This window comes from Bactrocera dorsalis, chromosome 2, assembly GCF_023373825.1.
Source record: "Bactrocera dorsalis isolate Fly_Bdor chromosome 2, ASM2337382v1, whole genome shotgun sequence".
Classification (NCBI taxonomy): domain Eukaryota; kingdom Metazoa; phylum Arthropoda; class Insecta; order Diptera; family Tephritidae; genus Bactrocera; species Bactrocera dorsalis.
The window spans coordinates 95,834,037-95,906,125 of NC_064304.1; the positions used below are offsets into that span (position 1 = coordinate 95,834,037).

Consider the following 72,089-nt stretch of genomic DNA (forward strand, 5'->3'; position numbering starts at 1 on the left):
AAAATATATTGTACGCATTGAGGCCGTCAGCAACTTCACCAAAACTGCGTTTGGTTGCGTGGCAACAGTTTGCAATATAACAGTAATAATTATAATTGGCTCACTTGTGTTGCCGGCTGCGCTCGCTGCAATTATGTGGGTGAGTGACCAAGAATTTAATTGCTTTGTAGCTACCGCACGGCATATGCGCAAACATTGTGCTCCGAATGAGGCTAAAACTTTTGAACTGATTGCGGAGTTCCGCTGCTAATTGTCGTAAACCAAATTGGATAATTTTAAGTGGATGCTGAGTAGTGGCCACTAATTTGTTTATGCATTTAAGGCGAGCTAAAGTTCAAAACAATCATTGACAAATAAATGTGGAGCGCACTTCTTGGCGGCAGCATAGTCTAAAGTTATAATCTAGATAAGCTGTGTGTATAGCACTATACGTAACACTTCTTAATGACCAAAGCTTAGAAAATGTGTTTATTATGAAAGCAAAGTGCATGCCCTCTATATAGATTTAGTATGCGATGGGAAGCTGCTTGTGTATAAGCAATATTAAAAAAACGAAGATTTTTTCTTCAAAGGCGCAGTCATAAACTGAAAACACTTAGGTCTGATATGTTATGAAGGTACCTAAGCATAAACCGTGCATGTTAGATGAGACCCAGTTGCAAATGGGTGCTTTTATGTATAGGCATAGTCTCACTTTGCTCAGGTTCGATTTCACATATAAGCACTCTTCCAGTTATTGAAAAATTTTCCCAAAAACGGATGAAAGTTTTACGGCATTTTAAGCGCCTATAAATACGCACCTTCCACTTGGTTTTTCGTAAGCATCTGTTAACTGATTTGGCGTTTGAAATCTCGTGTTTGTGTGGCACTGCGTGTGGTTACCTGCAGAGACCAGAGCGGTGTTGCCAAATCGATGCATGTCACACCTTTATTCGGTTAATAAATAACAACGAATATTGAATACAATTTTCACACCGTACAGCAAAGGAGGAAAGTATGCAGATGTGGATTAGTAATGGTCTGTGTGTAGCCGAAAGACCGAAAAATAAACATCGCTTGCGTATAAAGAGAAAATGTTGGCAACTTTCCATATATACATGTATTATTACACGCCAAGTTAATATTGAAGTGAGAGTTTGGGCGTAAGCTCCTCAACACGCATGCAGATCATCAATTTTATGGAACAATAAAAATTATTTTCAGCACCCTTCGGAGTACGATTATTTTTACCGTTGGCACAAAACAAAGCAGCTGTGCTCAACACATATACTATACAATCGTGGACACGCAAGTCGGCACTGATTGCACCTACATTTGTATGTAGGCACGGGCGAAAAAAATGATTTGAGTTATTGAGGTAAACGAGACAATGAAGAGTTGTTCCTGTGAAGTGCTCAATTTGGATATAATCAATGATGTTCGGTGCTTGAAAACACACTGTGTTATGCGATAGGAATGTAGTATGTATGACTCTTGTAAGACATATTCATTTTATGATAATAATATTGGAAAAATCTGCGAGTTGCTTATGTGGGAAACATACTGAGAACTGAACTAAGAGTGGTTTAAAGAATCGACGCTATCATTAAAATTTTATTCTCTCCAAAAATCCTATCCTAGAAGGTCTTGTAATAATTTTAGGTCTATCCGTCTACCGGTTCGGAGAAATTTCCCTCACTTCCTCTAAAAAAAAAGCGTTTAAGGTTTTAGGAACAAATTATAACAAGTAAAATCATTTTCTGCATTGTGTGGCCTTTGCAAGACTAAGACTGAAATATCTCGTAAGTTTTTTTGAACCTTCTCGGCACCTTCTTTGAATCAGAATAGCTGAAACTGGCTTTGGCCGCCTCAAGAAATATGTGACACGCTCAAAGGACTTTGTCGAATTTGTAGAGGTCTTATGATCCTGTATATAGCAGCTGTTTAGGTTCCACCACGGTCCGGTGTTCTAAGCTGTCCAAGTGAGATCCCCCTCAGAATGGATCTCTTAACCTAACCCTAAGAATAAGTAAGATAATTTACAAATATGCTCATATCTCTGAAACTAATTGAATCAACTTAAAATTTATATAAAGAGTGATCCATTTCGAGGTTCCCTACTTTTTTTTTTTGAGAAGAAACACAGAATCTTAGAATTTAATGGAGAATCTTTATTATCTTTCGAAAGAACATTTTTTGGTACATATGTTTTGAAGATTATCTCTTTCAAATTTTGACCGCAGCCACGCCTCAGACGGTTCATTTGTTGCGTCCAATTGTCGATGATTTTTTTAAGCATTTCGACATTTCACATAACCTTGGTGACTAATCGAACGGCCCAAAACGTCAAATTATCTGCTCACCATAGTGCTCTTTCACTAAATCCATTGATTGATGCGATGTGTGGGAAGTGGCACCATCTTATTGAAACCAAATGTTTTCGAGCTCACGGGCGATGATTCCACCGGCCCACAAACCACAACGAACCGTTGTATTTTCTGAACGAAATGACAGCTCTTGAATCTCTTTGCGTCATTCTATATCCCAAATGCGGCAATTTTGCAAGTTTACATACCCACTAAGCCGGAAATAGGCCACCTCACTGAACAAAACTTTACTCGAAAACGTCGGAACTTCTTTGAACTTTTTAAGAGCCCGCGAAGAGTCTTCGTGTTCACTCTCAGCTATGGCATCCCTGGACGCTGTGAGAGTTGGAACTGATCCTCAATGGGCAATCCTGAAAACCTTACACTGAAGTAATGTGAAAGCGGCCCCGTGGCAAGGGAGAAATCCATTGTGGAGGCGAATGAATGTTGCAGAATATTCTTTGGCGATTTAGTATGAAATAACGTGAATTCGAAACACAGTTTTCGTTATTCACACACTCTTCATAGAATCACTTGCTTCCTTAGGTCTCTGCTTTGTGTATACTCATAAACACAGTGTATGCATTGGCAACTCACGTATCGTCTCAAATCCTTCGACTATGGAATTTATGATTGCTATATTTCCATATAACGTAATTAATTTCGGTAGTTTTGCTGTGCCTCGTCGCTATCAGAACCTTTGATTTTCACTGTGTTTGGCTATTTGTTTGCTCAGCGAGCTACAAGCAGAAGCCAAGTGCCGATTGCATATCGGCAGAACTAAGCTGCATTTACATATTGCAAACCATGTCTGGGAGTGTGTATGCGCAATGCTTAGACGCAACGTAAACACATGTATCCACCCTTGCCACACAGCCATGCACAATGCGAGTTGCTGCTGCACAATTAAATGCATGATAAGGATGTTGCTGCTGGTGCAAGCAAGTGCATTTTAATTTTCCTACGTAGCATGTATGTATGTGTGTTTGCGATCAAGTTGAGCTGGGTAGGGCCCTCAGCGCCGGTTGTTAGCATTCTTAAATGGGTTAACCGGCCTTGTAATGAATTGCAAAGTTGTAAATTACTAAGTTGGAATTTTCAATATGAGAAGCAATGAATTGAACGAAAGCGATGAAGTACGCACAATAAGCATCGTTGAAAACGTTGCAATTAGAAAAATGGCATAATTAGAATTTGCACAAAGTTGCTTACATTTCTTCTACAGTAGTCTGCAAAAATGTTGACTGAATATGTGGCATGCATCCTCTGCCCAGCTTTGAAGTTTGAATGTATGATTATCCATCATAACAAGTTGTGTGAAAATTGTTTTTGATGATTATGTGAAACCAGAAGTGTGCTGATTTTAGTTCAGTTCGTAGTTGTGTTGAATTTGTTACAGCAATGAAAGATTTAGTAACATCTTCATGTGTTAATCTTTTGGAAATTATCTGACGAATTTGTGCTGTTCTTGGAAACTTTGGTGTATCCGGAATGCCTTTCTGGGAAGGCTGTTGTAAGCACAATGCTTATATGGTAGGTTAAGTTAGGTTAGGTAAGGTAAGCGATATGTTTCTTTTCTCAGTTTTGCAAATACTGGAAAGTGGTGCTTGGATGTTTTCACTTCATCGTTCTCTATAAACTCTTAGCTTTGGCAACTTTGGTCGGTAAAGATTTTTAATTTTATCGCATGAATGTCTAATGGACAAGGTTCAGTAAGAGCCTTTATGAGTTTTACTATAGGCAAGTAATTTAGATTATCTTCTGCGTTCTACTCTAAGTCCAAAGTATCATACAGTCGCACAAAAGCGGGTGGTCGTCAACCGGCGCCTGCAGAGTGCACGCCAGGTCCAGTGCTAGAACTCCAGGTGCCAATGGAGTTCCAACTCGGTGCCACTCCAATGTGAGTGGCTGGCAAGCTCGTCTGTTTTATATTTGCCAATTGTTTCGCTCAGGTACTCAAAACGAGTCTGATGCTTAAGTATGTATGTAGTTTGATGCTATTTCTAGTGAGGACACAAACTCCTTGACCAGCTTTGAGCAGACACTTGACTAGCTTTGAGTGAAAAGGTAGCGATCTGAGCGATAAAATTGCTGCTTGCCGTCGAAGTGAATGCTCACCTCTTTGAAAGAGGCTACACTTCGTAGCAGTACCTCTACAGCCACATTAATACTGAACCACTATTGCCTGAAAATCACTACAGTGACCCGGTAACCTAAGATTGACGGAGAGTTCGCTACAGAAAACTCCTCCTTCAACCTCTAGTAGGGCAGGCTTACTGAATAAAGGGTATTTTCAACATTTTTTTAATTTTGATGACTTCGCTAATTGTTCTGATTTTACGACACAGGCGGCCTCTATGGACCGATCTACCTACTGCTATACACATGCGATTGTTAGTATCAATTATCGCACCACCTGAAATCCGCCAACATTTAGTTGCGAGCATATAACGGTATGCTTTCAGATGCTTACTGCAGCAGTTAATAGCATTTTTGGATTAATTAGCGAAGTCAAAATTAAAGTTAATCTGCTTAGTAGCAGCTTAAATTGGTATAATGCTATTAAGTCTAAAGCAGTGATATTCAATTTCAAAATTCCTCAAACGCGGAGGCAAAATATTTTCTCTGTTGCTCGTTGTTCTACACACACCGCGATTTATTGCAAGCAATTAATTTGTTAAAATTGTATTTCACTGTTCAAAACAGTTCGCTCAATGAATGTAGAATGTTGCTGTGTTGCTGTGAGATACTGAATACGTTACCGCAACTCGCGCGCCATATGCCAGTGCAGTAATGCGCGTGCCACCCAACATCCATCAGCCAATTTGCAGTACACTCCGGCGGAATGGCTATTTTGGTTGGTCGCTAAAAGCGGCCGAAGAAAAATGGCCTCAGGTGTAAGCCAGGTGAGGGCGGTAGTTATGGCGGCTTACGAGGTTAAAGGCATGCCACCTGGGCTTGCCGTGCCGGCAGTCAGCCTATACGCCTACAGTTAGGCAATGAATTCCAGCCATTTATATTCGCTGGTGTTCAGCGCTGTCTGACGTTACGCCGTAGTAAGGGCGCTTAATGGTGTAAATGCTAAATTAATTTAAATTGAATACTAATGCATCTTATGAATCGTTTGCGTGATGTGTTGCCTGTAGGCCGCTGTGTGGGTTGTGTTTTCCGTGTACTCAGTCTAAAATGTATCGCTTTTAACGCGCCGACTTCTAAGTGTGTGTGTGTGCGTTGCTGTAGGCAAATGTTTTTTCAAGCGCTTAGCAAATGATTGCAAGAAACGGGAACATGTTTTGGTCATGCTTAATAGATAGCCATCGCTGCTGCGCTTGATGCCCAATGAAAATTTACAGCGTTGCGCCCATTAATTTCGTTCAAGTACACCTCTAAGCAAAATAAGACAACCAAATAAATAACGGTAGAACAAACAGTAGGTAGGCATAACCGCTTTAACCGCCTACTGTATTTATTACTGTTATACCTTCAACAAGAGGTTGTATTAAGTTTGCGAAGCGATTTCTTACACTATATATAAAGTATATATAAAATACAGCAGGAGGAGCTGAGACGATTTTGCCATATCCGTGTGTATATAGACGAACTAGTCTCTCAGCTTTTGAGTTATCGATTTTGCAAATTTTGCACACGTTTTTGTCTTCTCAAGCATCTGCTTATTTGTGGGAACCGCCGATGACTGCAATACAAACAGATCATTCCAAATCAAGTTCTTGTATGAAAAAGTTCTTTATTTGAGAAGTTAACTTCACGAAATTTGTCAGATATTATTAGTGAAGACATGACTACATTCTGCGAAGAAAAAGTTCAGGTCGCCTAACTATAGCATATACTTGTCATACAAACCTGCCGATAAGACTCAAGTTCTTGTATGAAATACTTTTTTATTTGAGAAGGTAACTTCACGAAATTTGACAAAGATGATTACTTAAGACATGGCTACAATCAACGAAGAAATTGTTCAGATCGAATAACTATAGCATATAGTTGTCAAACAAACTTACCGATCAAGCTCAAGTTCTTGTATGGAAAACTTTTTAATTTGAGAAAGTAACTTCACGAAGTTTGACAAATCGTACTATTCAAGACATCGCTATAGTCTCCGAGCATATTGTTCAGATCGAACTACTATAGCATACCGCTGCCATTGACACTGACCAATCAAAAAAAGAATAAAGAACTTTTTACACCCTCTTATGTTATAAAAAAAGGACCTATGAAGGGTATTTTAGTTTCGGTGCGACCGTAGCTAATGTTCTTTCTTGTTTTTATTTGTTGCCAAACACCTCATTATTGCCTTGTATGCGGTCAGGGTCGAAAGGGTGCGGTCATTATATTAACAACATACAATTGCAAATTAGATGTTGAATTTCGGTTGATTTGAATTTGAACAGCTGAGGAGTATTAACAAATAGTGGTGTAATCGATGAGAAATCATCTTGATTAATGGGTTAAACGAATAATATTATCAGAAAAGGTAAAAGAAAGTAATTATTCTTATAATGAATAGCGCTGTTAGCATCTAGGGTACCCATGGTATGATACACTGGAGAAGGTATCTCTAGTGAGGCCGTAGAGTCTGTTAAAATTTGCGCCTAAAGGATGACTGCTTCTCTTGGCCCTAGGAACTGAACTCCCTCTGGTATCGTAAATGACCAGAACTGGTGTATGCTTGGCTTATTGGCCTACCAGTTTAACCTAACCTAACCTATTATGAGTAGCACGATGATGTTTGAGGCTTAATCCCTCAAATCTGTGGTGCGAGGTTAATTTAAATCTTAAAATAGTCTGAGACTAGCCTTACTTGAAACGATTGAAACGTATATAAGGTTCCAGAATCACAGAAATTTAGCAAGTGCATAGATAAATTTAGTGGCTCTTGGCATACCATTGCATGAGACGTAATAATATCGTATAAGTTATGACCATTGTAGGTACATAAATACGAGCATAGCACTTGTGTATAGCACTTGTATATAACAAAAATTTATAAATAGTAAATTAATTTTTATTTTAATTAATTTGTTGTTCAACTTGTTTACATTTAAGTGGAATTTTACTACCGAAACCCGCAATTATATAGCTATTGCCTTTCGAACGAAAATCTCAAATATTACATTGTATCCTGTAAAAGTAAAGCAAAATTTATTTTTTCACATCATTGTATGCTGCAGCGCTGCCAGCATCGAAAAATATTAGGGTGCGTGAATGAGTGAGTGCCGAAAAGAATAATAAACGAGTAAAGTGAACAAGTAAAAGTAAGAAATTTAAAATGCTCGTCAAGCGCAATGCCGCGCAGCTGAAGGTGAAAGCATGCCAGCAACCTTTGATGAATTATTTAAAATGGCGCACATACACATGCACATGCTGGTGCTCGCATGTTACGTGATATAAACATGTATGTATACAGGCATTTGATAAGCCATAACCAAACTTCACTCCCAGAAAATATGAATTATTTATAGACATTCACCTCGAAGGCGCCGTATACAAGTATAAGTTCTACAAGTGAACTTTTATATAAGTACATACATATGTATATGGTAATGGAAAAGTAAGGAAAGCCAAGTTGCTTGTGCGTAAAAATGAATATAATTATGTTAACTCGTGCAACGTCATTATAGCAACTCGTCGCGATGACGCGATTTTTACCGTTTTCGACTTTTTCTAAGTGTTAAGAATTTACATTGCCTTCCTCGTGTAAAAAGAGTCTACTTTCAATTACTTTTTTTTTATATAAAAATAGTTATTTTATTTAAGATTTTTATTTTTCCAAATATACAAATTTTAATAATTTTTTTTTTAGTATGAAAAAAATAGCTTTTTAAATAAACTTTTTATTATCTTTGAGATGTAATATTTTTGATATATAAATTTTACAAAAATTGTATGAAATATTCAATGGAAAAGTTTCAATATTTTTTCATATAAAATATTAAATATTTTATTTAAACTTTTTATTATACCAAAGATACAAATTTTACAAAAATGTAATGAAATGTTCAAAGCAAAATCTTCAAAACTCAGCCATTCCGACGTCATTTTCGGCAGTCATACAGAAAAATACTGGCTTCGCGTTGATAGTAGAACTTCTTCAGAACGCAAATTAACTTGAGGACAATATTCTGGAGTTGTTATAAAATTTAATAAGAAAATAAAACATCGAGTTTTTGAAGCCGTAAAACCCTTAAGGAACCATTTTTTAGTGAACGTCATGATAACCGATATGTTTTCTGATATCCGAAAACATATCACCTGGTCATTTCAATAATTTATGTCTATAAATACATATAATTAAATAACAACCTCGACAACTTTCAGTTGCTTGCAACACCGTTAGAAGCACAAAACCTTTATACATTTGTGCAAATGTTGCGAGAGTATAAATTTCTAGTAACTTTCATATATACTTTTTGCAAAGAATATACCCTAACTTTCGCATAAAAAATTTAGCACAGCCATATTTATTTATTTAAGGCCATTTCTTTTATGTTTCATAAATAAATTGATCATTTGTATAAACAATTTTTTGCTTCAACTCATTTGCTCTGACAACAGACAAAAATAATAGTAAGAGTGAGTGATGGATTTCCATTCGGCAAGCGCAAATTTTATTCGAGATTTACAAATCCACAAAAGTAAGTGCTAGTTTTTTCCAATAAAGCTATCCAAATGTGGTAACAGATTTCAGAAAATCTGAGCATGCTGAGCTAAAAGCTTTATTTACAGCGCTCTTTAAGCTGTGCTACCACACATACATATACATGTATATAAATGACTTAAAGCACCTGCATTAAAACAGCCATACATTGCTATATATGCCTTCCGCATAGGTGCTGTACCCCCAAATATAAGCAAAATATTTACAGAAACAACGGGAAAGAGAGCGCTAGAGCAAGCAGAGAATTTGTTGAAAAAATTCTTTCAACTCCATTAAAATTTTCATTATTTGGCAATCAGTCAGAATGGCATGCAATATGAATGGGCGAACATTGAGAAGCCTATCAGCACCAAGCGCAATGGCAACAGTAGCCAACGTATGCCTGCGCTGGTAGCGGTAAATGTGGGGTTCTGGGCGGGTAGCGGTGGTGGCGTGTGTCACTCATATGTGCTGAAAAAGCGATAAATCAATTATGAATTCATCAGCAGCAAAAACAAAACAAACACAATTTCAATTTGAGTAGCAAAAAAAAAAGACTGCTGTCGAAAATACAATACAAACAAAAACGTTCGTGCGCATATTCGAATCAATGAAGCGTGAATTTGCATTTAAAAATCATCAGGAAATACAAGAAAAAACTGGCATATAAGCACTTACAATTGATATTTGTGTTTGGAGTGGTGAAAATCGGTTATTAAATCGTTGCAAAAAAAAATATTAAAGTGAAAAGCTTATTAATTGGAAAGCTTAAAGCAACTTTAGGCGTATTTATAGCTAGTTAATTGAACAGCCGCGAGCAGCCACGAACGCATTTCGATAGGCACATTTGTTTGCATTGGAGTTTTTCCAATAACCGTGAAATAAATAGATTTTATGCTTCATTTACTGTGAACGAAAATTTAGTTAACTTATTTTTTGGAGCAGGAGTTTTAAGCAAAATCGAAATGTGTATACCCAATTCGCAGTTAAGCGTTAGCATTGTGCCTTGTTCGATGATATTTTGTTAATTGAAAAATATAATGTTTGTGCATCACCGAAAGTGGGGCACCGAATAGTTTACGTCACTGTAAAGTCGTTAACTCCACATGAACTTTAATATTATAATAAATATAGTTAAAAAAATAAAAAAGTTGAAAATTTTTGTAACCAAGAACTCTATATGACACATTTGGTTTTTGAAAATTAAAACATGTGTGTATGCTTCGCTTATAATCTTAAATATAGTTTAACGGAAAGCAGAAAAAGCACCTCAAAACAAAAAGAGAAAAATAATCCTTAATATAAAATGACAGTAATATTGACCGAAATATATTTGTTCTATTCTGAGAAAAATGTGACGTGTTCGTTATACGAATAATATGGCAAAAATCATACCAGTTCTTACTTTTTGTGTCTACCAAATTGCTGGTTGTACATTTTGTCACTGAATGGTACAGTTTCAATGTCACTGAAAAAAATTACAAACATGCGGCTGAAGCTAACGTTTTACGAACAGTTTACGAACAGGTAAAAAAAAAAAATAATTTTTTTAGAGTGAAACTATTGTTCAACTTGCCTCTTCATAAAAACCAACAAAATTGTGTGTGGAATTCATCGGAAAAATCCCCTTACATTCACGCAACACGTGGCTATAGTGTATAATATTTTCTTTAACACAATAGCTGTTTGTGTTACCTAAAACAAATCGAGAAGTGATCAGAAAACGGACGAGTTGAAATAATGTCTATTCGTCCTATTATCTGTACACACGATTTTTTAAATCACTCGTGGCCCCACCTTCAATTGGTCTACTATGCATATATTCCAAACCATTAAAGCTAACTCCACCAAACTTGGATGAGAAGAAGTCTGTTTTAGCGTTTCTTCACACACTGGTAAAATCAAATAATGAGCATTCCCTATTCTACTGTGGGCAAAAAATTGCAAGACTCTTGGATTTAAGCAAATTTTAAAAATTAATTTTGGAGATAGACGTGTTAACTAAGGGTGATCCATTTCGAGGTTTCCTACTTTTTTAAAGAGAAAAAAAACAGACACATCAAATTTAAAGCGAAATGTTTATTATCATTCGAAAGAATATTCTTTGGTATTTATGTATTTTTCAAATCTTGGCTGCGGCTACGTCTCAGACGGCCCATTTGTTGGGTCCAATTGTCGATGATTTGTTCAAGCATTTCAACTGTTATGTAGCAAATTATACGCTTGATGTTATGCTCCAAGGTCTGAAGCGAAGCTGGATTGTCCGCATAGACTTTAGACTTTACATATCCCCACAGAAAAAAGTCTAACGGTGTGCTATCACATGATCTTGGAAGCTAATCGACCGGCCCAAAACGTGAAATTATCTGCTCATCGGAGTGTTCTCTCAACAAATCCATATATTGATGTGGTATGTGGGAAGTAGCGCCGTCTTGTCGAAACCAAATGTTTCCGAGCTCACGAGCGATGATTCTACCGGCTCACAAACCGTTATTTTTCTGGATGAAATGGCAGCTCTAGAATCTCTTCGGGTTACTTTTCGTCCCAAATGCGGTAATTTTGCTTTTTTAGATACCCATTCAGCCAGAATTGGGTCTCATCGCTCCACAAAATTTGGCGTGAAAACGTCGGATCTTCTTGTATCTTTCCAAGAGACCATAGAGGGAAGAGATGTCTTTGAAAAGTTCGAGCGGCTTTGGTTCATGCACAAGCTGTAGTTTGTACATTTTTAATTTAAAATATAAAATCTGCCAAGTCGTTCCATACGTCAATCTGAGTTGCTGCGAACGGCGCCGATTCGGCTCTCCACGATCTTCGTGTACACATTTAACTACGGCTGCTAAGAAATTATCTTCAGTGAGTGCTGGACGTGGTCTACACGGTCGAATATTATCCAAGAATAGAAGCTGGGTCTCAAGATGGGTGATAGTGTTGCGAACAGTACGCTTAGTAGGTCGATTATGTTGATCATAAGTTGAAAACTGAACTGAAGAAAAATAATATGACAACTTGGCAGCACTCATGCTTGGTCGGTGAAAAGAATACCTTTAATTGGATCACCCTTTAGTTAGAGAAACTGTACTAGCTGATTGAACTAGGCGGCTAGATTGAAACGGCTGTAACTCAAAAACTACGTGAGACATCGATGTGATGATTATGTTTGTAATTTTCAAGTGTATGAGCTATCCGTTTGGAAAAAATAAACATCTTTTTTAATTTCGAATTAGTCGTGCACCTTTGGTATAAAATTTAGTGAAAATAATGCCAATCCAGCAAAGATTTCAAATATTGCGTATACGTTTAAAATAGTGTTCACCACAATAATGTGAGGTTGACTAAGATAAATGGCGTCAGATAGCAGAAAAACTATCTTGGTAATATTGTTGAAGACACAAGCTAGTTACTTGAAGCTCTGCTGGACTCCTAAGGAATGTCGGAGCTTTGTCATGTGCGTTGGATGGTAAGTGTCGAAGGAAATGGCACATAAACGCAACATATGTTTAACAGATTTTCTGAAACTACCATAATTACCAAAAAAAAAATCCAAAAAAAAATTTCTCCGAGCAAAAAAACCAAGTAACCATATTTCTTTAATAAAAATGCTTGGGTTTGCTGGGTACACCTATAAAGACGAGCAACGCGCCTGAATTAATATGCATATAAGGAAATTCGTTTTAATATCAACAAAATTATGCGTTGAGCGTGGGAGTAGACTGACTACTGTCGCTTGTAGCAGGAAGACAAATATGCGGAAACTGCGATGAGCTGACGTTTATTGCGCTTTCATCTTTTGCACACTCATAACAGCACACAGACAAGCAACAAAAACAACAACAGAAACAACAACAGAAACAACAACAGAAACAACAACAGAAACAACGACAGAATTTAGCCGCAGCTCGTCGCTGAGCTAGGCCAAGTGCGAAAACGCAGGGTTATCAGCACGACAAATTAATTGTTAATCTAATAGCTTGGATAATTATTTAAGTGTGGCACTTTGCGATTGCCTAGCTTGGGACAAAATTTATATTTTTTTTTTAGACACAAAACGTTGTATATATATGTATATATGGTTATAGCATAACTTCGAATAGAAATTTGCTGCTTATTTAGGAAGAAAACATGTAGGCTTTAAAGAAAACAACTAAAAGTACCAGTAAAAGTGGCAATAGTTAAAGGACATGTTCCTTTTTATTGCTTGAAAATAAATTTTATAAGAATATTGTTAGAAAAAAAAAACAATTCTTTACATTTATTCAGGTAAGCTTTTCTACTCTTTCTGCTGGCGATGTGCAATGCAAGCGCAAGCATTGCTGCATGAAAGTTGGCAACACTGTTCACGTTTGCTTACCGTTATGCTGCGAAATACCAAAACACAATTTACATTGGCTTCGCGCCACTGCAAAGTTAAGCGGGTCGTGGCGAAGTGGCAGAGTGTCCTTGCTTTTGCGGCTCAGTTCACCGACTGCGCCTTCTTCGTTGGATCAACTTTTGCCGCACGAACGTTTCTTGCATATCATGCTACCTTTGCCGTACAATTATTTCAAGCTAAGCGCTTTTGGTGTGTTTGTATGCCACACTTTGCCACTGCTGCCACAGCCGCCGCGTGTTGAAATGATAATGAGACCCCAACCTTATGCCGCATTATTTAAATACCAAATGCGAATATTTTATGACTTCGCTGCAACAAATGAGACATTCACTGTATGCGTCTCTGTGTGTGTGTGTGAATTTGTAGAAATGCGCAGAAATGTAAGCGTGACAAATTGCCTGCGCGCATATTGTGGCGCGTTGGTGTTGGTATGCCCATGCGCCTGCAAGTATGCTACAAAAATTTGTGCACGATAATTAGTTGTATCCAAAGGTATGCATTGCAACTGCCGCCTGCCACGCCAGCTGTAATTTATGATCGCTCTGCCGGCTTCCTCTTTGACTATATGACACCACAAGCAAACACATTTCCATTTCCAGCGTTTTTTGCGTAAACTTTTCCTTTGCGCCGCTGGCCACATTGCCATTTAATGGGCCATAATTCAGTTTAATTGCGATTTTTTCGCTGTGTAGAATGAAATCCATTTTCAATTAAATGATATTCTTTCAGCCCATTATGCAGGCGGGCATGAAAAGCTTTATGCGTTTTTTGCAATTAAGCGCTTATTAATACAACGATTTGCACCTGCCAATTTACTATTGCAATTATGCTCGCAAAATTATTGCAATTAAATGGGTATTTGGACCACGATTATCTTCAAATATATACGCAATTAATTGCAACAATAAGCAACGGATTTATGCGCTATTAAATTTTTACATTACAGTTTCTGCATAAAAATGTTGAAAACTTGCTGAGAACAAGCCATTTATTCCACATTTAACTTATTTACTTGAACACTTGAAAGGCATTCAAGTGCTTCGCTGCGCATTTCGTGCAGTCGCGTCGCGCTGTTGGCGGTCATTAACCCCTACAAAGCATTGTGATACTCGCAGAGTCATTGCCTGCGGCAAACAATGCGCAAAAATGCAGGTGTGAAATTTTTATAAGGCAAAATGCCAACAATAAATCACTTGCACGCACACGCCACACAGAGAGACACAAAAAAGCCTGCGTTCACAGCGCGCGATTGTACTTTTTTGCTTACAGAAATAGCAACGCTTTTTTAAGCGGTGAAGGCAAAGGCAAAGTCTGATAACACGCAGTCTGATAGACGCAGCAAGCACAAAGACACCGCTTAAAAAGACACGCCAAATATTATACTAAAATAATGTTTATCATGTAACTTTTTTTCTAATTTTTTCTATTTTTTTTTGTGCTTGCGCTGCTTTGATCCGCAGATTAGCTACTTTAGCGTCTAAACCCACGCCTATCAAGAGCGTTGGAGTATTTCAAATTCCACTTTCGTTTATTGCTGTTGTCTTCTGTATTTGACTAAATTATGCTGTTTTTTTATGCGAGACAAGTTTATAAAAATATTTTGCCTGCAAGATGAAAAACAAATATAATAACAAGAAAAACAAATATAATAACAAGAAAAAGTCTTAACTTCAGTTGCACCAAACTTATAATACCCTTCACAAATAACATAAGTTTTAAAAAAAAAATTTGATATTAATCGGCTAGTTTGTATGGCAGCTATATATATGCTAAATTCCGGACTGAATTATTCGTTCGAAAAATTTTGTTCTTCTTAAGGATTAATCCATGTCAAATTTCGTAATTTCTTTTCACATAAAAGAGTAATTGAATTCGATCTTCAGTTAATATGACAGCTGCATATATGCTGTAGTGGTACGATTTCGAAAGACAGCTTGTTGGGGAGAAAGAGACGTGTGCAAAATCTCTGTTCGATACCTCAAAATGTGAGAGACTAGTTCGCGAGTATACAGACAGTCGAACAGCTGTAAGGACAGATGTACAGAAGATATGGCTAAGTCCACTCAGTTTGCCACCGTGATCATTTAAATGTTCGCCAATACTTTAAAGTCTCGAACTTTTCTTTCTGAGTTTCTTGCAAACTTCGTGGCAAACTTAATTTAATGTGTTCAGGGTATAAAAACGATATGACTTACAAATCTGCTAAAAAACGCTAATACTTGGTACTGTTCTTTGGTTAGACGCATCTAAAATAACTAATGGTGAATTTAGATTGGAAGTAAATGATTTGAAATTATCTTTGGTAGACTTCTAAGCTATTAAGTACACCTTTGCATTCCAAAAACATCAACTTGTTTGCTTTGAGCGATAAATACAAATATATACATATAAGGAAGTGGAAAGACAAGATGTTCCGCCACAATGCAATTATTTATAAAAAAATTTTAATCATTTTCGGACTGAAGTGGCAGTATTTGTGAAAAAATATATCTTCGATGCATGGGTGCTTGATTCTGGAGAGTGAAAGAATCCTATAAAATTTAAAATTCAGCTGTAAGAGAAGTGTACGTGGTTGTGGTGCGCACATTGCTACACAGTGATATAAGAAAATAATATAATATTATGTGTAAAATTTGGTTAAAAGCTCCATATCGTAGATTCGTCAAGATGTCTCGATTTGTATTCCAGTTACAACTTGCGGGGACAGACAAATAGATGCACGGGCAGATCACCCCAATTCCAACTTGTCTCGTCATTCTGCTCATTTATATAAGCAAAATTCTATATCTGTCTCAATTAGTTTCAGATGAACAAAACTATTTTACTGTCTGTTGCAACATGTCGCGAGTGTGTAATAAAAAACTATTTTTTAGTTTGTACTCTTAGTGTAATAAATCAGCTTAATCGTGACTGCTGCACTGACATACTTCGTTGTATTTCGTTGTATTTACATATATTTGTGTATTAATTACACATCATTTTGTATTACAATCACATATGCCCATTGGCATTTATCCATATGAAAATATATGAGAACTCATTCGCTTAGTCATTAGCTGTAATCGGATTATGGCCTTGAAGGTACCATTTGAAACGCACGGGATTTCGAACTTTTTTATTGCACCTAATAAATGGAGGAGCATATCGCACTTAATAACGCAAAATATTGAATGTGAGCAACAATCTCATGGGACGAATTCATTCGCAGCCCTGTAGTGAAATAAATTAGTGATTAGTTAGTTAGTTATATAGTAGTTATCAACTAGTTATAGACTAGCTATATACCAGTCATAAAGTATTTGGCACTAGTTTAAACTGCTAGACCAACCAGTAGCTGACCGTCGTTTTTGAAAGCAACTTTCGGTATATCGCCTTGTGAACTATAAGACTTTGGTAAACAGTTTATTACTACTTCAATACAGTTGCATGACTTTTATGGGTTACAAATGTTTCAAGAAACCGTTTTTATTAGGACTTACGTTTTTACTATGCAGAAAAATATCGATTGACAAGCTTCGCGGACTAGTTATATTTTAGGCAGCAACTGGTATTTGCTTCACAGCCGGCATAACACTCTTTAATATGCTTCTACGAATATTTGGATATACACACACTTGCGCTTGGGGTGTTAGTTGGCAATAATGGCTGACATAAAATATAACGACAGCTGCCACACCATAGAAATTCATAAAATCCATACCTCATAACGAGTTGGCAATACTTAATATGCTTATTGTTCGCCATATTATTGGCAAATATGAACTCGCGCATTGGTTGGGTCGAAATAGTCCGTATGGAAAGTCTTAATAGATCGCTGGTATGCGTATGGAGTATATATACCATAGGTTAATTTCGTGCCACATAACTTTTTATGGCTCTATCGACAGCGTGCAGTGTAGCGAAGGAAGCAGCAGTGTGTTTATATTCTTCTGCTCTCATCCGCTATGTTGTTGTTGTTCGATAAACAGAACAATGTAAATTGCAAATAATAAACAAGGCCCAGCCCTGTCAACAAATGCGAACACGTTTTCCGTATTAGCATATTTGATTGTGCTTTGTTGTTGCCATTGCTTGTGACTGTGTTAGAGGGATGCACATGTTTCGAATAGAGACACTAGTGGGCGGTGCTTGAGCATGAGAGATGGTGTCCGTGACACAAACAAACTTTTCCGTTAGCACAATTAAAAATGCCAATTGCCTTGTTTTGCGGCGAAATTGAGTTATTGGTTATGATAAGTAAATTTCTGAAAATTAATTGATTTTTTGTTAGTAACTTCATTAACCGAATTAATGATGAAATTTTGCAAGGACCAATTGGGAGTTACGCTAGCATTCGTTGCGATTCAAACCGCGTAAATGGAAATTAAATTTAGTTGTGGAAAATTAAAGATTTTCGGCTTTTCCAAGCGACATAGCTTCGCTCTAGAAATTTTCCAAGAAGATCCACAGTTTTCGAGCCAAATTTTTTTCAGAGATGAGATCTGTTTCTGGCCCAATGGGTACATACGCAAGCAAAATTTCCGCATTTGGGACGAAGCGCAACTTGAAGAGATTCAAAAGCTGCCATTTTATCCAAAAAAATAACGGTTTGAGGGCCGATGGAATCATGGGTCCGTATTGCTGCAAAAATGATGCCGATGAGAACGCAACAGTCAATGGCGACCGCTACTGTGCCATGATAACGGACAATTTGATGCCTTAAGTTGAAGCTCATGATCTAGGTGAAATTTGGTTTCATCAAGATGGCGCCACTTCCTACACTTTGCATCAATCCATGGATTTATTGATAGAACAGCAGATAATGCCACGTTCTTCAAAAAATAAATGCCAAAGAACGTTCTTGCGAATGATAATAAAAATGTCCCATTAAAGTTGAAGTTTCTGTGCTTTTTCGTTATAAAATTAGGGAACTCCGAAATAGATCACCCACTGTAATAATGTTAATTTTTTTAACAAACCTTATGCTGAATATGTCGGTCAGCGCATGAGTTATACTATATAGAATATGTATACATAAAGTTGCCTCTGGTTAACGTTTTGCACCTTAAGTTGTTTCCCTAGTTTTGTTGCCTGCAAGTTGCGAGAGTATAAAATGTACGTTTGCAGCCTTCCTTATTTATTTTGTTCACCTTTGTGCCTTACTGAGTCCCTACGAAATTTCCCACTAAATTTATCGAATATTTTTATATTGAGTATTGGCTTTCTGGTTGTAGCAGCGGTGACAGCTTGTTGCAAATATTGTCACATAAGAGCCAGTTGATTATGTCGCCAGCACGCTCCATATGCTTATGAACGAGTGCTCGCTTTCCGCAGGCGAGCAAAAATGCATAATACAAAAGCACGCAATATGAGCTGTGTTCAGCTCACAGGTTGACAAGGCTTAGGGGTGGTGGTTAATATGTCTGAATAAGCGCTGTCTCACATAATGTCACGTGTTGACGGTTCGGACTGGAATGCCTGTTGGTAAAATGCAGAAAAACAAACGCATATTGCTGGGAGTTGGCATCAGGCAAGAAGTACATTTTATTGGATTTTTTTTTGGTGAATGAAGAATTTGGAGAAAAAAATCAGCAAAAAATGGCTAATACTGAGATTTGCTCGGAACGACATAACAATGTTATACGCGCCACTTATCTTTACCTAAGAGCAGCAAAAATCTAAATATGAAATGTTTGTGTTCATCGGTTTCTTGTATATAATTCGGTTTGTACGAATTTATTGCAACTGCTTTTGCTTTGTTAGGAGACGTCCTGTCAACTTTTGTTGCAGAATTAAGAGAAGTTAGAAATCATTAAGGTTCTCTTTACGTATTTTTATGAATTTTCCATGCTTGTAGAATCCACTAAGCTTAAGTTCAATACAACGGTCAAAAATTGTATTAAATGTATCTGACCGAGGAAAGCTTTTGCTATTTTTGTGCTATTAGAAACAGTTTTTAACTCTTACTATTTTGCATAGTAGTCTATAATAAGTAATACTCACATACGTGGGTTGCCCTTTGAATGTATCAACCGCCACTTGAGGTGACGGAAAACAGTGGTTAATTAGTTTATCTTTTACGTGAGGAAATTCAAGGAAGTCATTCGGTGCCAAGTCAGTACTATACGGTAGATGACTCATCAAAACGACATTTGGAGTGCTCAAGAATGAAGTTGTTGAAGTCGATGAGTGAAGGCTCGATTTATCGTGATGAAGAGTGTACCAACTTCGGTGCTTGGCGTAAATTTTTTCTCAGTAACTTACGACCTAGATTAAATTGTGCGTAGCATCGACAAACACTGGTCCTTGATGGAGCTTCATCGCCAAAAATGTAATTAAGCTCATCGATGCACTGTTGTCGAGGTAATACAAGTTCTAAAAATTAATCACGTTAAGATTTTTGCGATTAAGATCCATTTTTTGTCCGAATGAATATTTTAAGTAACTGTAAATAACATAAATAGCACTCATATGTCAAAACGTTCTGTGTATGTACATATGCCGACAAAAATGTCAAACTTTACGAAACAATTTGAGTTGCCAAACTCCGAGATATTAGAAGCAACCCACGTATATGCCGTGAGTTTATACCATTCTGCTATTTCCTATAGAAAAATGACAGTTGAAAATATCATATTTTTTGTTAGTTTTTCACATTGACTGATCAATACGCGTTCACATAACGGTGTACATTTACATATATACGTCAACATAGCGGTATTTTGGCGTTGTGAGCTAACAACAACACAGGTTTATTTTTTAAATGTAGGTCGCTCACTTGCCTTTATTTGTTTATCTATGTAAACTGTCAGCAAGTGCATCGCCCACATTGACACCATAGCCATTCGGGTCGCTGTGTCCTTTGCTGCGTACCCTTGATTATTTTTCCCCACCACATTCACAGTGAGGCTTATTCATACTTGCGCTGCAATAAACGAGCATATCCTTTTGGGTTACCACATTTGCTGACCGCGCATACATATGGCATATTGGGCATATTGGAATACATCCGCAGGCTGTTTCAGCCACAATGCATACTTGCCACACACCATTCGCCCACATTCGCCCTCCCAACCTCTCATGCAATCTCGCGCTTACGCTCACTGTTCAGTTGTTGTGTGAACTTTGGGATTTGTGTGGGCTTATGTTGGGGTTATTCACATTTTTATGCACTTAAACGCCATTCAGCACAAAATATCCACAACAAAACATTCACAACATTCACAGCATTCCATATTCAATATTTACGAATCTAGCATTTGGAATGTGCAAGTGTGAAGTGTGTGGCGGAGGTCACTCGGCATTTACAGTTCGATTATTGGATATCATTTGAAACGTGTTTACGACTATTTCCGCACAAATACATCCATACAAATATATGCAGACAGATGTGATCCGAGCTGAGTGTGGCTCAACTGCAGTGACCACATGTGCATACATATGTGTGTGTGTGTTAAGTGAGCTGCTACTTTGTAATGCATAATAGAAAGTATATAAAATTTCATGCGTTATAATGTATCGAATATGAAGTTTAACTGCGTACCGTACACGCTTTAGCTAGTTATGTATTCTCAAAGGATGTGAGATTAGCTGGACCGAATTTCAATGTTGGGATCTGTGGCAAATGGTGTTTTGTGTTATTTGGAGCGAAGCTGACCGCAATAAATGCTATGTCCGGCAATTTCTATGCGAAGTGTGTGTGAATTGAAATACTCATCAATTTTTAAGTAAGCGACGCGAATTTAATTTACCCGTTGCAAGTATTGCAGATACATTTACATAACTGTACAAAGATATGATGTGTAACTTTTGTATGGGTTTTCTATTTCGAACTTTCCTTTGTGGGTATACTCGTAATAAAATATTTACGTTTTCACCTGTGAATTTAATAACTTGCTATTAAGGTTAATGTTATTAAGTTGCTTCCACCTCATCTTCTTCCATATAGCTTCTGCAGTTGGCATCTGGTAAGATTTCCAGACTTACTGCGTGGACGCCTATAGAGCAAGGGGCCGTTAGAAGCAAAAGAAGATATGGGAGCCCCGATCCGCTCCCATTCTACCGAAAGCGGTTCGAATGTTGTTTTTCTTTCTAGCTCATCTGCTGTACAGTTTCCCGCGATTCTGTTGTAGCCTGGTATTCATACCAGTCTTATCACAAATACACTCGATGCTGTTGATAGCGAGGTTAGGCACTCTTTGATCAGCCCAGAACGTAAATCTACTGCTAGCTTAATGGCTGCAACTTCGGCCTGGAAGACATTGATATAGTGAGGGAGTCTGTAACTCATTGATAGAGAGCTTCCGATGGTAAACTACTCCTGCAACCTTTCCCCAACTTTGACCCATCCAAGAAGAAGCTCAGCCACAACTCCCTCTCCGGGAGAGAATGAGCTGCCAGAGTTCGGTTTGGCGACTTCATGATCCAAGTAATCCGGTATGAAGTCAAAGTAGGTGAGGATTTCCGTGTATTCAGACACGTGTTCTTTTAGGAACCCAGACTCTTTGAGTCTGTTGGCAACTTTCGCAGCTATATACCTTCCGCCGTTCACGGGCAATATGTGCAAGTTGGCGTTAAGTGCCATGGTTGGAGTGGACATTAGTGCACCACACATGCTCATGAGCGCCGCCTGTAGAACACTCTCGAGTTTATATGTGGATGTTATAGGATTCTTTTTGGATTTATTTTAGTTTGACACGACATTTGCAATACCCAACAGCTAAGGTCGGCTACCATTAAAGTATATATTGTATATAAATGAGGAGTGTGATAAGCAGCGTCGATTTCGCCATACTCATCTAGCTGCGAATTCGCAAAATAGTGTTATAGCATTAGAGCAATTGATTTGAAATTTAAACGCATCATTAGTCGGAACCGAAGATATCGAACAACTATAGCATGAAGCTTCTACACATTAGACCAATCGAATTGAAGTCCTTTTCGCGAATTTTGGCAAACAGTATTTACCATAGCATCGCCATAATATCCGAAGAACTTGTTCAGATCGGACTACTATAGCATATTTCTGCCAGACAACTGACCAATCTACCTCAATTTTCTATGTGGAAAATTTGCTTATTTGACAGGGTACCACAAATTGTGGCACTGATTAAAATTGAAGGCATTGCTATAATCTTCGAAATATAGTTCATATCGAACCACACTGCCATAAGCTATACCATTCAAACTGACCACTTAAAATCAAGCTTTTTATACCCTTTTATGCCGTAGAAATGCAACTGATAGCTTTGCTGCAGCCGTAGTTAACGTTTTATCTTGCTTACGTCAATAAGTGACCAGTTAATATCCTTCTTTATCACACATTACATTTTATATAATTACTTTAGAATCAGACAAACAATAGACGCTTCTTCTTTTCAACTTTATTCATGTAAATGTGCACTGCGTTAAGACATTAAGAATGTAATGCTAAGTAAGTGAAATCCTGTCAACCCATAATAGTTTATTTCATATAAAATACATTCACATTTAATCAGTTAACACATGGCGTATAAGTAACTTTTAATACAAATGCTGTTCACTGTATTTAAACAAACATGCGACTGTGTGTATGAATATGTATGCCAAAAGACTGATATTTATTCTCGTCTTTCGGTGAAAACTACCGTAGTTCCACGTCAGACTGAATTGGCCTCTTCAAAGGCTCAGTATTACGAAGTGCCTACTCACGATGTAATTAAGTTGCGCGAACATAAATTCCACGAAGTGATTGCGATAGCTCTTCACTTATTGCAGATTGTGTATCACGAACTGCGCATAGCAGACGACAACTGATGATAATTCGTATAAAAGTATATGTACAGTAGTGTGTGAAGGAAAATTTGACAGCACCGCAAGACCTGCAGCTCAAAATTGTAATATTATGAATATTATAATTATATATAGTATATTTTTATACACTCGCAACATGTTTCTATAGAGTGTAATAGTTTTGTCTGTCTAAACGTTGTGTGTAGCGCCTAAAACATATTGAGATAGATAGTACAGGTGATATATCTGTATTTAAGAAACTTTCGATAATACGTAAGTACGCTCTCTAACAGGTTTCATGGAGATAACTCAAACACTGTTTAACTAAATTTTCTGGAAACACTTCTTTATGGAATCTTCTTTTACCGCTTAAAACAGGTGGATAGGATAGTAACCATGCCCAGCTCCATACAACGGATACGACAATGATATACCTGTTGTTGTTTTACGGCTAGTCTAGACCCCACTTAGGCGGTAAAGTTCAGGTTAGTTGTCATCGAAATCATCTACCGGCAGGTCGGGTGAGAAGTGTTAGACGAGTGGGGTTCGCTGGACATGCAAAGAGGCGGTAAGAGTAATGCGTGGACTAATTGCATGCTGGACATATATATGGTATATTGATAACGATTCTGTTACAGTATTCAGAATAAAGTTGCGTTTCAAGACAGCCGGTTCTACGTTATCGAAATTGACCCGGATTTTACCCGGCAAAATGCTGTTTCGGCGACCTAACTCCATTTGGAACGGAAAGTTTTAGGTTATACTGGTCACCACTGGAGCAACTCCCAGGAGTAGGAGCATTACACCGCATACTCCTGACTCGTGCTGGCATTGAGTCCAATCGGAGCTCGGGAAAATTTTTCTGCTACGTTTGCGCCAAAACACTACATCCAAACTCCACCTCGGTTAGTTTTAATATATGCAATGGATGGAGCCAGTTTTAGACCTATTTATAATGGCCTTCGGACTCACAGGGAGTGGAACACATGTCAGATAGTTCCATGCTCGCAACGCATTACTGCGATTCTAGCCTCTACGACTGTATAAATCGCACCTTGTTTGCGCACTGCACCACCATTTCAGTCGTGTGATTAATAAAGGAGCTCAACTAGGTGTATGAGTCACAAGCTCTTTAAAAAAAACAATGGTCAATCTATTAAATATATTAATTCAATAATTTTCCTAGCCAACCTTGTTGGATTTCGTACCTCTTGATCTGCAACACCTGGACATATTTTCAACGCGAGGGCATACAGTGTTCAGTTAAACGCCATATTTGCACTTCTTCACTTGTTATGTAAGTGTTTTTCATCAATTTGTAACCCAAACGAGCTTGTAAACTTTTCTTCGCGTAGCTCGTGTAGCTATCGAAACTTTGATCACACCAAGCTACAACCATTCCCTACTTGCTGCAGCTGTCTCTCACTATAATCCCGCAATCGGTAGCACGCACTTATCTGCAGTGCTTTGAGTTTCAGCTTACATACACACACACGAAAAGCTATTGAAACCGCGAAAATGTGTGCCCGCATACGCTGTGCGCCTTGCCTCACTTGCGTACGCGCTGCCGAATTCGAGCAGTCAGCAATTTACAGCTAACAATAGCCTGTGGCGTGAGCACTCTCATATTCAGCGTGTTTCAATGCAAGTGATTTCCCATTGTTCGCGACGTTCAACGGCGTTCGTTTAACGTGCCGCTCAGCGGAGATCATCAGAAGTTGCTAAACAATAAAAAGTTTGACCAGCGATGGGGGCGGCGATATGCTGGCGAAGGTGTATAATACACGGCTTTGATGTGGTCGATTTCAATAGCCAAAATTTGAGAGATTCGCTTGTGCAAACAGTGGAATAATGGAAATTTCAGTAGGCGCGAAAAGCAGCGAGAACTTATAGAAACTTTACGCGAAAACTTGTCTAATTGGCATAACTAGGCTGTGCGGTAGTTGAAGTCATCGAAAAGAGCACAGGGATCTTTAAATAAATTGGCCTTTAATAAATTGACAGTAATTAATAGTTTAACAGAAAGGAGTTTAGAAATATGTAACACTCAATAAATAGAATATTTTTAAGCATTGGGATGTTTACAATAATAAAAATAATATTCACTGCTAACGAAGAGAGAGTGGCAAAATAGTACATAATTTTGTTACACAAAACACAAGCCTGAGAGTAGTACAAAGCTTTAAAAGATGGTTGAGAGATAATTGAAGGCATGCCTCGTTCTGGACGACCTTTGATCTCTTAAATTAATGAAAATATTAAAAAAGTGAAGGATATGGTGCTCGAAAAATGAGAAATCGGGAAATGTTAGTGAGATTGCAAGAGAGCTCGACATCTCTCACGAGTCCGCTCGAATGATTTGGTGGATATTTTGGGCTTGAAATCGGTTCTTATTCGACTCGTTCGGATAAAGGAGATTTTTTTTTTTTTAAAAGAGTACGATTGTGGCCGAATATAAAGCCAAAAAGCTAGAGAATACTATCGATCAACCACCGTATTCACCAGATTTGGCTGAATTTATATTTACAAATTCCGTGGTGGTCCCTGAGTAACTTTAAATGATCTGCAGTCTTCACGACCTGTAAAAACTCCCTGCGGATGCGACGTCTGACTCAACGCGGACTATGATTTCAAGACTGAAGCAACCTTGACATGCAACTGAGAATGTTGCTCTCACGTCATTATCAAGTTCATGTGGTAGGTGTAAGTTCAGAGCACTCTCTCCTTGTGCTGGTCTGTTCTGAACGTACTGCCCTATAAGGGCCCGCAGTTTTTGAGATATCGATATGAAAATTTTTACACGTTATTTTCACATCAAGAAGCTGCTCATTTGTCGGAACCGTCAATATCCGTCTACTATAGCCCATAGCTGCCATACAAACTGAACGATCGGAACCCAGTTCTTGTATGGAAAAGTTTTTTATTTGACGAGACTTTTTTCACAAAATTTGCCAAACAATATTATACAAAACAACGGTATAATATCTGAAGCATTTATTCAGATTGGACTACTATAGCATATAGTTGCCATACAAACCCATCGTTGAACATCAAGAATAAAAACAAAATCCTTTCAAACATATACACGACCGTCATCGTCTCGTACCACATATATATATCTCCATTCTCTTGGTTTGTGTATTGCTATACTAAAGTTATATAATAATACATCCATATTGCTATGGTAGTTTGTTGTTCTGTATAAATCACGAATGTAATTGCAGAGCTATACTAATTTCATGCAGGTGTTGCAAGTGCGATTAATCACACAGCTCGGCAACAGCCTGCAAAAGTTCTAGTGACCAATTTCATTTATCATATGTGCAATAAAAATATTGTCCTACGCTTAGGTGTTTTTGGTGTTGCTGAAAAAGCTGTTTATCTGCACACAAACGAGCACGAGTATATCTAAAGCAAACTCGGAAAATTTGCGGTTGAATCTTATATGGTTAGTGTGGCATGCCACATGTGAATTTAATGACCTTTCCGCTTTGCCGCACACATTTCGCGTGGCTGAGGCAGTTGACGTAGCGCTCACGGTAGAGAACTAAATGGCCTCCGTTCTGGCAAACATGTGTGACTTTTATTTGCATGTCGACACCTTTGCTCACTAAAAGAAACAAAAAAAAAAGTTCATTTAAAATTTCAGTACAAAAAAGTTCTTTGCTGCAAAACGTAGAATTAACGCTCAGCGAGTCAAAGGCACCGCAATGGCGAAGGACATGAATTAAGTTGTGTGCGTGCGTTTTCTCCCAAGTGTCAGAGCATGCGCTCGCATTCATGCACATGTAGTCGTATTCTTGCACATGCACTCGTATCTATAGGCTTGCGTGTCCACAATTGTCTTTGTGCGTGCGAAATTAGTCAAAGGTGCGACGACGGCGACGAGATGTGTGTAAGAGACCTTGGAGTGTAGTGGCAACGCCGTCGCTTCGCCGGGTCACGGAATGCCGGTTGTCGGTTAACTGCGATGCATCGGTGCGTTGTTAATTGCTCTTTGTGCAGATTTGCATCAAGGGAATTGTTGCAGTTGCTGCTCGCTGTTGTGGACACTACTTAGTCTCAGCTCTCTTACCTTGGTTTTTAATGAGCGAATATTTTTTGGGGTTACTTTTTGTAAACTGCGCTATTTATTGAATATATAGCACTATATAATCTAAAGCAAGTGTAAGAAATACGATAGCGGTACTTCGAAACTCAACGCTAGCCAGAAGTAAACAGCACTACGCACTTCAATGCAAATGGCATAGTCCTGACATGGGACCATATGACTTCTTTTCAATCCCCGGACGTTAAGATTAAAATAATAAGTAAAAAAATCCTTTTTATCGCTTTGAAATTTCACCTTTTTTTATTAAATTGAAAACATTATTTAGTTCTCAAAAATAGCATAATATCTGTATCAAAACGAAAAATTGAATGAAACATTAATAATCCGTTTAATTAATAAAAATTTAATCCTTTTCACAAAATATATAAAATCATTTGGCCTTCAGTGACATGCGCCTTAGGCATTTCTCTGTGGGGCGTATCATCATTTGCGCTGATTTCAAAGATTCCATCACACCTAAACTATTCCAATCGACTCCATTGTCCTCTTGTCTATATGGTCCATTAAGATGACTACAAATATGTACATAAATCTCAAATGAACGTGGCACAAGTTAACGGTGCTGCACTTACCTATAGTAACAGTCGTTAAACCACCAGGCGCCTTTGTAAAAAACAGCGCAATTTTTAATGGAAGAGATGTCATTATCCTGATCATGAGTGGTGAACTTCATACCCACATGGCCTTTCAAACTATCGCCAGCATTACCTTCATAAGTACCCAATATTTTAAGATGATAGTCCTCCGATTCGCTGCCGACTACAAATTCTGAGTAGCGCGCATAATAACTTTTACCACGATATGTCTGCATTTCTATATAGAGCTCATGCTGACAACTACTGGTGAACGCATGTAGTTTTTCCAAACCAATCCAATAATTTTCATCCAGCACCCCGAAACCATTCTTATAATCCAGCCAATCTCTATCAAAGTCCACGGCATCACTGACACGTCGTTGTATAACCAACCAACCACCATAGTCCACCTCTTCGTTACAGTATACGGCAAACGGTGTGCCACTAAACTTTTCCAATGTTATATTGTAAACACCACTTTTGAAGCTCTCAGCTGCTGCCTCCAAGCAACTTGAAGGCACCGACTTTCGAAAGCTGAAATTTTATCAGAAAATTGTAAAAATAATCTTTAAAATATATTACACTACCTCTCCTGTTTGGTTTCAATGAGAGTTATTTTTGCCAAAATATCATCTTCCCGCTTTCGCACAGCTTGCAATTCTTTAATAAAGGTTTTAACGACATCTATTTGCACATCACAATTATAGTCATAAACCGTGTTTGAATCTAGATCTTCACCGCAAACGTTTTTAATGGAAATCCACAATAAATAATTTAGTAACAGGAACAATATAAAGCGGAGCATTTTAATTTCAGCGACGTGCTCTAAGCGACTGTTTCGTTAAAGCTAACTTGGCGTGCTCACAACTGTTTAATGTTATCACCGTATTATACATATATGGACGGGTATTACATACATCTGTGATAACCTCCGAACTTCTTTGTTATCAATTCCTGCTCACAGAAAATCAAACACATTTTTGTGAAGCTCAGATCGTTGCTCTCGTTTAAAAATATTTGCAGTGTTCAGCAAAGTTCAGACTATAAATAGTCTGAGTATAGCTTACCACTGGAGTATAGTACTAGCATATGTAGTTGATCTATTGCAAGCGATTTCGAAAGTGCATCATATATTGAGCAAATTATACTTCCAATCAATTTTAAGGGTTGCCCATTATTTTTCGTATGGAAAGAAAAGGAATCATACTGTGTCAAGCTAGTACTACAAGTATACGATGAATGGCTCATCAAATCATTGTTTTAAGTGCACAAAAATGCGACTTTGGAATCGATGTGTGAGAGATCGCATTGTCATCTTGATGAGTGATCCGTCTTCGGTGGTTGGTCTTCCCAAAAATCTTCAAAGCCAACTGTCATGCAAATGGTTGTGTATCACTCAGAATTTACTACTGCTTTTGAAATTGGAACTGATTTTACTGAAACAGCATTATGATATCATAGAATCGTATTTATCAGGTCGCTACTTGCGCGTTTGACAAGGAGACAAGTATTCTATACTTAGGGAAATAAAATCAGGGGTTCCACAAGGTAGTATGTCGGGACCTCTTCTTTATATTCTATACACGCATGACTTGTTCATTTGAATATGTGGCCGCTCGGAAAGAATTCGGAGCTCACTATGCCACGATAATCGAAGAAACCAGTCAGCATAACCTTTATGTTTGACCTGCTTTAAAATGTGTTTTTTCTGCTTTGGCTCACCTTTGGCACGATGTTCGGCCGATTGATCGTCTGTTTCTGGGTCGTAAGAATAGATCCAAGATTCATCGCCAGTAATTCTTGGTTTCATGAAATCCTGGTAGTCGGAAAGCATTATTTCATTTTTGGAACCAATAGAGCTTTCTCTTCTCTGAGACCCTAATTATCTTTTAGAATAATTTCACTAACCGTAAACATCGTCGAATGCACTTTATGTGCTTTAGAAAGACCAGCGTATACTAAACACTAATGATTATTTTTTGTGACAATTTGCACAGATGTCTCTGAAAGTCATACCAACCTAAAAAAATATTTTGACAAAGGTGTTTTCACGTGAAATTTAAAATTAAAAGTCTTACCATTTTTTGCCAATAATATTATTTATATTGGTACTACTTGTATGACAAAATTATGGCAATAATGATTAACTTCGGTAGGATGGACGAGGTAAAGTTTTATGTCTTACTTACTATCGGGTTATGTCGAGTTCTGCTATATAACGCTAAAGCACGAAATTTCCCAGGAAGTGCATACATATTTATCAACTAATGCCATATTCACAAAAAGTGATTATTAAAAATGCTCTCATGTGAACTTATCATATCTTTGAAATACAAATTATTGGAAAAATATTTGGTAGTGACACACCCATTTCCGTATTTCAAACTCTTCACACAGTACTAATTACCAATATTATCAGGGCATTCATATATCTTGTTTGTGTGTATAACAGCATTAATTAGAATGAACTCTTTAAGATAGCGTAGATTCAAAACTTATTGTAATTACACTTTTGTTAATGTACTTGAAAGCAAAAATATCTGCTTATTAAATGAAAAAAAGCTAGTCATTAATATCGTAATAAGTACTAATCGCTGCACGGTAGAAGCAACGCATTACGCATGCATGAGTATTATATGTTTAGAGTGGAAAATATAAAAGTAAATTGTCTTAATTTTATTATTATTCCCTCGCCACATGTTATATTTGTGTTTGTGAAGTGAAAGTCTTCCTCTTCCTCTAAGAAGAGTTGTGCTATGAATTAAAAATCGAGTGCCTAAACCATACTGAAAAATGCAAATTGCAATTTATGAAAAATATAAATTTTGTGAGGAAAACTACCAGTGAAGAAAATAAATTTAATATCGACGGACCAGATGGTGTTCATAAATATTAGAGTGATTTCAGGTGTCCATGGGATACTCTAAACTCGTGGTGTGGTGGATCACTCATGGTATGGGTAGCATTTTCAGCAAAAGGCAAGTCCAAAATAAGCCTTGTGCCAGGCAAAATAAATGCTGAATGTACATTGATTTATTGAAGAACGAACTTCTTAATTTTGCTGGTGATTCAGATACTGATGAATGAATTTTCCAGCAAGACAATGTACCAAAGCCTGTAGCGAAGAAGACATGGGCGTTCGTTAACTCTCGGAAAGTTGTGTTGCTGCTCGATGATCTATGGGGAATTATGCATCTTTCAATATACCTCAATAATATATAAGAGTGCACAAAGCCTCCTTCATGCTGCCTTTGCGAAGAGGCTAAACACGAACAAGCCGATCACATCCCGGGCTCCGCCAAATGTTCGGTATACAGGAACTACCGAAACAGATGAAGATCTTACAAGCCAACATGCATAGATGCAAGGCCGCTGACGCACTACTCTCGCAAATGGTGATGGAGAACGAGTACGAGATAATCATCATAAGCGAGCAATACAGAAAAAAAGAGAGGGGGACATGGCTAGAAGATAGCAGCTCAACCGCCGCTATATGGTTACCACCAGAGAGTAACGCCACCACTGTAAGCAATGGGAACGGCAACGGTTTCGTCTGGGCCAAGTGCGACGTCTTTACAGTAATTAGCTGCTACTTGACGCCAAGCGATAGTATACAGGAATTCCAAGGAAAACTCGACAATATAGAGGACACAGCAAGGAATATAGAAGGACAATTGATTATCGCCGGAGACCTAAACTCCAGAGCCGTAGAGTGGGGTATGCCAAACACGGACTCGAGAGGAAGGCGAATTTTAGAAATGGCTGCGCGGCTAGGTCTAATAGTGCTCAACACGGGAAATGCAACCACGTTCAGAAGACCGGGATGCGAGGAAACCACACCAGACATCACCTTATCAACAGAAGTCATGGCAGGCTCAATAAGTAATTGGAAAGTCCTGGAGGACTACACCGGCAGCGATCATCACTACATCTCTTTCATGATCGACACTGGAAGAAACGCTCACCAGTTCAGGAAAAATAGAGGAACACGAAAGTGGAATATCTCGAAACTAGACACATCGAAATTAATCGCCGCAATAGACGAACAGAGCCCATCTAGCGACCCCTCCCTGATAGCAAGAAGAACAGTCGAGCACACAATGCTTACCATAACCAAAGCCTGCCAAAAATCAATGCCCAAGGCTACCCACAGCAAACGTAAAGCAGCAGTTTACTGGTGGACTGAAAACATCGCCGAACTCAGACGCACATGCCTCCGCCTTCGCAGATCCTATACGAGATCCAGGCGCAGAGGAGCCGCACCCCAAGAGGCCGAGCAATACAAAGCAGCAAAAAAAGAGCTGAAGCACGCCATCGACGACAGTAAAAGGAAAAAATGGGAGGAACTACGGGAGGATATAAACAAAAACCCCTGGGGGCTAGGATATAAAATAGTGATGAAAAAACTCGGCGCTCGAGCAAAGCCACCTGACGTAACCGCCGCCAAAATGGATCAAATCGTGAATGCACTATTCCCCACCCACGAAACAAGGGCCAGTGACCCAGAACAAACTCTAAGCACTGCACAAATTCCCCAGTTCACCCTTGAAGAGCTGCAAGTAGCCACTGGCAAGCTCAAGGCCAACAAATCGCCCGGCCCGGACGGGATCCCAGCAGAAGTCCTCAAAATAATCGCTGCAGAACGCCCAGGAGTTCTACTGAATATGTACAACGCCTGCCTTAAAGCCGGAATATTCCCTGAACCCTGGAAAAAGCAACGGCTGGTGCTAATCAGTAAGGGAAAAGGAGACCCCAATTCGCCATCAGCATACCGTCCACTGTGCATGCTTGACACAGCGGGAAAGCTGTACGAAAGCCTACTTAAGCCTAGAATAGAAGCGGCTATCAACGAAGCTGGAGGACTGTCTCCTAGACAGCACGGCTTCAGACCCGGCAGATCAACCATAGGAGCTATAAAATGCGTCATGGAAAGCGTAGAAGCCGCACAGCGCAGATGGCATAAATATAAAAGAATAGTGCTGCTGGCGACTCTAGATGTCCGAAACGCCTTCAACAGCGCTAGATGGGTAGATATGATCGACGCCCTCGAGAAAAGCTTCAAGATACCCGACTACCTCAGAGCGGTGGTGCGTAGCTATCTCAGTAACAGGAAACTGCTGTACGATACTAAAGAGGGATCACGACAAATAGCAGTCACGTCAGGGGCAGCACAAGGATCCATTCTAGGCCCAGACCTGTGGAACATTAGTTATGACGAAATATTAAAACTAGAAATGCCAGATGAATCGTATCTAATTGGCTACGCGGACGACATTGCAGCAGTAATTACAGCTAGGGATACGGAAGAAGCACGAAGAAAGCTGAACCAGGTCATGATACGGACGCAAGCATGGCTCGACACACACAGCCTCCAGCTCGCCACGGAGAAAACTGAACTACTGCTGCTAACAAACAAGCACATACCTCTGGAGATAAACATGCAGACGACTACGGATATCCTTAGGACAAAAAAAGCCGTTAACTACCTAGGCGTAAGACTGGACCCCAGACTAACCTTCTGGGCACAAATCCAGCACGCCGCAGGTAAGGCAGCGAAGATCACGTCTCAACTGAGCCGATTAATGGCTAACATTGGAGGACCCTGCCAAGGAAAGAGAAAGCTGCTAAGGTCCACGACGATCAGCGTCTTATTATACGGAGCCGAAATCTGGGCAGACGCCCTTAAAAAAGAAAACCGGCGTAAGGCAGTGGCCAGAGTGTACCGCACCGCAGCCCTCAGAGTTGCATCAGCCTACAGAACAGTATCAGGCGACGCGATATTAGTTATAAGCGGCAATGCTCCAATTGACCTACTAGCAGATGAAAGGAAAAAACTGTGGGAGCTAAAGAAATCACCCGGCAATAACAAGAGCGCAATTCAACAACTACGGAAAGATACGATAACATCATGGCAACAAAGATGGGAGAATGGAAGCCGCGGCAGATGGACGGCCAGGCTGATAAAAGATCTGGATTTATGGACAAGTCGTAAATTCGGAGAAATAGACTTCTACACAACCCAGCTGTTATCCGGCCACGGATACTTCAAAAAGTACCTCCACAGAATGGGAAAAGCCGAAGAGCCGTCATGCCTATACAACGACGCGACAGAAGATGACGCTGAACACACATTCTTTGCATGTCAGCGCTGGCAAGGAGAACGCACCGCAGTAGAAGACCTGGTCGGGCCAATAAACACTGACAATTTAATCAGCGAATATTCTAATTTAGTAATTTCCGAATTTTCTGCAAATAAGGGTTCGTTATTTTTTAAATATACATGCCTCATACAATTCATGTTACTCATACCACATGGTGTATCATGGAATCATTCAAAATATTGGAAAAGGCCTTCGGTGATAGTAGTTTGTGACGAGCAAGCGTTTTTGATTGAAGTGAGTTATAAAGGGTGATTTTTTAAGAGCTTGATAACATTTTTAAAAAAAAAAACGCATAAAATTTGCAAAATCTCATCGGTTCTTTATTTGAAACGTTAGATTGGTTCATGACATTTACTTTTTGAAGATAATTTCATTTAAATGTTGACCGCGGCTGCGTCTTAGGTGGTCCATTCGGAAAGTCCAATTTTGGGCAACTTTTTCGAGCATTTCGGCCGGAATAGCCCGAATTTCTTCGGAAATGTTGTCTTCCAAAGCTGGAATAGTTGCTGGCTTATTTCTGTAGACTTTAGACTTGACGTAGCCCCACAAAAAATAGTCTAAAGGCGTTAAATCGCATGATCTTGGTGGCCAACTTACGGGTCCATTTCTTGAGATGAATTGTTGTCCGAAGTTTTCCCTCAAAATGGCCATAGAATCGCGAGCTGTGTGGCATGTAGCGCCATCTTGTTGAAACCACATGTCAACCAAGTTCAGTTCTTCCATTTTTGGCAACAAAAAGTTTGTTAGCATCGAACGATAGCGATCGCCATTCACCGTAACGTTGCGTCCAACAGCATCTTTGAAAAAATACGGTCCAATGATTCCACCAGCGTACAAACCACACCAAACAGTGCATTTTTCGGGATGCATGGGCAGTTCTTGAACGGCTTCTGGTTGCTCTTCACCCCAAATGCGGCAATTTTGCTTATTTACGTAGCCATTCAACCAGAAATGAGCCTCATCGCTGAACAAAATTTGTCGATAAAAAATTTTCGAACCGAACACTGATTTTGGTAATAAAATTCAATGATTTGCAAGCGTTGCTCGTTAGTAAGTCTATTCATGATGAAATGTCAAAGCATACTGAGCATCTTTCTCTTTGACACCATGTCTGAAATCCCACGTGATCTGTCAAATACTAATGCATGAAAATCCTAACCTCAAAAAAATCACCCGTTACAAAGGGAGTCAAGAACGTGTTGATGACGAAAGGAACTGGTGCCTGAGAAACGACGATCAACAGTCAAAGATCTTACTAGCATCATTGGAATAAAGAAAGCATCAATAAAAATCATTGTATCTAGGAAAATTAAATGCACGATTGGTTAGAAAATCACAAAAAAAAACAATGCTTTTCGACGACATGAATTTTGAAGAATAATTTAAAAATTTTAAAATTATGAACAAAGTCCTACTATTTGTTGCTCATATACGTAGCCGTGAATTGAACCTTAAAATACGCTCAGGTAATTCGTGCGTCCTATTAAATATTTTAAGCAGCTCTGCTTTTTGTTGCATTGTATAACATTTTCTCATGGCTTTGAATGCTTTTTCGCCTACGATTTCCATCCAAATTACTTGTTTATGTTTAGACTGAAACCGAAATAGAGTTTCTCACAGCCTTACTTGTGTGTTTGTGTTATGTTGTTCTTGGGGAAAAGGTGTGTGTCACTTACATTTTTCGCACATTGCTTTTTCAGTGAACCATTGCCTTCGGATCGTTCCATTAATGTTGTCGCTTCGTCTCGTTTCTGATTAATTTTAAACCTTCGGCATATACATACAAAAATTATGCTATATGTGCTGTTGTTTTCAACGATTTTATTTCTGCCGGAATAATAATAACGGGTGATTTTTTTGAGGTTAGGATTTTCATGCATTAGTATTTGACAGATCACGTGGGATTTCAGACATGGTGTCAAAGAGAAAGATGCTCAGTATGCTTTGACATTTCATCATGAATAGACTTAATAACGAGCAACGCTTGCAAATCATTGAATTTTATTACCAAAATCAGTGTTCGGTTCGAAATGTGTTTCGCGCTTTACGTCCGACAAATTTTGTTCAGCGATGAGGCTCATTTCTGGTTGAATGGCTACGTAAATAAGCAAAATTGCCGCATTTGGGGTGAAGAGCAACCAGAAGCCGTTCAAGAACTGCCCATGCATCCCGAAAAATGCACTGTTTGGTGTGGTTTGTACGCTGGTGGAATCATTGGACCGTATTTTTTCAAAGATGCTGTTGGACGCAACGTTACGGTGAATGGCGATCGCTATCGTTCGATGCTAACAAACTTTTTGTTGCCAAAAATGGAAGAACTGAACTTGGTTGACATGTGGTTTCAACAAGATGGCGCTACATGCCACACAGCTCGCGATTCTATGGCCATTTTGAGGGAAAACTTCGGACAACAATTCATCTCAAGAAATGGACCCATAAGTTGGCCACCAAGATCATGCGATTTAACGCCTTTAGACTATTTTTTGTGGGGCTACGTCAAGTCTAAAGTCTACAGAAATAAGCCAGCAACTATTCCAGCTTTGGAAGACAACATTTCCGAAGAAATTCGGGCTATTCCGGCCGAAATGCTCGAAAAAGTTGCCCAAAATTGGACTTTCCGAATGGACCACCTAAGACGCAGCCGCGGTCAACATTTAAATGAAATTATCTTCAAAAAGTAAATGTCATGAACCAATCTAACGTTTCAAATAAAGAACCGATGAGATTTTGCAAATTTTATGCGTTTTTTTTTTTTAAAAAGTTATCAAGCTCTTAAAAAATCACCCTTTATTTCTATTCATTAGCGGTAAGAGACTTAAGTGCTTGTAGAATTCTTTATGCGGAATGATTTTCCCATTAACTACGCTTAAAGCGTCATCCACCCACTTTATATAAAAAAGGCGTGTGATACATAAAATACAAGTATATAGATAACAGGAAAATTTGATCTTATATATTACATTTATGTTCTGAATAGGAATTTCTTGAAGTTTGCAGCACTCTGAATGAAACGTTTGAGACAGTTCGGCAGCCTGTATACTAGCATACCCGAACTAGTGCCTCAGGTTTAGAGATATCGATTTTAATTTTATACCTGTTTTTTTTTTCTCACAGAAAAGCGGGCTCTTTGTCGGAACTGCTGCTATCGGACCATTTAAGGATATAGCTGCCATACAACCTGAACGATAGGTTTGGAGTTCTTGTATGGAAAGCTCGATCGTTTGACAAGATATTTTCATGAAATTTGGCATGAACTATTTTTTGTAGTAGTGACGTAATCCCTGAAGAAATTGTTTAGATCGGATCATTGTAGCTTATAGCTGTCATACAAACTGAACGATAGGACAGAAGTGCTTGTATGGAAAGCTCTTGCGTTTGTCGAGGTATCTTCATGAAATTTGGTAAGATATATTACCTAAGGCAATAACGTAGTCTCTGAAAAAATCTTTCGGATCAGATCATTATAGCGCACAGCTGCCGTACAAACTAAATGATTGGAATCAAGTGCTAGGTTGGAAACTTTTTTATTTGATGAAATATCCTGACGAAATTTAGCATGAATATGTATCTAAGGTAATAATGTAGTCCCTGAAGAAATTGTTCACATCGGATCATATGTATATACAAAATATTGGATTAGAACCAAGTTTATGTTTCGAAAACTTTTTTTTAATAACTTCCAGAAGTTTTACGAGAGCAACGACTTATTGCAAAGTAGAAAAATTAAAATGGTTAATTTAAGCACTATCGTGATTCAAATAAAACCAGACATTAGTGACACTTAAAAAAATAACAAACAACATTGCACGATTCCTTAAATATAAAGACTGAGCTTAATAAATTTATAAAGCAAATACTACACAATTTATATATTTTAAAACTGCGTTTTTTTCCACACTACTCGAAGTGATAAACATGTGCAAAATGAAGAGTGCTCGGCATCAGTAAAGAAAAAACCGTTAAAAATAAACACTTGCTATAAAAGCTGCAAAAACTGCAATCACACCTTCACAATTTGCTGCGGCTTCGACTGCGGTTTCCATTATTTCTATTCATAAATATACATATGTGCCAAAGTGTGCGTGTATTTTCATATATATGTATACTATATGCATATGTATTATAAGTGCTATATTTACTAGGCTTTATGCCATTGAATGTACACTCATATATTGTATCCATCCAGTTGTTTATTCATTATTCATTGTGTAAAGTTTTATGTTGCACTAATACTATGTAGGTATTGCTTTTCGTCGTTGTTTTGCTGCTAAAGTATGCGGCAATATGTTTTGTGTTTGTGTGAAGCCGCAAAGATGCATAGAGCTGCCGTAAAAAGCGCAGTTGGACTGTACATAAACTAGAGGTTGCAGTTGCACTAGTTGCATGCAGCATGGCTGTAGAGCAGAGGCATACGGTATCAGCATAGTGGTATTTTGTTTCAAAAATTGTTGAAAAACCGATTCGCTTGTGACTACTTGGTCGCAAAACCTAAAGTTGCGTCTATGTGGGTAGCTTTGAATTTTACTGGCAGAAATTTAGGTTATTTTGCTACTGCTTAATTCAAGCTTTTTTATGTGACTATTCTAATGCACACACTGTGTTTACCTTTAGTTTATTTGGTACAATCCTATTATTTAACTACAGCCGTAAAAGGTGACGGGATACATATTTTAATAATATTGCATGGTGGATTGTTATAGATTATTCAGTTAGATATGCAAGTATTTCAAGTGGAGTTATTTGAGATAGGCGTAGTCACTTATGCGTCGGCAGTTATTAAAGCATCAGTTACAGCTTAGAAGCCTTTACGAAATTCCTAATAGAACACAGGGAAATATATCAAAAAATCACCCCGGTTGGTTTCTCAACTGAGAAATTCAATATAATGTTTGTTTTATAGGAGAAACAGCCAACAAATTTTACATTAAAACTGAAATAATTTCCAGTAATATGTATGTAAGCTTTTATAAACCCATTTGTTTTTTAATTTCAGTATTTTTAGCCAGTTTATTTAGCAAACGCTCGAACTGGAGAGTGAAAGTTAATGTTAAATCCTCGTTAGTTGCATGCTCTTATTGTATAATCTTTGCCGCTCTTGGTCTGAAGTCGCTATATTTAAGCGATGAAATAAATGTACAGCTATAAAATTTCCGTTTAATTATTTCCACATTTGAACTTTTGAACTTACATACAAACGTAGATCTATTTTCAATGATATTTTGGCGAAAAACGTCTGCTGCGCTGCTAAAACGGCAGCCCAAAGACTCGGATGAAACTCAGCCAACTAAGTCGCAATTCTTCAAAAAGCTTTTGGCGCAGAAATGAAAATGGCGAAGCGAAAGTTTCGTTGCGCCTTTCAACCAAAGTTGAAAAAATTTAATAACGAAGTTTTCAGCCTTAGTTGATCACTGCCCTCCGCTGTTACTATTGCCCGCTCTCGGCTGCACACATGTTTTTAACGCGAGCGCATTGCAGTAAAACTCGTATTTTCAGCTTTCGCCTTTTTTTAATAAAAATAAGTGCACTTTTTACTGCACCTCGCACTTAATAGCAAAGTTTTCTCGAGTGTAAATATTTTGACGCCTAAATGCAACGCAGCATGCACGAAATTGCCAACTAACTAACTCAGCCAACGCTCGCGCCCCAACCGCTGAAGCCACCGCCAAAACAGACTTAGCAAGCAACTTCATTTTGGCAAAAGTGCCACACTAAAAAAAGGGATTCGAGGGTCGCTTGGCCAGCGCCAACACACAGCCGACATCACAATGCTCTGGGGGAACTGGCGACGACAAGTGTAAGCGAAAACTGCGGAAATAAAGCAATTCGAGAGTTTCGAACTGGTTTTGAGCAAGGCGTCCGGCGTCCGGCGCTTTTACTCTGCAATGTGAAATAATTCCTTGTTGTCGGGTAGTTTTGTGTAATTACAATTATTTGTAATGTAATTGCTGATTGCTAGTTTCACCGCTCGCTCTGAGCGCGACTAGTTAAAGCTGCGCCAGACAGCGCGCAACCGGCGCAGAAGCGTGAAATCGCTTACAACTTATAATCAGTGTAAGCTAGTGTGAATAATTTAATAGAAGAAAAACGAAGTTGTAAGAAAAGCAAAAAATTATGGTCATGCGATATTTTAGCTGCTTGAATGGTCTTGAATGAGGAGCGAATTGCTTGGTTCTTCGACAAATATGCGAAACTTAATATGCACGAAGATGTACAATTTGCCAAAAGTTAGTGATGTGGAAAAGGAGAATGCTGGCATGATAAATGTTGAATAGATGAATAGTAACGCATAAATCTTAAAATTTTAGTATTTTATTACAGTTTTTTCCTATTTGAATGTTCTTACGACTCAATGAGTAAGTTTTTTGAAGGTATGTTTTCACTTCCTTTTTTATTTAAGAGTTAGGTGTTCGTTGACAGTTGTCTGAGGCACCATAGCCACCGCCGTATGACTAAAATATCTTGATTTGTTTTGCCAAGTACTTAAGTGTCAATGAATCCATAGGCGTTTTGCCAAATGCATACATTCAGAAATCGGGACACAAATATTCTCGTATGTTTTTTCCTATGTTCCGACCGAAAAATAAGAAAATTGGAAAACAAGCCTTCAGCTTCTCGCAGCTCCACTCTTAAAAAATAGTTAAAAGTTATACATACATTATATCTAATGAGCCAAAAAAATCATAAAATCATAGTAACTGATTGCTGATTTTGCTCAAAAAAATATGCTCTGAAAAGAAAGGAAAAATTTTTAAGGATTTGGATGTTTTTGGGAGAGTTCTCCCCTCTGAGTTTGATGTCGAACTTCAAATCAGATATTAATATGTTTCACAAAATTTACTGGGAGGATTCAAATAGACGCTTTCGGTGAACTTACGAAAGATACTTCTGAAAATGAGCCCAACGACTCTTCAGATACTGACGAAAAACCGAGCACTAGTACAAATATAAGCATGGAAGAAAACAACCACGAGGAGATTTCAGTTATGAGGGCTGCATTAAGGCAATTAGTTTTGAAAAAGATGAAAGATGTGGGGCTGGATGTTCATAAATTAATTGAATTAGATGCTGATAGTTGTATTGTTATGTTGGGAGATCGTGGAGCCATGAGGGAAATACAGAAAGAAACTACAAAGGCTGAGATGACACCATGTTTTCCCATAAATTGAACAGAAGCATTTCGAAATCCGTTCAAATTGCTTTGATGAGAAATACAGGGTAGGCCATTTAAAGTTGACCCATTTGTTTCTAAAAAAAAGAACAAAAGAAAACAATGTTTTTTGTTCATTTCAAAAATAATTTATTTTGGTCCAAGGGGATTTGTTTCAGCTAATATTTAAAAAATTAGATCGCGTAAATGGGCACCTTTAGCTTTAACAGCTAAATGCACTCTTTTTTCGACATTTTCCATGACTTTGGCCAATGTTTCGGATGATATGGCGGCTGTTTTCACGTCGAATGTTGGCTTTCAGTTGAGCTAAGGTCTTTGGCTTATTAGCGTATACCTTGGATTTCAAATAACCCCACAAATAAAAGTCTGGTGGCGTCAAATCTGGTGATCTCGGTGGCCAGTCAACATCACCATTTTTCGATATCAATCGCCCGGGGAAAAATGGTCGCGATAAATTGATTGTTGGTCGAGCTGTATGGCATGTAGCCCCGTCCTGTTGAAACCAGAAGTTATCCATGTCATTTTCGCGAATAATGGGTATCACAAAATCCGTTATCATGGCTCGATAACGCTCACCATTGACTGTTGTCGTGGCTCCATCATCGTCTTCGAAAAAATACGGTCCGATGATCATATTCGCGCAAACACCGCACCAAACTGTTACTTTTTGGTCGTAAAGAGGCTGTTCTTCAATTAATTGAGGATTTTCGGTGGCATAAAATCGGCAATTTTGCTTGTTTACGCCTCCATTCAACGAGAAATGTGCCTCGTCTGACATGATGAGTTGAAAAGTTATTTTGAATATAAAGCTGAACAATTTCAGCGCGTTCTTTTGGAGTGTACTGTTCCATGGTATAAATTGTCTTCGAATGACGCTTCTAACGCGGTATGACATTAGCCGATTTGTCAGCGCTGTTAAAAGTTACAGCGTTGCCAGATGGGTCAACTTTAAATGGCCTACCCTGTATATGTGAAATATTCAGAGAGGTTACTATATTTTCCTAACTTTCAAGACCGAAAAATAACACTATTTTAGCTCAATTCTGGGGCAAAAGGTGAGTACAAAGACATAAAGTCGTTCTTCCATTCACAGTTGCCCTTCCAGAAATCATTCAAGTACTGTAATAAAAAGGCGTCGAATCTGGTCACTGTATTGTGAAACTTCGACTTTATTGCTGAAACTTTCTGTCTCAGTGATGTTTTGTCACTGAAGCAGCCACTTAGTGTGATTCTGCACAACGAATCAGTCGACCTTTTGTAAGCATCTAATGTCATAACAACATTGGTGGCAACAGTGATCACACGAAGAATGCATGCTGATCATCACTTTAACGCAATTTTTTCGAACGTTGCATAGATGGCTGTAAATTAGATGTTGAAGTGAAAAAACCCAGAACATCACGGTCATCGAATTAATCACCCATATCAAAGCTGTGAATAATTCTACAGGGTTTCTGCATACATTCCACTCATTGACATGGTCATGCAAGATTTAAAAATGCGTTTTTTTTACGAAGTTCTTGAAAGTTTCAATTTGAGTGAGCTGTTACCAAAATTTAACCTAAACTTGGAAGAAAAATATATAACTGTAACGTTTTGGGAAAATCTTGCCAGGAAACAAATATAAGAGCATTGTCTTGTTGAAAAACACAAGGAATTGGTCCAAAGAGATCTCTTAATTGTGGAAATATGGACTCCACCAATGTTTTGAAGCGAGCGCCGTTCATCTTCTGATCGATAAAAACCAAGTCAATTGTTCCATAAAACTTGATGGCAACCCCATACCATGACTCCACCTTCTCGGCTGTGGTGGCGACTTAAATATAACTCGCCTTTCCACAAATCGTAATAATAGTGATGAAAGCCATCAAGGCCATCTAAATAAAAACGTTTTTCATCAGAAAAGACATCTGAACGCCAATCATTAAGTCGAGTGTATTCTTTTGCGAATCGAAGCCATTTTTCTTTGGGTAGTGCATTCAGAGGCGGCTTTTTCTTGATTTTTAAACGCTTTAGGAGGTTTGCATTTCTGATCGTACGCTGAACAGTTGAAAGGCTTGCTTTTACTTCGGCTAATTCCTTAGTCTTAGTAGTGGACTTAGTCGAATTTGAAGCAATTCTAACAATTTTGCATACTGATTGTTCAGATAGGGCTTTATTTTTTTCTTTAAACTTTTTCCATATGCCTCCTTGGGAGTGAAAAAAGTCTACTTTTTCACGTTCCTATAAGCTCAGAATTATAGATTTTCCCATTATTACTTTAAATGTAGCTTTATAATAGCAAATAGCAGCAAATATTACTTTTTATTACTGGCTGAACATTTATTTTAAATAGATTCAAAGAAACCACAAATCATTAAGTAAATTTGAATAGAAATTAGAAATAAAATTCTGGATACGAACTGCAGTAGCATGAAAATAGTAAGAAGGTTTCTGTTTGAGATCGATATTTGAAAAAAAGATACAAATTGCTATATTTTTCAGCCTTTAAAAGAAGCCTGATTTTGTGTTTTTAAAATTTTTCGCGATGAGTTAACACTCTTTGTTCGCCTATTGAAATGGTCCAAGCCAACACTGGATTTATATTTATTAATTCTTAGTTTAATTGTTTTAGTATAGACTATATGTATATGTATATATATATGCATGTACATAGCATAATCTCTAGGATTGTATTTGCAGTTGAGCTTGTTTTTGTCAACATTGCAACTGACATGTTCACAAGCTGTGATTCATTAGTTAAATGCGACTGAAGTGTAAACAATACTCCAAAAGCTGTAAATACCATATTAGTACAATATGAAACAACAACAACAATAACAATAATAACAATAATACCAACAATGAAAGCAATAATAAACATGCAAACGTCAACTAGCATTGACATTATATATTGTACAATTATGGACAATACGTATTACAACAGCAAAAACAATAATTAGTGTAAAACATGTCAGGCAAATAACAGTTGACTGCGCCATACAGATCTAGATACATACTCATATTTATTATATAGTGCAAGCTGGATTAATGCGGACATCGCTGAATATATAGTAAGCAGTCCGAAGCATAAACTCTTTAAGCAATGCATTCAGATCCCAAATTCTTCAACACACGAACAATTGTACTGAGTTGGTTTCCACTAGAAATTGCTGTTCTCACAGAGTTTAGCAGAAGCTTCCTGAGTCTGCGAAACTTCTGTGGAAGCTTGTTTTTGTCAGTTAAGTGAAATTATAGAGAACGAAACGTAGTGAATTCGGTGACATTGTCGGGTGCAGCCACGGTTCGAAGTCCCTTATATATTTCTTTCGGTGCATTACTAGCCGATTTCTCTTCAGTACGGTCTGCCATTTCATCATGAAAAGACATACGTTCCAACAAACAGTCGAAATTGTTAAAAATTACATAATGGCATCGAATGTGCTTTCACATGAATCAAGAGTTTTATTGATATCCCAAAACGTTTATGTAGCGCTCTTTTTGAAAAACCCTTTGTAGATGTTCAGGTGACGAGCTGAGTCGACTTATCTGTATATATATACGCAACTAGTCCCTTAGAATTTGAGTTGTCGATCTGAAATTGTGCACATATCCTTTACTTCCTAAAACCTTGCTCATTTATCGGAACTGTCGATATCGGAATAATATAACATATAGCTGCCATACAAACTGACCGTAAAAAAGCAAGTTGCTATGTGGAAAGCTTTTTTATTTGACAAGATCTTTTAAAGAAATTTTTATGGGTTATTGTTTATGTCAACGGTATAATCTACGAGAAAATCAACCAGATCGGATCACTTTAGCCTATAGCTGTCATACAAATTGATCGATGAAAATCTAGTTATTGTGTGGAAGAATATTCTTTTTAGCACTTTACTAACCTGCCATCTATTCTTCGTACATTTAAATGGAAACACTTGTTTGTTTAACAAATGAACCTTTACATTCGCTAATACACATTATCGAGCGCTTACTGTATTCAAAACAAGCGTATATATGTACCGGAAAAAGACAGATTGACGCTGCAAACAATAGAATATCAATAACTCTCCTGATATTTCATATGAGCCTATCATAAACATTGTGATGTGTGTGAAGTCATGTGGTTGGGGGTGAACATGTGACGTGTCAGCTTTAGCCCTTCAGCCCTTTGTAATAATTCATTTCATAACAACGCCAGCGGTAAAATTAACAATTGCCCAGCAACAAAGTACCGCTGAGTAAATAAACAACAGCAAAACAATGGCTGGCCATAACACGTCATTGGCAAACACACCCACACATATGTATGTACGCGTATATGGTGTACATTTGTGGAACATGTATTCATTTAAATTGAGGTGATAAGCTGATTGCAACACTTCGCTGCTGGCGGCCAGTACCGTTGACTGGCGTGCAAATATTATACATTCGTTGGTATGAAGGAAAAATACCGTTAAACGTTGTTTGTAAATTATCCGCTGGTTGGACTGAGTGAAATTTTAATAAAATAATAATTTTCATAGCTGCAACACGCCAAACGTCAATTAAGTATCAAAGTAGTACAGAATTACAGAGCGAGCGCAAATTCGTGGCCATTGTTGAAGTGTTGGCGCTTAAATAGCATAGCATTTGTCAGAAACACACGTTTCACAGCTAAATTTATTAGTTAAATGTAATTGAGAGCATATATTTCATACTTTTAGGAGGTCCCACTCGTGGTTTGGTTCCACAAAAAAATAATCTAACGATTTTTCTCAAGTGTTAAGCATTTTCCAAATCTTATCAGGATGCTGAAATTTTTATATGAACCAAAATTGAAATGAATTTTAGTTCCTCGAAAAATTTATACATTTTGATAAGTGATCGTGGGGATCGATCACCTTTGATTCTCTGATCTCAATCGATTGCCACTGCTCTTACTCACAACTTCATCCATCCTTGAATACTCCAATATAGCTTAATGATAAGAACACCCCGCCTTTGGATAGCAGCTTGATTGATGTCAATAATGGCACAACAGCAGTCAGAAATCGACAATTGGCGTCAAGCAACTCATACTGAACATCTTGCAGTGCACAATACGGACTTCACGTTAAGCAAAGCCATCACAAGAACAATAACAATGGATTTGACACATCAGCAGCATAAACTGACAACAGCAACTTCAACACGAATTCGGTGTTAGCAACAGCAGGCTGTGAGGTCAACACCAGCAGGCGATCGCCCACCAACTACGAGACCAATAAAAGGACGCTCCAAAATCAAGACATAAATAGGTCAAAACTGTGAGTTGCAATACCGAATATGGAAAATATTGAAGCTAGACAAACAGATACACACACATATATGGTATTGTGGGGAAGACGATTAAGCGACGATTGTCGGTGCGATGGCAGGAAAAGGAGCATTGAAAGCTGAAATGCCACTGAAATTACCAAAAGTACATATGCCACAAGCGATTTGCAGCTGTCATTCGCACATTCAATGATTTTAACTGCATCAACTGTTGGCGCAATCGAAGGGTAGTGAAGGGAAATTACATATGCAGTGACCCCGATGGCACACAAACTACAAATACCGCGTACAGCGTTGTAGTGAGGCTCGGGTCGCCAGAAGGCAGAGCCAATGAAGATGTCACCACTGACAAGGGGTGCTGGAAATGACTACGTAATGACAGTCGCTTCGAACAGCGCTCAGCTTGTGCTCCCTATGTATGTGGCAATGTGCTGTGGCGTTGCGCTGGAAGCCAAAGTCATCCGACCGGCAAAGGAAGCAGCACTGACGGCAAGCGGCGACAACGCTTGGTCACTGAAAATTGCATTAATGCACATTTCGAAAGTCCAGCATGTAAACCAACGAGCCTTCAAGCCACGGAGCAGTTACATATAAAGTAGGAGCATCATCACAGTTTTCAACTTTTTAAATACATATGTACACATGTATGCACGTATGTGGTTGCATATGGCGCAGCGGACGCCGGCACTGTTGTCATTCACATTATGCAAATTCGATTTGGTGTGTGCACAAATTTCATTTTATTCTTAATTTCTTTGTAAGCGCGTCCGGCGCATAAGCGAATGCCGAACAAATTGAAATTTGAAGTAAAATCTCAAAAAAAAAAAAGAAAGAAGTGAAAATTGCATTGCCTGCCTTTATGTGTAAGTGAACGTTTAATCGCTTTCATGAACAATTATATGTGTTATATTGATGTGTTCTAAATTTACACGGAGATGAAAGTGCTGCCTTGGACAAAATTTCATGCCGGATTTCGTGAAGATATCTTGTTAAATGGTAAAGCTTTCCATACTGGGATTTGATTTTGATCGGTCAGTTTGTATGGCAGCTATATGCTACAGTTGTCCGATCTGAATAATAAGCTAAGTAAGTTTCGTAAAGATATACCTTGTTGTAATCTGATATCTGCGGTCCCAAAAATTGAGCAGTTCTTTCGTATGTTCAAAACTTCAGGCCGATACCTCAAAAGCTGAGGGACTGAGCTCGTGCAAATACTGACAACCAGTTGTACAGTGACTCACAATATTGATCACAGTATCAATACGTACCTAAACGATGTTAAAAAACTCGTAAATAAATATTTAAGAATCTAACTCAAGTAATATTTCATTAAACAACAACAAATAAAAGCAATAAATATTATATAAAAGATTTCATTGGAATACATTTTTGCACTTAGTATAAATGGCGTTAAAAACCTATATTAATACTTTGTGTAACCACCTCCGCATGCATAATGGCTTTGCTTCTTCTTGGCATATTTAAACACAAATTTAAATATCGTTCTGACGAAATGGAATGACACGATTTCTGACTCCTGAACCTTAAGCTATAATCCGTTCAAGGAATTGAGTTCGCCTGTGGTCGATTTTTTTAATATACCCCATAGATGCGCGTGTGGGTTAAGATCCAGAGATAGCGGAGACCAATCAATCCTCCTAATATTATTGTCTTGGATTCATTTGCGAGCTGCCTTTGCTGAATGTTTCGCTAATCGAGAAAACTGTCAACACTGATTTTCGAACTGCTTTGACGTGGTTAGTTCGGTCTGCGCTCACCTTTGCCACAATATTCGGCCGATTTATCGTCTGTTACCGGCCGTAACCACAGATCGAAAACTCATCGCCAGTAAAATATGTTTCATGACATTCTGGTAATCGGAAAGCATTGTTTCGAAAGAATTTTGTGAATTTGGAACCAATCGTGCTTTTGCTTTTCTTAGACCCAAATGATCTCTTTCTCCACTGATCCTTCTGATATTCCAACGACGCCAGTAAGATTAGTGACTATTAATCGTCGATTCTTAAGTATCAACTCTTTTATTATATTGACATTTTGATCATCAGCTCATGTTGATAGTCGTGCTGGACGTGGTGCATCGTCAACGCGTTCTCGACCCTCTTTGAATAATCGAAAACACTGCCTCGCAACAAACAATTATCACCGAAGGCCTTTTGCAACATTCTGAATGTTTCGGCACACAAAATTTAATGGAACTTCTTTGTTAAATAATTTCACTATGCGACCATTCACCGAATGGCAAATTCTATTAAATTGAAGCGTGGTCAATTTCTTTAGTCACTGTACATACTTTATAGGCTCTTTAGTTTGGAATGCTTCACGTTGCTTGGCAGCTCAAGATTTTACTACTCACAATTCCACTATTCAATTATTCGAAACTCTGAGCGATCGTCATTATTAAACTTTTCAAGGCGAGCACGGCGAAATTGGAGTCTTGTAGAATTTATGAAAAAGTGTAAGCATTCGTAAGTCTAAGTACAAATTTGAGAAATATGCAAAAATGGCGCGAGATAAATAAAGCATGGCATATCGAAAATAAATATTGTCACTACGAAATTCAGCGAAGAGCCACAAATATGTACACGCGCGGCGCGGCCACGTAACATTGCGCAAGCAATGGAGCAAAAAGCAAGCACGACAAAATGGAACTGCTGTAAAGAAATATGTAAGGAAGCCAAAAAGAGGAAAAAGCAAAAAATACACAAGTACTGTAAGTTAGCTGCTGCAGGTGAGCAAGGACCTTGCTGTTTGGCCGGGGCATAACTACATGCAATACAACCGGGGTATATGGTACAACGCCCGTAGTTATGCTGCAGAATATTTACTGCTGTAGGGGTGAGCGAGCGCAGTGGTCGGATTGCGACCAACAGCTGGTCATAAAGCTAGTCAAGCGTAGAAACAAGCCAGAAAGCAGTCGGAAGGTACACACGAGTACGCGCACTTGCAATGGCCTAGGCGAATAAGTGGGGCAGGAATTTGCGTTGTAATGTTGCGGATGTTGCTACAGATAACGTTGAATGGTTGCAAGTAATAAATTCTTGAAATATAAGTCATTTATAAATATTTATTAGGTATACCTATAGAGAGCCTTGCCAGCGACGGTAGGCAAGTGCATTGCGAAATCAATACTAATAACAGGCAGAGAGGCCTTTTAGTGCCAATATATGTAAGAGTATATATGCAGAGTAATGTTTTGAGGTAGATAGTAGTGGTAATCTGACTTAGTACCTTTAATGCTCCAAATAGAATTTATATAAAGTTAATACTCTTTAAAATTTCAGCCGATGGGTTATCCTTTTTCTTAAGGTATTTTTCTCCTCAGCGCAGCACCACTGTAATATTTTAAATATTTACCCCCAGCGCTGCGCTCACTTATGACCCCAGCAATGGATGTTGAATAAGATATTACGACTGTAACATGGCAGTTGTAAAAATACAAAAAAGGTCAGCATGCAAAAAATGAAAAATACTTAAAATGAAAATCGTAAATTTTATTGTTGCAGCAACGAATGGCAAATGTCATGGCAGGAAGTGTGTGGCGAGCGAGTTACCGGAGTGGCATAAAAATTGAACGTCATAAAATGCGCATAAATACATATAGATGTGTAGGTATGTACTATACATAAATAGCAGCAATTGGCAGCGCATACCCAGTCAGTCGATTGGGTGTGTGAGAGTGTGTGTGTGTATGTGCGTTCGAACATTTTATAAATTGTCCATAAATTTATGGTGGCGCTTTGACAAAGAAGGCAGCGGCGACAATCAGCAGGCAAGTGGCCCGAAATATACGATAACATTATGTAACTCCGCCATAATCGATGAAAAATGTGCGAGCAAAAAGGCCAAATGGCGGGTATTTGACAATGCAACAACAGCGAAAATTGAAAATGTTAAAAAAATATGCACCAGAAATAAAAGAAATGCGCAGCTTTAAATCTGATGGTAATTTAATATTCTCAGTGATAAGTGACACTAATATTCAATGGAATTGTGGTACATTTATTGATAAAAAATCAACTCACACAGCACACACACTGTGCGCGAACACTCTTATATTTTATAACTTTCGAGTTTGCTTAACTCAGCAACAGTGCATCGACGAAAGAAGCTAAATTTTTGTCGATGAAGTTTCATTAAGCATCAGTGTTTGTCGATTGTATAGTGAATTCAATAGAGGTCGTAGATCACTCCAAAACGAATTCTATTAATCCAAAATCAGTTGTTCTTCCGAAAACTATTCACGCTTTGCTCAAACTGATATTGCGAGATCATCATGTGACCTATCACGTGATTACGACAACAATAAGCATTAGTAGATCTAGCATACATTCAATATTGCATGAACATTTGACTATAAAAAAATCATTTAAATGAGTATAAAAAAATGTTAAACAAGTAAGGAAGGGCTAAGTTCGGCACTGATTTGTTACCAGTTTATAACTTAATATTTTGGAGATTAGTAGTTAACTCGTGTTCACTACTAGCAACAGCAAGGAACGCGGTCTCATCTTCAAATGAGATGGGTGTTATACATATAATTGCAGCCTACTGGCAGGTCATGCGTGAATAGAATATAAACTAAAGGGCCCAACACACTAACTTATGGAACTCCTGCTTTTATTTCCCTAAGTATAGAATACTTGTCTCCTTGGTTATATATCAATATATGATGCACTTTCGAAATAGCTTGCAACAGATCAACTATATATGCAAGTACTATACTTGAGCCTTGCCTTAAGCGCGGTCAATAATCTTTACTTTAAATGCGGATACATCACTAAAAATTAAAAGAGATATATATTATTCCTATGCTTCATTTCTAACCGTTTTTCCGTTTTTTTCTCGTTTTTACTTATTGGTTTTACCCTTGACGAATATAAGCGTAAAGCATAAATAGTCTGAACTTTGCTGAACACTGGATCTAAGCTTCACAAAAATGTGTTTGATTTGCTGCGAGCGGTATTGATAACAAAGAAGTTCGGAGGTTATCACAGATATAGGTAAAGCCCGTCCATATATAATACGGTGATAATAGCTTAAACGAAACAGTCGCTTAGAGCACGTCGCAGAAATTAAAATGCGCCGCTTTATATTTTGGTGCTGTTACTACATTATTTATTGTGGTTTCTCATTAAGAATGTTTGCGGTGAAGTGCTAAATTCAACCGCGATTTATGATTGCAATTGTGATGTGCAAATAGATGTCGTTAAAACGCTCATCCAGAAATTGGAAGCTGTGCAAAAGCGGGAAGATGATATTTTGGCACAAATTTCTCGCATTGAAACCAAACTACAATCGGTTGATGAACAGGAGAGGTACTGTAATTTATTTTAGAGATTATTTGTACAATTTTCGGTAAAATTTCAGTGTTCGACAGTCGGTACCTTCGAGCTGTTTGGAGGCATCAGCTGAGAGCTTCAAAAGGGGTGTTTACAATATAACATTGAAGAAGTTTAGTGTCACACCGATTGCTGTATACTGTATCGATGGTTGGTTGGTTGGTTATACAACGACGTGTCAGTAGTTCTGTGGACTTTTATAGAGATTGGCGTGAGTATAAGAACGGTTTCGGGGTGCTGGATGGAAATTTTTGGATTGGTTTGGAAAAACTACATGCCTTCACCAGCAGTTGTCAGCATGAGCTCCGTATTGAAATGAGCTATAAGGGTGTACCTTATTATGCGCGCTACTCGGAATTTGTAGTCGGCAGTGAATCGGAGGGCTATCCTCTAAAAGTATTGGGTACTTATGAAGGCGATGCTGGCGATAGCTTGAGAATCCACGAGGGTATGAAGTTCACCACCTATGATAATGATAATGACATCGCCCGTGATAATTGTGCTCATTGGTACAAAGGCGGCTGGTGGTATGAAGATTGTTACGAAAGGTAAGTGCAGCACCGTTAACTTGTGCCACGTGTATTTGAGATTTATGTGCAAATTTGTAGTAACCTTAATGGACGATATATAGAAACGTGGGTCTTTTGGAAGAGCATAAGTAAGTATGAAAACTTGAAATCAGTGCAAATGATGATACGCCCCACAGAGGAATGCCTAAGGCACATGTCTATGAAAGCCAAATGATTTCATATATTTTGTGAAAAGGATTGAATTTTTATTAATTAAATGTGTTCTATTAATGTCTAAGTCAATTTTTACTTTATCTAATTTTTGATTTTTACTCTCATAAGAACAAAATAATGCTTTCAATTTAATAAAAAGGTGAAATCTCAAAGTGAGAAAAAGTATTTGCTTTTGTACTTACTGAAGAGACAGGACTTACTGTAAAGACAGGAGAGTTGCATTTATTTTTCGGGATTAGAGAACGAAAGCAAATATTATTCACTGAAAATCCCTTCATTGTTTTTCAAAATATTTTCCATTTTGCAGGTATTTGAATGATTTGTCGAGGAATTTTTTCCACTCCGATTGAGAAAGCATGCGTTCGGATCGCATCAACCGTCTCTTTAGGTGTCGAAAAATGTTATCATATTATTTTATACTTTACGTCCGGGGATTGAATAGAAGTCATTTGGTCCCATGTCATTATCCTTACATGTCTTACACTTACTCATTTCGCTCGACCAATCGACGCGAGCCTTTTCTAAGCGATAGGCAATTGTGAGGGATCCAAATTTTTTCTCAATCAATTTGCGCATATCATCATTAAGTGGCCATTTTCTTGGTATAATTAAGCTCCCCTTAAAGTAAGTGTGTTCTTTTCACAGAAATTATTTAGCTCTTAAACGATTTTTTCTGAAAAATTTTATCAGAATGATCGATTCCATCCGCAGTTTGAATATAATTACTACCAAAGGGTATAAAATGATGTCTAAAATGGTTTTCAGCAGTCTTTTTGTAAGACAACTAGATGCTATAAGTGTCTGATTTGAATACGACATATTCTGATCTTGTCGTGGTAAATAATCTGTGTCAAACTTTGTTAAGATGATTTCTCAATTAAATCCATACAAGTACTTGGATTTATTCATCGATTTGAATGATATCTCTATGTTACAGTGTTTCGATATTGGCGATTCCGTCAAATCATCAGTTTCTTGGAGAGAAAAGGATGTGAGCAAAATGTGATATCGATATCTTAAAACATTGAATGACTAGTTCGTGTACTTAGATTATCACGCCAATCAAGTTTATGGGTAGGCAATATAGTAGTAGGGACTCCGATGTTTCTTTCTTATACACTGTGCTTCAACAGGTTAGCACAACTCGGGTTTGAACTGTGCAAATTGTAATCGCGTTTTTCCTCATGGAACCTTAAGTGGAAGGATTTGTTTAGTCTTAATAGTTTCTAATAATAGGTTGTCAAAAAAGTCTTGCGATATTTTCGCTAGTTGGCGCTGAAAGCGCGTAGTTCTAGTTTTATTGGTCGCCTCGGGTCATGCTATACCTTTTTGGAAAGCTCATTTCACGCGCTAACACGTGTTTGATTGATTGTTGTTTCTTTTAAGTCGTTCGTGAGTTATAGCGTCGCAAACATGGAGCAAAATAGAGAGAAAATACGACATATTTTACAGTACTACTACGATAATGATATCTCAATTTTTACTCAAGTTACAGCATGCACGGACGGACGGACAGATGGACAGACAGACATCCGGATTTCAAATCTACTCGTCACCCTGATCATTTTGGTATATATAACCCTATATCTGACTCTTTTAGTTTTAGGACTTACAAACAACCGTTATGTGAACAAAACTATAATACTCTTCTTAGCAACTTTGTTGCGAGAGTATAAAAAGTGTTTCGAGGACTGGAAAAATTGTTGGCTTTAGTGTATTACATGTGGTCTACTTTTTTGTCATAATGTATATAAATTTAAAATTAAATTGTATTGAGTTATAAGCCATATTTTGACGTTTTCACACTTTTAGTGTTCGCGCATTGCATTGCACTTTACTTACATAACTGCAATTTAATTTGTAAGCAATTTGACTGACAGTTGAACGTATTACATTGCTTATGCGCTATTAATTTCACATTAAATGATGACAGTTCTGACAAGCATTTCTGTTCATCAATTGAGCGCTTTCATGATGACTTATTCAAATGAAATCACAAACACTCAATTGAATTATTAAAATAAAAAACATTCGCTTTTTTGTGGTATCTGCATAAGAGCTGTGTGTATGTGTACTTATTTGCTATCAAACGTTCGAATTCTCGTGTTTTGGCCACTAACCTGACCTTACAGCACATATTTGTGTGTGTGTGTGTGTGCTTGCCATTTATGAAATATTCACGTAGCATTCACACATCAACACTAATTCGCATGCCGCGTTGTTGTTTGTGTTTGCATCGCAACACGTCAGCAAATCACATCACCACGTCGCATTGTCGGTTCGTTGACACGCACGCCACTTCCGCGCGCACCTGTCCACATGACTACAACCATCCACCGTTAGCTGCACTGACTGCCCACATATTTTGCTGCCCTGACACACATGTACATACGTCACACTAGTCCTGTCGAAGTGTTTTTTTTTTGTTTTCTTGGCAAATGTGATATGTGTACAAACGCATTTTAGCTTGCGGCTCTTGGTATCTCTCCCTTGCTTTCCACCTGTCATCCAAAATGTCGAACTTATTGCGCTGCGCTTCGAAAGTATTCGCCTGTCATTTATTTATTTTGCGCATTCATATTTCATTTAGTCGTAGAAATATTTCATATCAACAATATATTTACAAAAAATCATTGCGTGCCACTACAAATAGCAGAGCAGCCTAAAGAGAATAGGTGAGCGCAAGCATATGAAATGAAACTGCTAACGAAACAAAGCTGAAATTCGGGTCATAAAACTGTTGTTTGCTCGCCCTGCAGGCGCCCCCCTCACGGTGGCTCTTTGTAATCGGGTTTTCTACTGCTGACTTCGTTTTGTTTTGTGTGCTGAATTTGTTTCCTCCTGTGTCTAATTCGTTTCATGCATAAACTGGTGCAGACAACACGTACCATATTGTATCCGACGCATCGCTGTCACCGGCAGACAACGGATGTTTGCGCCTTTCGCGGCAAACATTGGCCATTTCAGGTGAAAGCGTGTATTGAAGCTCCCACGGTTTATTTATGGTAGAGTTTTTCTTTTCTACTCAATCGCATCGTTCATGCATGCATGTGTGTGAAAATATATTATTTTTCGAGTGAAAATGTTTTCAGCTGAAAAGCAATAACATATTTGCAAATACAACTACTTTTATTTTTCCAAATATTTTAGTCATAATTTCGCCAGTTTTTGCCAGCATTTCTAAGGGGACTTAAAAATGTTTTGTTGTTAAATTCTCTGTTATTTTAATAAATATAGATACTTCACTGCATGCCAAAAAATAGGCGAATATTTTGGAAATAATGGGTAATCCAAGTAGAGTTACTTTTTATAATAGCCTTTAGTTTGACAGTTCACCCGTGAGTCGTGTCACATTGTCATGTTATTTTTGTTCAGCATTGTTTGGCATTTCATCGTGGAAACACTCACGGCTGAACAACGTTTACAAATCGTTCAGCTTTACTTTAAAACCCACTTTCTGTAAACAATCTATTTGGCGGTCTCCCGCAACTTGCGACCCAGCATTTATTATTGGAAAATATTCGATCGAATATACCACGTCCAGTATACATTGAAGAAAATATAACAGCCGTAGTGGAGAGTGTACACGAAGGCCGTGGAGAGTTGATTCAGCGACGTTCGTAGCAACTCGGAACGCATTTTATGTTGAGATCTTAAATAAAGCAGCTTGTGCAAGAACTGAGCCCGCTTGACTTTCCCAAGCAATATCGCTTCACTAAGAATCTTGAAAAGTTACAAGAAGATCCAAATTTTGTTCAGCGATGTGGCCTATTTCTGGCTGAATGAGTATGTTAACAAACAAAATTGCCGACTTTTTAACGAAGAGCAAACTGAAGATGTTTAAGAGCTGCCATTACGTCCAGAAAAAATAACGGTTTTGTGTGGTTTGCGGGGCGGTGGATTCATCGGTTCATATTTCTTCAAAACTGTTGCTAGTGAAAACGTAACAGTAAATAGCAACCGTTATCTTGCCATGATAATCGAAAATTTGTTTCATGAAATAGAAGCTTGTGATCACGGCGACATTTGGTTTCAACAAGACGGCGCCACTTCCCTCACATTGCCTCATCAATGGATCTATTGAGCAGATAGTTTCACGTTTTGGGCCAATCGATTGGTCACCAAGATCATGTGATATCACACCGTCAGACTTTTTCCTGTGGGGATATGTAAATTCTAAAGTCTATGCGGACAATCCCGCTACGATACAGGCCTTGGAGCAAAACCTCATGCGAATTACAGCAGTTACCAGTCGAAATGCTCGAGCAAAATGATCAAAAATTGTACACAGCGGATGAATCATCTGAAACGTAGCCGCGGCCAACATTTGAAAGAGATAAACTTCAAAAAATAAATGACAAAGAAGATTCTTTCGCATGATAATAAACACTTCCCATTAAATTTGAAGTTTCTGTGCTTTTGCTTTAAAAAAGTAGGGAACCTCGAAATGGATCACCCTTCAGAATGCACAATGTACAATATTTTCAGTAATGTTCTCTATTTCACTTTCACATAACAGCGAAGTGATGCGCTTCGAAAATGGAATTTGCCTGTTCTAGAAATAGAATAATGTTCTTAAGTGATTTTTAAATGAAATAGTTTGTTCTTAAAACCAAATACATTTATTTAAATACATAGATTTATGGAATGGATTAATTGGAAAATGCAAAACTTGTTACGGTGTGTGCGGTGGAGTGTTTTAGGAAGAGTTGTTTGTCAAGAGCGCTCCATAAATTTATGTTCAGGCTACCAGATCATTGTAGTATTTTGCAAGCAAAAGTGATTGCAATTAATGTAGTAGTAGAAACATTGCTTCAAAGTACATTAAGACCGTGTTCTATAGGATTCCATGAATAGGAGTGTAATTGAAATGCTACTATATATGGACCAACGTGATCTCTATATGCCAATGATATGTTTAATAGTTCGGAGATACAACCTTGAGGACTTGCGCGCGCGAAGCTAGCTAGGCAAAGTGCGCCGTCCTTGAATGCCTTTTTCTCAAAACTGTGTTTTTGAAAACGGTTGGCAAGATTTATCGAGAACTATTAAGACGATCTTTATGAAATTTTACACAGATCTTTGAGATACAATTTAAAAAAAAAAAAATTTTGCGAAATTTTAATTTTTTTGCTAAAATGTCTACCAAAAATCCAATTTTCAGTTTTTTGTCTTTGTCCAAATGCGAATTTAAGATTTTAACTAAATTACGTATTTTTTTTACTTTAGATGATTCTGTAAGGAGTTATCCTGCCAACGCGGGCGCATCTTTTTTCCGAGGGGTCACCGGAAATGGCGTCCGAATAGGCGAGTTTAAAACATTTTTTTCTAAAAATTTCAGAATTTCATTGTTAATAGTGTGTGTTTGTAACAATTAAAAGTTCTAATAAAATATTTAGTTTTTTATTTGAAGAAAAAATTGTTGAAAAAAGGCCCCCCTTAAGAGGTCTCGAGCATTTCTCTTTCTTTTAATTTTCACAAATTACAAAATATCTAACGTTCGTTTTTGTATTCATTGTTATCCCTGCAAACTTGTTTTTATGTTTATTTTTATTTTTATTTGTTTTGTCGTTAATGCAACTGAGCTGCCCCCTATGCTTACATGTGTAGCCAAGTACACCTTTGACTAATTTCCGGTGCCTTGTTCTTCTGTCGTTGATGCCGTGTCGTAATTCCATCAGACACATTGCCAACGTTTTGCTCAATTTCAGTTTTAGTTTTCGATTGTTCAATTGTTGCCAGCCTTCGCAAACATTTGCAGTTTGATTTCGACTACAGTTTGTCCTACTTTTGTTCGCAACTTGTGTATTTGAGTGATTGTGTGAGTATGCGTAAAAATTTCTCTTTGCTTTCGATAGTTTATACATATTTGCTGTTGTTGTTTGTTAGTATTGTTCTTTTGTTTTACAAAGCTCGAAATCAGATTTCAACAGTTTTTGCTTCGCTTTCACACGGGTTTTACTTCGTGCCATATAATATGATTCCTAATTTTACTCTTTTTTCATTTTCACATTTTATAATTTTGAAGTTTTTTTGCTTCATTTGCCTAAGGTATTGCTAAGCCTTTAAGTTACCAAGTTATATTTGCGCTTAAGAAAATTGGGGAAAACACATAGTAGCGCAAGCTCTGCTCTTGCAACGGTGCGGCCTAATCTTCGGCGAATGCATAAATCGTATGGAAATCTTTATTGGACACTGTTTTTTTTTTTTTTTTTTTTTTTTTTTTGTTTTTTTTTTTTTTGTTTTAATTTGAGAAAGTGTTTTGTTTAATTTAAATTATTAAACCATTAAAGTATGAATGAATAATTCCACTTCTCGTTCACTATCTCTGCCAAGTTTTCTCTGCAGCTTCCTCAATATTCTTAAAAGCTTCGCCTTGCTTTAGATCAAATACTGCTCCCCGTTCCGCTGCGGTAATCTGCTGCGCGAACGCGCTAAAGCGTTATAAAATTTGCGTTGTCGCAACTACACAACTACAGTAAGTGTTGCGGCAACAACAACCATGATAACAATCACAACAACGTAGGTAAGTGTTTGGAGAGTATGAAGCTAAATATTCATCGCTGCGAAGTGGCAAACAAAATTCACTTTGAGCGCTGTTTCGCTTTATTTTATTTTTATGCGCTTTTCTTACATTCGCGCATAGCTAAGGCTGCCTCGCGCCCGTACCTTCAACTGCTGCCGGTGCATTTTGCCTTTGCCTGCGTTGCGCAGTTTGCTGCCAGCGTCAATTTCCTTGTCGTCGTGTTGCAGCAACTGCGCGACAAGCGCTGTACTTTCTTAGCTTTGCACGATGTTTTTGGCTTTCCTTTTGAATCTTGTGCTTGTGTTGTGCGCTGTCTTTTCAGGCGTTGTAAGCATCGTGTTTTACGCGACTTTGTAGCGCAATTCTATTACTTTACGTTCTTTCATTTTCTAATATTAACATAAATGGCGTGGCGCATGCAGCACTGTCACTTTTGGGCCGCGTTTCCGGGTTCAAAGTACGGTTCTGGAAATGCGCTTCGTCTAACAGCATATTTTCCCCAAGAATTTGAGTTTTGAGTTTCAATTTTATTGCGTATATAATCAGCTATCACATATAAACCGACCGTGACGTTTGTTTTTTCATGTCCAAGCTTTGCGCTGCGTTGCTGTAAGTAAAGCGGAATTGAGTTTGTGACCATTGGTCGCTTGCTGCATCAGCACCGACAATTTGCGTTGCATAAAATAGACGCAAATATTTATAAATATTAATTCAAAAATTGTTTCCATATCGTTGGTTGTTTTTTATGTTGTACTTACTAAGAACTACGTTTGACTTGCCTCAAGGGTGTTTCAGGGTATTCGAGTATTACTTAACGCCACTTTCATTTGTATGACTTACACTTGCGCATAAATAAATGCTTTTCATTAATAATAGTTTACGTAGTATGGTAGAATGTAAAGCAATTTAAGCTCAATTCCGAGTGTTGTATTGTTTACGATTTAAATGGCATCAATAATAAATAAAGGTTTAACTGGTGCGGGATATAAACACAATATTTATCGAGTTTCAACCTTAAGACGATATTTGCTAACTACAAGGAGTGTCCAAAAAATAACCGTAATTTTTTGGTTATAGACTAAAATGTACGCTATATGATATTTGAAAGCTATACAGCGTGCATTCTTCATCTTTGTTGGCGTAGACGACGCTTGCGCTGTTATAGCCGAGTTTACAACGGCGCGTCAGCCGTTCTTCCTTATCGCTGTTTGGCGCCAATCGGAGATTGCAAGTGCAGCCAGTTCTTTCTCCATCAGGAAGATCTGGAAATAGAGATTTTCTTCTTTCTCTGCTTCCCAGTTGCGAATACATTCAGAGCTGGAGTGTTTTTACCCATTCAAACGACATATCCTAACGAGCATACCCGATGTCTCTTAACTCGTTGAACTATGTCAATGTCGTCGTATAGCTCACCGTTCCATCGATTGCGGAATTCGTCGTTGCCAATGAGCCAAGACCATAAATCTTCTGCAGAACCTTTCGCTTGAAAGCTCAAAACTCATCAGATGTTGTCATCGTCCAAGCCAATGCAACATATAGTAGGATGGGGACGATGAGTGCCTTGTAGGACTGATTTGTGTTCGTCAAGAGATGACTTTACTTCTTTATTATTAGTTATTCTGCGTTGTATTTCGAAGCTGAAATTATCTAAGACTTCGAAGTTTTCCAGCTCTAATCAGTTTGTTAACTATGGGCTGCAGTCTTTCATACACTTTGTTCGATAAAACCATATATGCAATATTGAGGAGGCTTATCCAACCGTAGTTGGCGCAGATTGTGGGGTTTCTCGTTACGTGAATTGCGCAGAGCACACTTAAATTCCAATCGTCGGACATGCTTTCGTCCGACTGATGCACGCCCCAAGTCAGTTCTTCGCCGCCTATTCGAACTTTTGCATGGTCTGGCAAGAGAATGTCTGCTTCATCATCATCGGTTGGGGAATCGGGCTCACGAACTCCTTGTATCATGCTTTCACTACCATTCAGCAGGCTGGAAAAGTGTTTCCTCCATAATTTCAGTATGCTCTGGACATCATTCACTAGTTTACCTCTGGGGGTTCTACAAAAGTATGCTCCGGTCTTGAAACCTTCTGTTAGTCGCCGGATCCTTACTTTTTCTACTCCACTTGGTCAGATTTCTTAATTATTTATATAGGTTCCCTAAGACTAAATAAAACATTTGGAATGATCAAGCTATATACTCGTATATATTTTTTTATTGCATTTATGCTCGTAGGAATGTTTTTGAGCATAGAAAGAAAGCATATTTCTAAAACTGTGTGTTGCACAATTAAATTTAAAATGCGGTAACTTTTGGGACACGCCTTGTAAGTATTTGCGTATGTGTATTACACATCCGTGTGCTCCAACAAACGAGCATTGCGCTTGGCTATTGTCACAATGGCTCATAAATAAGATTGTGCGACTGTGTAAGTATGTGTGCATGCCCGGAGTAAATACAGCTTTCAAGTATAACAAAATTAATAACTTGTCAAATTTTATTACTATACAAGACCAGGCACTACAAATGCCATTTTATCACCGAAAAACAAAACAAAGCAAAGTGCCAAACACACACACATGTGCAATCATAAAAAGAGACATGTCATATACATTTTGTGAGTATTTATGTTTTTTTGCTTTTATTGCCGTGTGAGTTGTTAGTTTTGCTGCCAGCACTGTTTGCCGTCATTTATCAGCACAATTGAATAAATCACAATTATTATTGGCCTTATTCGTGCACAAATTCTCCAGGTCGTTAGCTCAATTTGTTTTATTAGCATTGTGTCGGAGCCACAAATCGGTAGTCGGCAGACATATAGACACCACACACACAACATGCAAGTGCGGAATTGTCCTTTATTCACACAAAATTAATTTCGAATATGACTAAGACACGACATTAAATCTGAGATTGTGAGTAAAGCTTTAATTAAGGGTGGGAATATTTATGTTTTAGTAACATGTCACCAAAGAATGTATAAAGATTTAAAATATTTTCTTTTAACCAATTTCATCCAAAATTATTATATCTAGCTCTTAGTTAGACCCTGAAAGTGGTATGTTAAAACGTTATGAAGTTTGCAATTGAGAAGGAGCTTCGCATATTTCGCACCAAGTATTCATGAAGAAGAAATAAAAAGCTTATAGTTTAATGGTATCATCACGTAATATTGTATGAAGATAAGAGTTTGACATTTTATTTGAATTTTGAGCAAGTGAACTCCGCAGTTTACCAGCGAAAGGTGTTTATTTCCGACCACTTTTTGCAACAATTAGGATCATACAAGGTGCATTCCAAAGTAAACAGGACTTTAAAAAAAACAGAACAAATGGTTTTTTCGACAAAATCAATTTGTTTTATACAAAATAGTCTCCTTCTGCTTCAATACAGCTTTTTGCACGGTCCAAAAGCATGTCGAACGAGTGTTTAAACTCGTTGGCTAGTATGGCCGCCAGTATGCAACTCAGTGCAAGCCTTTCGAATGGCCTCTACGTCTGCTCTCCTTTCATGGGCAAATGCATTTTTCCGAAAAGGAAGAAGTCACAGGGTGCCATATCAAGTGAATATAGGGAGTGCTTAATGGTTAAAATGTGATTTTTGACCAAATAATCGTCTTTCGATTGTTGGATTTTGAGCAATTTTTGGTCGTCAGTCAATTTGTGCGGAACTACTTTGAAAACGTTGAAACAATCGTGCACTCTGCTACGGGATAGACAATCATCGCCAAAGCTTCAGTCAAACAATCAAACTTGTTTCATCAATTGAAACGCTTCGGTAAAAGTTTTACCAATTTTAAAACAAAATTTAATGTTGGCTCTTTGTTCGAAGCTTATTTTCGCACCAATAACCCAAACATACTGACACTTAAAACGTAATAACTTCACTTCCAATTAATGAAATGTAATGAAATTCTCACCGGGAAGATAAAGATAGCAGATTCTAACACATCAGTCGACATACAGATGGCGCCACCAGGGGGCGCAAGATTCAAAACTTGGTTCCAGCGCATGCAAAGGTATATAGATCTTGTTGCCCTAAAAGCGATCAATAATCTTTATTTTAAATGCGGACATATACTATACATTAAAAATTAACAGAGATACATGTATATACTATGCTTATGCTTCATTTCTGATCTGGTTTTTTCGTTTTTTCCCCGTTTATACATATCGGTTTTATAAGTATAAATAGTCTGAACTTTGCAGAACACTGGAAATATTTTCAAACTAGAGCAACGATCTGAGCTTCACAAAACTGTTTCTGATTTGCTGTGAGCAGGAATTGATAAGAAAGAAGTTCGGAGGTTATCACAGATGTAGGTAATACCCGCCTATGTGATAATATTGAAGAGTTGTAAGCACGCCAGCTTAGCTTAAACGAAACAGTCGCTTAGAGCACGTCGCAGAAATTAAAATGCTCCGCTCTATATTGTTCCTGTTACTACATTATTTATTTTGGTTTCCCATTAAGAACGTTTGCGGTGAAGACCTAGATACAAGCACGATTTGTGACTGCACTTTTGAAGTGCAAATAGATGTCGTTAAAAAGTTCCTTGAAGAATTGCAAGCTGTGCGAAAGCGGGAAGATGATATTTTGGCACAAGTAACTCTCATTAAAACCAAACTGCAACCGGTTGGTGAACAGGAGAGGTAGTGTAATTTATTTAAGGGATTATTTTTACTATTTTAAGTAAAATTCCAGTGTTCGAAAGTCGGTGCCTTCAAGCTGTTTGGAGGCAGCAGCTGAGACCTTCAAAAGTGGTGTTTACAATATAACATTGGAGAAGTTTAGTGTCACACCGTTTGCCGTATACTGTAACGAAGAGGTGGACAATGGTGGTTGGTTAGTTATACAACGACGTGTCAGTGATGCTGTGGACTTCGATAGAGACTGGGGGGAGTATAAAAACGGTTTCGGGGTGCTGGATGAAAATTATTGGATTGGTTTGGAAAAACTACATGCCTTCACCAGTAGTTGTCAGCATGAGCTCTATATTGAAATGCAGTATAGTGGTGAAAGTTATTATGCGCGCTACTCGGAATTTGTAGTCGGAGGTGAATTTGAGGGCTATCCTCTTAAAATATTGGGTACTTATGCAGGCACTGCTGGCAATGGCTTGAAATATCACGTGGGTATGAAATTCAGCACTCGTGATCAGGATAATGACATATATTCCCTTGATAATTGTGCTGCTTTGTTCGAAGGCGGTTGGTGGTTTAAAGAGTGTTACCATAGGTAAGTGCAACACCGTTAGCTTGTGCCACGTGTATTTGAGATTTATGTGCATATTTGTAGTCATCTTAACGGAGTATATGGAGCACAAAAGATCAAAGGCATCAAATGGCATTCCAGCATAGCTAGGGATGAATCTTTGAAATTAGCGCAAATGATGATACGCCCCACAGTGAAGTGCTTAAGACGCATGTCACTGAAGGCCAAATGATTTCGTAATTTTTTGGAAACGGTTTTAATTTTTATTAATTAAATGTGTTATTAATGTTTTATTAAATTTTTCGTTTTGATACAGACATTATGCAAACTTTGATCAATATTCTCATAAGAACAAAATAATGCTTTCAATTTAATAAAAAAATGAAATCTCAAAGTGAGAAAAGAATTTGCTTTTGTACTTACTGAATTTAACATAAGAAAAATAAGTCATTTGGTTCCATGTCCGGACAATGCCATTTGCTTTGAAGGGCGTAGTGCTGTTTACTTCTGGTTAGCGTTGAGTTTCGTAGTACCGCCATCGTATTTCTTACACTTACTCATTTCGCTCGACCAATCGACGCGAGCCTTTTCTAAGCGATAGGCAATTGTGAGGGATCCAAATTTTTTCTCAATCAATTTGCGCATATCATCATTAAGTGGCCATTTTCTTGGTATAATTAAGCTCCCCTTAAAGTAAGTGTGTTCTTTTCACAGAAATTATTTAGCTCTTAAACGATTTTTTCTGAAAAATTTTATCTGAATAATCGATTCCATCTGCAGTTTGAATATAGTTACTACAAAAGGGTATAAAATGATGTCTATCGTGGTTTTCAGCGGTCGTTTTTTTAACAACTAGATGCTATAACTGTCTGTCAAGATGATTTCTCAATTAAATCCATACAAGGACTTGGATTTATTCATCGAGTTGAATGACATCTCTATGTTACAGTGTTTCGATATTGCCGATTCCGTCAAATCATCAGTTTCTTGGAGAGAAAAGGATGTGAGCAAAATGTGATATCGATATCTTAAAACATTGAATGACTAGTTCGTGTACTTAGCTTATCACGCCAATCAAGTTTATGGGTAGGCAATATAGTAGTAGGGACTCCGATGTTTCTTTCGTTATACACTGTGCTTCAACAGGTTAGCACAACTCGGGTTTGAACTGTGCAAATTGTATTCGTGTTTTATCACGGGAAACTATAAGTGGTAGGTTTTATTTAGCCTTAATAGTTTCTAATACACAAATTTTTACTGAAATTTTAATTTTTTGGCAAAAATGTCTGCCAAAATTTCACTTTTCAGTTTATTTTCCTTCGTTCAAGTTCTCAGTTAAGGTTTTAAGTAAAACACATAAGGGGCACCGAAAATGGCGTCGCAATAAGCGAGTTTAAAATATTTTTTCCAAAGATTTCAGAACTTCTTTGTTAACAGTGTGTATTTGTTACAATAACAAATTCTAATAAAATATTTAATTTTTTATGTGAGGAAAAAATTGTTGAAAAAAAGTTTGTGTGTGCCTTATCAGGTGAATGCAGGGAGTGGTTAATTGTTAAAATGTGATTTTTGGTCAAATAATCGGTCACAAACGATCCTTAGAAAGTTGGATGCTGAGCAATTTTTGGTTGTCAGACAATTTATACAAAACAAACCGTACACACCTTTTGTAAACCCAAAAGTTCGGTCAAAATGTAATAAATTGATGCTTTGGAGATGTTCAATTCCATTTCTATGAATTTCAATGATGATTTCGACTGATTTTTGATGAATTCGCGCACAGTTTCGATGTAATTTCCGGTGATCACGGATTTTGATTGGCCCACATGTTGATCGTTATTTATGTCCTCACGACATGAACATTTTTTACTTGTTTCCTTAGCTTTTAAAGCATCTTCCTTAGCTCATGATTTTTATCAAGTTGCCAGAAACACATTCGTGTTCAACAGTTTGGAACTACAATGTGAAAAAGGAACAGCACTGACCGCATAAATGTGGTGCAAGGTATTATCTATGCTAACGTTATAAGAGGAACTTGTATTAAACTCTAAATTTCGGTTATTCGGTTTTAGGCCTCTGCATGTAAAGCGTTGTTGTGTAATATGATTTGCTTGTAATGTGTTGCATCCTTTCTTTTAAAACGTTAAGCTATCACCAACTATATAATTTATTAGAACAATACTTGGTTTTGTGCCGGTGCAATAAAGTCAAATAGTTCCAAAAAAAACACACAATTTAATACAATTGCTAGATTACAAATGTCGGTGCATTTGTGATAAAAGCGACAACAAGACAAAAGTTCGAACCACGTTCTCAAAGTTACAGGTACATAAAGGCAATTAATATGACAAAAGAGCGCTTTTTAAAAACCAGAGCATGCCATGCACACTTGCACTTCGTATGTGACAACGTTATATATGTACATAATGTTTGCATACATAGCTACAACAAGTATTGTGTTAGAAATCGCCAAGGAAAGGGGTGCAGAGAACAGCTAGAATTAGGAATTTTTACACAAAATTGGCACATGTTACTTTTTCAGTTGTTGCTGTTATTGTTTTTTTTGTTGCTGAAGCTAACTAGCAGTACATAAACACAGCTATACAGGCAGCAGCTTTCACAAGTGAACGAGGCAATAGCAGAGCAAAGAAACTAAATAAACAAAATTTGCCTTTTATCCTGCACAAACGCCGTGATCCGTACAAAGCCGTGGTGTGTGGGGAGGCGGTTGGCTGAGGAAAGCAACAATTTGCTGCTTATTTTTATAAGCGCAGTGCCACGAGCTGGCAGCGCTAAAAGTGAAAATACAACGAAGCGTGTACGTAGGACTTGAGGCAAAGGCGAATAGGCGAGCTGCAACTGCATATCTATGGTCATATACATGTGTATGTATATGTATATATGCATATGACACTATATATACTTAGGTGCACACATACATACATAGGTAAATAAGTACGTGCTACTTTATGCTTCTGCAGCACTTGGCGTGGATCTGTGCATTGTGTGTTGAATCTGTGCGCCTTTTGAAGGATTAGGAAATTGGAATTATTTGCTTTGGAGTTAAAAGTATGCCGTTAGCTTTTATGCTTATGTGTCTTTATGTATGGTTACCGGTCTCAGCTTGAGTTGCAAGCTAAGCGTTGCACGATTTGAGGATTTGTAAATCACGGAAAATATAAATGCTCGTTGTTCTTCGTTATTTTTGTTTTTTTTTTTTGTGTTTTTTTTTGCTAGAATTTTGCATGTGATCCTTGCTATGCCAACTGACACATTTTGCGGCTGTTTGTTATCCCTATGCTGTTGGCCATTTGCAGGCTAAGTAAAGTAGGCAAGCGGCGCACATAAACTCACACGCACACACATACACCAGCAAGACTGTGTTGTAAAATATAAATAACCTACAAGGGAAAATAATAATAAATGCCATGTGGTTGCCACTTGTATTTTTATTGCTGCAGCAAATGTAGCAAATCCGCAAGCAGATAATATACGGCACGGTAGTTGCAGCAATGCGAAATTGTGTTCACACAGCGTCCACGTAGCAGTCGAGAGCATGAGGTATTCCACAAAAACTAGTAGTTCACCAAATGTGAGTGGAATTGAAAATTTCGGCGGATTCGGATTATATTATTAGTAAGTTGGTGTCTATAGTCTTGAAAAAAATACCTGTATGAAGATATGGAAAAATTATGTTTAAAATACAAAAAAATCTATACAAGAACTTGTTTCCCATCGTTAAATTTTTATGCTAGCTATATGCTATAGTTGTCCGATCTGCAAAATTTCTTCGCAGAGTCGATTATTGCCTTAGACAATAATCCATGCCTAATTTCTTCAAGATATCTCGTCAAATAACAAGTTTTCCTTACAATTTCTTGACTTCGACCGTTCAGTTTGTATGACAGCTATACGCTATAGTAATTCAAACTGAACATTTTTTTTGGCAATTGTATAATTACGTTATACAACAACAAGTGCCAAATTTCGTGAGGATAACTCGTTAAATGAAGAAGTTTTCCATACAAGCACTTGTTTCCGATCGTTCAGTTTGTATGACAGCTATATGATATAGTGATACGATATCGGCGATTCCTACAAATGTGCAGTGGCTTGGAGAAAGAAGAGCTTGTGCAAAATTTCAGATCGATATCTTTAAAACTGACTGACTGACTGAGACTAATTCACGTATATACAGACGATGGAACTTGGCTAATCGACTCGTCGACTCGTCATGCTGATCATTTCTACATGTATATATTTTCGGATCTCTGATTCTTCCTTCTGCTAGTTAAAGACTTCATTATAAACTTCAAATACCCTGTTCAGAGTATAAAAAGGAGAACCAGACCAAAGCACAACAAAGGCAAATAAAAATGCCACAATTTAGAAGAAAATTCCAGGCCTTTGTGCATAAAATACCCCATACATACCACCGTATGCAATAATTTAACGGTTTATTTATCTATTTCTGCACATTTTACAAACAGACCTGCAAAGTGAACCAGTACAATAATGTAAAACTGAGTGTTTGCTTACAAATAAATGAAGTTGCACATTAGACGCCCGGATTCTCATGCTAAGCATTCACTCACCAATGCATGCCCGAAGCTTTGAGCTGGATATCTTAGTTGTGCTGTAGAGCTTTCGCCTTATTCATCCATCAAGCAACCACTTCTGGTCGGTATTGTGCCGCATAATGACGGAATTGGAACGACTCAATTCATTGTCCGAAACAATAACAGGCAAACGAAAGAGATACTCGTACAAACTTCACAACGGTAAATGAATATCAAAAGCCAAAAGAAGTTAAGGCCACAGGCCAAATGTACAACAACCAAAACCATGTACAAATGAGAAGCAAATTGAGCGAAATCTGCAACTGCAAACGGGTCGAGTGTGACTTAGCGAAAGTGTGAGGCGCACGGGCGCACGGGCGCACGCACACATACATACAAGCACACGTGCACGCTGATTTCAACAGGGTGCCTGTAAAGTGAGTTGACACAAGCATAAAGCAATCTGAGGCTGAGTTGAGGGACAGCCGCAACAACAACAACATGAAGTTGCTTGCTTTAGCGGCAGACTACCAAGAAATCCAGTAGTTCTTGTGGCACCTGCAGCCCCTTTACGCCCAGTCGTCATGCCGCCTACCGCCTTAACGGCGGCATAAAGTGAATCAAGCAGAGCGTGTCGGACACATTTACATTTAGCCAAATGAGTTTTGCGGTCACAGTAGCTTGAGCATGAACTGCCGCTTTCAACGTCAGCGCCAGAGATACATGCCATTTTATAAAGGAGCATTATTGCATGTGTTTGTTATGTGCTGCTGGCCGAGTATTGTTTTGTGGCACAAGTTTCGTCTGAGACGATTAAAGTGCAAAGGCGCATTGACACAACAGCCGTCATCTGATCGTCGAGATTGGTTAGCGACTTGCCGGTTGCTTCCATTGTAAAATGCGGTCGGCATAATTTGTATGTTGTTGTTACTGTTGGGCGATGTCACGGTTTGCTGGTTGAAAATGTCGACCGCAACGAATTGTGAAGTACATTTGCGGAAACTTTACAAGTCAGCGTGCTTATTATTTCCGCAAATGAATATTTGGTATGTACTGTGGATGGGAATAAAATAGCAAAAGTGACCGTATGATCTGAAACCGCCAAGAGTGTTGTAAGTTATTTGCTAATACGAAAACAACGCGTGCTCACTAATGCGCCTTTAGTTAAGTGGGGAATGCCTTTAGTGGCTGGTAAGTAGTTGTAAATGTATTCAACCTGAACCTACAGCTATATATACATATGTATAATATTTACCATTAATTCTTAAGTTTGCGGTTGCTCGAAGGTAGCGTATGAAGAGTGGTTATTTGTTATTGTAACCCCACAAAGGATAAGTTAGGTTATACTGACCGGCAAACTTTAAGAGCGAGGACATAGATATTAACGTGTGTTACTTCGTCTAGTTCCTTGAACTCCGAAGCTTCTAGATACTTTAAAGAAGTTCTGAATAGTGCTGGACAAAGGCATAGGGGGTGCTCTAGCGTCTCTCTCTTGCCAACTTCTCTGCATTTTCTGTTTGTATCGTCAGCACTTATGCCCATCAGGCTCGCATGTGATGTCAGTAGGTTGTGACCTGTCAAAGCGCAGACAGCTGTCCAACAATTCTTACGAGACCGTGTGAATAAGAAGCAAGCGAGTTTTCTGAAGCCTCTTGCACATAATCATGGCGATCTTGCGTGTACTTAAGGCATTCAATCACGCCTTGATCCGTCTGCCAGACTTTCCGGAAACTTCGCTGTATATTGTTTGTAGTATTTCCTGTATTTGCTCGGTAGCCAGAGAGATGTAACTGTTGGCAACCTCATCAGCAATTCGAAGATACTTCAGTATTCGTGAAATCTGGCTTCTAACAATAGATTCGGGCTCCCACCCCATTAACCATTTGTGAACCATCTGTATAGATAATGTAAGTTCCGCTTCTGCGCCACCCACCCATTTCAGTGTGACTTGAAACCTTCTCCAAAATAAAACATGTGTGTGTGTGCTATGCTCGAAGCTCCTTATAGATAATTAACCTAATGTAGCCAATCTTGAGGCTGATTTTGCTTTCCACCTTAAAATCGATTGGTGGTAGGATGACTAACTTTCTAGTGCCGCCATTATAGTGGTTCTAAGCACTCTCGTTATGCAGTGAACATCATATCGCTGTAACCATTCCAGCGGTGGCCTGTATGCAATGCGGTCCAACACACCAGACCTCCATAAAGTAAGATTAGCTTGACTACCACTCTGTAACCCCAATGTTTGAGGCCAGATGACAGGCTCCAAGTGAACTCTGGCATTTTCTTACATGCGTATAGGGCACTACTGGCCCTTTTTCCTTCACATTATATAATATGCTCCTTAATTGTTAATTCACCTCCAATGAGGTTCGGGGGTTTCAATGGGTGGATTTTGTACCTCATATAAACATTACCATATGTGTCTTATAGTTTTGCCGATATCGCCCATTGGTCTATGACCCTCACGTTACTGGTTGTATCTAGAAATTTCGGCTTCACCGTTTGTGAGCAACCTGGCTTCGTTCCATTTTTCATTAATCTTCCTGCAGCTCTTTATCCATGCTATCATGATAGGCTCTACCCGAGCTGCTCCTAGACTGTTGATAATTGCGTTATTGGAGACTTGTTGAATGCTCCGCTTTTGTCAAAAAAAACAACAAAGTCAGATTCTTTATGTTCTAGTGCTTTTTCCATATTTAGGGTTAGCGAGTGAGTGAATAAGCTTGTTTTCTTACTCTTTTATGCTATGAATAAAATCACTTGTGAAGGGTATTAAAATTTTGGTGCCGCCGAAGTTAACATTTTTTCTTTTTTTTTCATCTAATTGTGGATATCAAATCTATATCGGATGTATTACTGCTTATGTTTATATTGTAGAACAGCTAATTCATAGGAAAACTATAACAAAACTTTTTGTGTTAATGCTGAAGCGCAAACTTCCCATAACAAACAGTGTTGAAAATAAAACTAAATAAGTGGCAGCAACTGCAAAAAGTACGCGGTATTGGCAATTATATATCGGAAATGTAGTTCGAAAAATTTGTAATAACGAATGCAACTTTAAACTTTAACGAGTTTTGCGACGGTAGAAGTTAATATACCCAGCTGGAAATGGATAGTCCAAAATTTTGATTTATCCGAGTGCTAGAACAAATATGCCATTACTTTAATATGAAAGCAACATTAGCCGAAGGTGAACGCATTTCACTAAAGGTTTATGGTGACGATTTAAAGGGGTGAGTTTTGCATGAGAGACGAAAAAAGTTCTGT

The 72,089-nt window shown here is 38.0% G+C and overlaps 2 protein-coding genes across 2 annotated transcripts; one reads left to right on the forward strand and one right to left on the reverse strand.

Moving 5' to 3' along the window:
- Positions 1-27,444: 27,444 nt before the first annotated feature.
- Positions 27,445-28,666, reverse strand: LOC125776608 (ficolin-1-like). The gene is made up of 3 exons (XM_049449807.1): positions 28,396-28,666; positions 27,806-28,342; positions 27,445-27,745 (listed from the first exon to the last, which is right to left on the reverse strand). The coding sequence occupies exons 1-3, from the start codon at positions 28,611-28,613 to the stop codon at positions 27,604-27,606; spliced, it is 897 nt and encodes a 298-aa protein (XP_049305764.1). The 5' UTR covers positions 28,614-28,666; the 3' UTR covers positions 27,445-27,603.
- A 34,740-nt stretch (positions 28,667-63,406) lies between these two features.
- On the forward strand, positions 63,407-64,663 carry LOC125776604 (ficolin-1-like). The gene is made up of 3 exons (XM_049449803.1): positions 63,407-63,695; positions 63,748-64,281; positions 64,342-64,663. Exons 1-3 carry the CDS (start codon positions 63,460-63,462, stop codon positions 64,487-64,489), a joined length of 918 nt encoding a protein of 305 aa, XP_049305760.1. The 5' UTR covers positions 63,407-63,459; the 3' UTR covers positions 64,490-64,663.
- The last annotated feature ends 7,426 nt before the right edge of the window (positions 64,664-72,089 follow it).

Excerpts from the sequence above, each read along its gene's own strand:
- LOC125776608 (XM_049449807.1), bottom strand. The coding sequence starts at position 28,613 with ATGCTCCGCTTTATATTGTTCCTGTTACTAAATTATTTATTGTGGATT. Across the intron at positions 28,343-28,395 it reads ATTGAAACCAAACAGGAGAG|CTTTCGAAAGTCGGTGCCTT; the intron begins GTAGTGTAATAT and ends ATAAAATTTCAG. Across the intron at positions 27,746-27,805 it reads TTTAACGACTGTTACTATAG|TCATCTTAATGGACCATATA; the intron begins GTAAGTGCAGCA and ends ACATATTTGTAG.
- LOC125776604 (XM_049449803.1), top strand. The coding sequence starts at position 63,460 with ATGCTCCGCTCTATATTGTTCCTGTTACTACATTATTTATTTTGGTTT. Across the intron at positions 63,696-63,747 it reads CCGGTTGGTGAACAGGAGAG|TGTTCGAAAGTCGGTGCCTT; the intron begins GTAGTGTAATTT and ends GTAAAATTCCAG. Across the intron at positions 64,282-64,341 it reads TTTAAAGAGTGTTACCATAG|TCATCTTAACGGAGTATATG; the intron begins GTAAGTGCAACA and ends GCATATTTGTAG.